This window comes from Heteronotia binoei, chromosome 2, assembly GCF_032191835.1.
Source record: "Heteronotia binoei isolate CCM8104 ecotype False Entrance Well chromosome 2, APGP_CSIRO_Hbin_v1, whole genome shotgun sequence".
NCBI classification, from domain to species: domain Eukaryota; kingdom Metazoa; phylum Chordata; class Lepidosauria; order Squamata; family Gekkonidae; genus Heteronotia; species Heteronotia binoei.
Window position 1 is genome coordinate 145,210,073 of NC_083224.1, and position 52,256 is coordinate 145,262,328.

The 52,256-nt window shown below is 42.3% G+C and overlaps 1 protein-coding gene across 3 annotated transcripts; it reads left to right on the top strand.

The window, feature by feature from the left end:
* Positions 1–7,727: 7,727 nt before the first annotated feature.
* On the top strand, positions 7,728–31,397 carry ZNF326 (zinc finger protein 326). 3 transcript variants are annotated; one of them, XM_060232170.1, is made up of 12 exons: positions 7,763–7,938; positions 11,711–11,819; positions 13,627–14,032; positions 16,341–16,536; positions 18,761–18,795; positions 20,305–20,389; positions 22,298–22,412; positions 24,377–24,524; positions 25,045–25,144; positions 26,156–26,286; positions 28,900–28,995; positions 30,717–31,397. In XM_060232170.1, exons 1-12 carry the CDS (start codon positions 7,923–7,925, stop codon positions 30,888–30,890), a joined length of 1,611 nt encoding a protein of 536 aa, XP_060088153.1. In that variant the 5' UTR covers positions 7,763–7,922; the 3' UTR covers positions 30,891–31,397. The 3 variants fall into 3 exon arrangements, with proteins under 3 accessions (XP_060088151.1, XP_060088153.1, XP_060088152.1); XM_060232168.1 differs by lacking the exons at positions 18,761–18,795; positions 20,305–20,389 and having other exon boundaries at positions 7,728–7,938; XM_060232169.1 differs by lacking the exons at positions 18,761–18,795; positions 20,305–20,389 and having other exon boundaries at positions 22,298–22,394.
* Positions 31,398–52,256: the final 20,859 nt, after the last annotated feature.

The following is a 52,256-nucleotide window of genomic DNA, read 5'->3' on the forward strand; positions in this document are numbered from 1 at the left end:
CTTGCAGCTTTTGAAAAACTTGCAGCTTTCTGGTCGTAGACAAATGTGTCGTTTTAATGAGATTTGGAGTCCATTTATGCAAATGATGAATGTTTAGCTGATTTGATTTGATATCGTTGTAAACTGTATCGCTTTACTTTTCTTGTATTCACTATATGAAAGTTAGGTTGATGTTCTTCTTTCTGATATCTATTAATGTTTAACTTGAGTACTATTGTAATCTTATGCACTGGGGTTTCACATAAAATAAAAAAAAATAAAATAAAAAAAAATATAGACTACCTTTGAACAGCTTTCAAGGCGGTTTGCAATTAAAATTAATGATAAATTATTCCCCTGTATAGAGGAATAAAAATTTCATTTTTACAAGCAAGAAAGTGCTATTTTACTGTGATGTTCCCGCAAGAAATAGAGTACTAAGGGAGTGCTATCAAGGCCCCATCAACAGATGAGTAATAATCTGGAATGAGGCCTGAAGGAGCCCATTCCATGGGGGAGGGGGGATAGACTATGGCAGAGGCCATGTTATGAGTCTCAATTTAATCCTAGCAGCACCATTTAAAAGATAGCAAGCATTGCATTAGAACTTTATCTTCCTTAGACCCTGAAAAGTCACTGCTAATATTACCTAGATCAGGGATGGCCAACGGTAGCTCTCCAGATGTTTTTTGCCTACAACTCCCATCAGCCCCAGACATCAGCCATGCTGGCTGGGGCTGATGGGAGTTGTATGCAAAAAACATCAGGAGAGCTACCGTTGGCCACCCCTGACCTAGATGAATTAAAAGTCTAATTTTGTGTAAGGCACCTTCATATATTCATATAATTCAGTATGAGCAGTTCAAATTGTCAGAACTATGGAGCCTGCCTCAGCACATTTCTTTCCAATGATGGGCTATATAGAGAGTTGCCTCCTGTGTAGAATTTGACCAGTCAGGTTGATTTTACTTACCAGAGGTCAGTTTCTGGGGAGTAGGGTTGCTAACCTCCAGGCAGACCCTGGAGTTCCCCTAGAATTACAGCTGATCTCCAAGTTATTTGTTTTTCTGGAAAAAATGTACCTTCCTCCCTCATATTTTACTCTTCACTGATACCACCTCCAGATCTCCAGGAACTTCCCAGAGCTGGCAGTGCTAGTTGCATAGGGAAGCTGGTTTGATTTCTACAGACCCATACCAGATTTTCCTTCTGCTGTCACCTCTCCACCTTGGTCTCAAGACAGGCTTCTTTCAAAACAGTTCACATTGCCAGACCAACCAGAACAGTTGTTGAACTTTCACATGAAGAATTCTTGAGGCATTATCCAGCACATGCAGTTTGCCACACTCTTTTTGCCAAGGCTTGTGGAGGGTGAGACCCGGAGGTGAAGTTTGCCAGGATTGAAGATTTTCTTCCCTCCCTCCCTCCTTACAACTCTTTCATAGCATTCTGTGCAATGAATTCAGAAGCTCAATCGTTTTGCTTGCTTTCTTGAATAATAATCTGCTTTGCATGGGTTTTGAATATCCTGTCATGGATTCGGTGATTGTCCTGCAGAATTATCCACTTTATTGAGATCTTGATTTTCACTTGTGACAAACTAGAAAATTGGATTTTAGTAGTTTTAACTGCTGGCATGCTAGTATGTATAAATGCAATTGTTCTGTGAGACTTGCAAGCAGTTCAAATTATCAAACAACTGTACACTTAGATGAACGGAACATTTTTATTGGCTTATTTATCTCTCAGCTCCACAATTTGACTCTTCCCTCCCAAGGAATGGGTGGGCCCCCATGGCTTGATCCTCCTTGTTAGAGTTGGCCTTCCATAAATTTGTAACTCTAGTTGCAGGAATCTTATGGATGGGTGGTTGCCAGGTTGCCTACGATGTCTCAGTCCATCAAAATGCCTGAGTCGAGAGGGAGGGGGTTTGTGTACCCAGCTCCTACCCTTGGATGGTGTGGATTTAATGCCAACCCAACAGGTGAAGAGCTTGGGAGTGATCCTGGATGCCTCACTTTCCATGGATCGTGGCAGCTGCCAGGTCTGCCTTCCACCATCTATGGCAGATCAGGCAACTAGCACCATATCTCTCCCCACAAGACTTGGCCACAGTGACCCCTGCAATGGTCACTTCCAGATTAGATTACTGTAACTCGCTCTATATTGGCTTGCCCTTGAAGCTGATCCGGAAACTGCAGCGAGTGCAGAACGCGGCAGCCCGCCTGCTGACTGCATCACCTATACAGGTGAGCATGCAGCCAGTGCTCCATTGTCTGCACTGGCTGCCTATAGAGTACCGGATCCACTTCAAGGTGTTAGTACTGACTTTCAAAGCCTTACATGGCCTGGGACCAGTATACCTGCAGGACCGTCTCTTCCTGTATATGCCCCGGAGGTCACTTCGTTCGGCCTCCCAGGATAGGCTGACTGTCCCTGGCCCAAGAGATGCCCGTCTTGCCTCTACCAGGGCCAGGTCCTTCTCGGTCCTGGCCCCAACCTGGCGGAATCAGCTCCCTATAGAGATCTGGGCTCTACCTGGCTTACTAGCTTTTCATAGGGCCTGTAAAACGGAGCTGTTCTGCCAGGTCTTTGGGTGAGGCAGCGGGCATCTGCCCATTAGATTGGTTGGCCTCTCCTACTGTATATCCTAATGTGCTGACTGCTGCACTGTCCAGCTGCACCATCTCATCATAACTGTTCTGCCGTGCTACTTTGTTTATGGAATAATTGTAATTGTTTTTATTAATATATGATTCTAATATGATTTTAATTATGCTGTGTTCTGCCCTGAGCCCTACGAGGGAATGGGCGGAATATAAATAAACTACTACTAATAATATCTGTATTTATAATTTACATAGGTACTACCCACTGAGAAATAGCAGTAGAAGCCCACATACAAAAGCAGCAGAACAGCAAACCAAGTCAGTGACTCACTACTATTTCATATTATCTACTCTGAATGTCACAGCCTAAAATGGCTGATTTGAAGAAAGCAGAGCTAGTTTCCAAAATGGCCACGAAGGCCACATTTATAATAAAGGTAAGTAAAAGGAAAGGACAGAAGATAATGGGCAATGTAAGAGGGCAATAACTTTATCCAATTTAATGTATGGGTTATTAGTAATCTCAAGCAGGTGAGTAATTGGTTTTCCATCTCGAAACCAAAGTGTTTGTGTACATGTGTGTACATGTATTTACTTTACAGTCTGCTTTTCTCACTGAGCCTCAGGTGGATTACAACATTTTAAAAACAATTAACAGGAACATTGTAAGACGCAAGCAATGCAGTAGGATTGGATTACAAAATTAGAATGCAAAGCAATAAAACAGTATGATGTGGCATGTCATGTGGGCCCAGGAAAGCCTGAGTGGTAGTAGTGGGAAGGGCCTACAAGTCCCAGAAGCCCTGTAAGGTTTTGGCACCATTTTGGGCCAATCAGAGAAAGAGGAGGGCTTCAATAAAAGGCCTGAGAGGAGAGACGCCTTGGTTCTTTTCCTAGGAGGCAGAGCTGAGGAAGGGGTACTGCAGGGTTTGACTGAGACAGTCTAGGAACACTAAGTCCAGACGGGTTAGGGCACTTGTTTATTTTCAGACAGTCTAGGAACACTAAGTCCAGACGGGTTAGGGCACTTGTTTATTTTCCATTCACCTCGTTTACTGTTTAAAAGTAAAAGTAGTCCCCAACCTTTTTGGCACCAGGGACCGGTTTTGTGGAAGACAATTTTTCCATGGACCAGGGGTGGGGGCGATGATTTTGGGATGATACTGGGGTTGCCAAGTTCTCTTCATCCCCCAGCGGGGGACATTTGCGTGCTATAGAGTTTTACCTCCCAAATGGCTAGAGCGTCCAAGAAAACCATAGAGTTTCCCCAGAAATGCCTAGAGCGGCCCCACACGGGCGCCACCATTTGATGATGTCACTTCTGGGTGATGTCATCGCGCCATAGATGCAGGGGGAGGTTCCCCCCCACCAGCCCAATATGGGCTGGCGGGCTGAGAACCTCCCAGGTGGGAGATTCCCCATCGGACCGGGGGCTTAGCTGATACAATTGTGCACTTTATTTTGGTGTGGTGGTTAAGTGCGCAGACTCTTATCTAGGCGAACTGGTTTTGATTTCCCACTCCTCTGCTTGCAGCTGCTGGAATGGCCTTAGGTCAGTCATAGTTCTCGCAGAGCTGTCCTTGAAAGGGCAGCTTCTGGGAGAGCTCTCTCAGCCCCACCCACCTCAGAGGGTGTCTGTTGTGGGGGAGGAAGATAAAAGAGATTGTGAGCCACTCTGAGATTTGGAGTGGAGGGCAGGATATAAATCCAATGTTGCATTATTATTATTATGACTACATTGTAATATATAATTAATTATATAACTCACAGCCTGGTTGCTAACAGGCCACCGACGAGTACTGGTCCATGGACTGGGGGGTTGGGGACCCCTGGTTTAATGCACCTTGTTTGTTTATACTGCATCTTTTTGAATAAACTTTTTTTTCTGTTGTTCACTCTGCCTGGTCCTCAAGCTTATTATTTGGCCTAAGCTAAAGGAAGCCTGAAGGGCTTGGGAGGGTACTCTGGGCCTTCTCAATGACAGGCCCGGTGCTAGGGGTTCTGGCGCCCCTAGGCTGAGGCCTGTTCCCTGCCCCCCCCCCAGTGTCTTCTTGCACGCGCGAAAAACATGCGGCCTGATAACATCACAAGAAGTTACGTCATCGGGCTGTGCATGCTTTGCACAAGCGCTCAGCCTGCCCTCCCCTGCAGGGGGAGGGTCTGAGCACTCGTGGGAAGGGAGCCTGTGGAGATGGGACCCCTGGGCTCGGCCAGCAAAGGCGGCGCAGAAGGGCAACTCCTCAGGTGAAGTCTGGGTGGGCGAAAGTGAGCTCCTTCAGCACCTCTTTCTCCACCTCCCGTCATTGGCTGGCCGCCCTACACCCTCGGGCGCCGTCGCTGCCTGGCCGCGAAAAGCCTCCTGCCGCAGAGCACCAGCTCCCTGACCTGGCGTGCCTGGAAGCCTGGCTCTCAGCCTCACAAGCCGCTCGGTAACTCTGGGCACCTCCCCTCTGGAAGAAGGCTGGTCTGGCAGGTGTGTGTGGTGGCGGCAGCTTCTTCGGGGGGGGGGGGGGAGAACCTATCTGCCCGGCCCTCCCTTGCTTCAAAGGGAGCCTGCAAGAGACCGCAGTCTCTTGCCGGCTCCCTCTGAAGCAGGAGAGGGCTGGGCAAGGGACAGTTGGGTCAGCAAGGACGGGGAGTGGGCGCCTGCCCTCACCCCTGCGGTGAAGTGGCGCCTGAGCCAGCCGCCTACTTCTCCGACTCCCATGCGCCGGCCCTGCTCAAGGGGGACCCTTAACCCAGAGTGGTGGCAACAATTGGTAATACCCCCCTGAGTTGTTACATGGCATATCATAAGCAATGCACAAACTGGATTACAGAACTTGGAAAATAAAGCAGGAAGAACAAAATAGTGCATACAATATAAGCAATGCCCTTAAACTACAGCCACAGTCATTTAATAAAAGCACCCTTTTGAACAATTCCGTTATACACATTCTGTGGCATGATACAAATTCAGGGGCCTCCACAGGCATGCCATTGCACAAAGTGAGAGCTGCAATAGAGAGTATTAGTGTACAGGCAGCTGCTGAGTGGGACTGTCGGATAAAAAAAACTCAACAAAGGGGGCTTAGGTATACCTCCCTGCAAATCTAAGATAGCCCCTAGGTTTTTAGAAAAAAATGTAAAAATTTAAAATTGAGCTAAAGTCCTCCCAAATCTAACATAAAACTGTACTTGTACAAGCAGATGTTGGACTAGATGGAGCTAAAATCGCAGCTGACATTCTGTGGCTCCAACCAGGAGACAAATTCAGGGAGAGAACATGGGGGAGGGCTGGCAGAAAATTTAGGTCAGCAAAGAGAGGAGATTGGGGCCAGATCAAATGGGGGGAAGCAGGGTCCAGAGGAAGCAGGGCTCTCCCTCCTTGCTGAGTTCTTGAGGGTTTCCTGGTCATGCCACTCTCTGTCTGGACCCATCTTTGGAGACATAAGAAATAAATAATAAAAGCAGGTGATGGGAAACATGACTGGAGATTTGGGCACCATGGAACAATGGCCTGAGTATCTGGGACCTTAGGAAGCATGGGTGAATAAATGGCTTTGTTCAGGGTGCAATGGGTTTCTGTTGTAATGGGCCCTGCAATGATAGGCAGCAGTCAAGAATTAGCCATCACCTGGTAGCCCGCTGCTTCTAGAAGTTTTCCAAAGAAAGTTGGACTAGATGGAGCTTGGTCTGTTCCAGAAAGGTTATTTATTCATAAAAGCCAGGATTAAGTCCTGAATTACTTTAGCCAATTGTTTCAAGATTCTGCATATATTTTTTAACTTTGTAATTTGTAAACAATTATATGGTCCAGGGAGATTCTAGTGTGGGTTTTTAGGTGGGCGGTTTGTAAATATCCTGCAGAACTGAAGCCAGATGATCCCTGTTGTACCATAAAGATGTGAGGGAGAAATTATTAGGTTATGTGGTTAAAGAATGAAGATTAAGATGCAGGACACCTGGGCTTTACTCCCCACTCAGCCACAAAATTCACCAGCTGATTTTGGGCAGTGTCTCTCAATCTGTTCTTTACAGGATTTTCTGTTATCCCTAGAGTAATTAATACGTAGCTTATAGGAAGCAATACCTCTCACTGCAGGTTCCCTCGGGGAAATTGCGCCTTTTTATCCTTATAAGGAATACCCCAACGCTAACTCCCCGTAGTGGATTCAGGGTTACACAGTCTTGCTCCCAAATCGCCAGGAATTCCGCAGGCCGCAACTGGGACCCCTTCTTTTACCCGCGCCTACTTCGCCCTGTCTCTCGCTTAACCTCGGCACCCCCTCCCCCACTTTAAAAGGCCTTCCTGGCAAGCAAGGCCTTGAAACCGGAAGTGCGCCTGGTTGAGGAAAAGCTGCTTTAGGAGTCTATGCGCGGGCGGAGGAGGAGGGTGAATGCGGGAGGAATCGGTGCTTCTTCCACCCAGTGACCCTCTCTTCTAAAACGACCCTCTTGCCCTTACACTCCCCCTTATCTCGGTAAGTGTGTAATTGCATTTACTGAAATAATGAACTGTCTCGCTCCGCGGGTTACGGTCTGCCCCCTTCTTTACACGTAAAAACGCAGGTCCTGGGGCTGTTCTCAATGTTATGTCGCCGCGATTGGCGAATTCGGAGTGTACTGCGGTACAATGAGTTCTGGCTCACGAAAGAATACAGCACTAAACATACGCGAGTCTTTTAGGTGCCGTAGAGAGTCTTTGCTGCATCGTTGCCGTACACCTAATGTCTTTCTCCACCCCCGCCCCAGTTGACTGAAGTCTTGCGCGTTTCTCATAGGGAAGCGTGCGCCTAGTTGCAGCCTTAAGGTCGGGGGGAACCCACAGTTTTTGCCTTAGTCGACTCGCACGGCTACCCTCCTGGACTTAGTTTCTTAAAGGAGAAAATCGTGATAGCCCGAAACAGAATTATGTTTTGTAAGCCTGAAGAATTATATCTATATTTAGGAGCTCCCTTAGCTGGTAGGGAGCGTTCGGCAGAAGTTTTGCAGGCTCTTAAATAAAACACTAGCAACACAATTTTTAAAAGCGGGTGGGGGTGGTGCATTGAGTATAGGCGCTTCTGTCACCACGAGGCAGACATGGCCGTACAGCGCGTGCTCCACAGACTTGTTGCGCCATCTCTATAGTCCTGACGCGCACCCGGGCCTAGCTAGCCAATCAGGAAGGCGGGCGGGCGCCTTTTGGGGGCGGGCGCTGCTCCTTCCACCGCCTCTTTGCCAGCCTCGTTGCAGAGAAAGCGGCGTCGCGGAGGCCTGAGGCGGGCAAGGGGCCGTGGCAGCAGTCTCCAGGAGGGCAAAAACGCCGGCGCCGTCCCTACCCGCGTGCGAGCCGCGGGGGTCGTAGCCGCCATGGATTACGGGGAAGGTGAGCGTCCCTCGTTCCTTCTAAAAGCCGTACAGGCGGGGAATTGACTTTGACTCAAAATGGCGGCCAGCGGGAGCTGCTGCGGAGGCGGGAATGGCGGCTGAGGCCTAGTCGAATGGCCTGGCGTTGGGGAACAGATTCAGGCCTTGCGGTCTCGAAAAGTGGTCTCCTAGCAACGGCGGTCTCCTTGGCACGAGGGTGTAGAGCGAGTCTCGCCTTATCGCAGTCAGTATAGGGTTCGTGTCCTAATATTCCCGCCCTTATTTGGGTGTAAATTCCGTGGGGTTGCGGGATTTATTCTCGAATTGGCCGTATCCTGGCGTTTAGATGGACGTTGGTATAAGCTGATGTGTGTCGGGGGAGAGTATTTGTGATTTCCTTGATTGTGCAGGGGTTTGGACTAGGTGTCCCTGGAGATACCTTCCAAGTCTGTGATTTTTTGAAAAAGTGGAAACAAGGTGGTTCCCGCATCCTGCCGTTGCTTCTTGGATGCGCATTCGGGCTTTCAAACTACGCAGTAGTCCTTGATGGAAGGGGTACGGTCAGGTGACTAAGTTAAGGATTACTGGCAGGCTTCAGTAAGAGAGTTAAACGTAAATTCTTATACTACATTCTCTTCAGAGGGGTAACCTTGCTAGTTCTTTGTAGCTCGCGGAAACCCTTTTTCTGAAGCTGCTCCATCTCTGTGAAAACGGCTTAATATTCGCCTTGTAGTGCTGAGGCATGCTGCCTTTATTCCTGTTTTCCATGTATGTAATTGGAGCTGTGTATACCTAAACAAGATCTAGTTATACACTTCAAGGGCATGAATAGCTTGTGATATTGAGTAGTTATTTATTTACGTCATTTATAATCTGCCTCTCATTGAGACTCAAAGCAAGATTACACAGTACAAGTCAATAAATCAGTAGGATTCGTCATTTAGCAAACAGTGCTATAGGATTTGGATTTCAGAAATCTGAAGCAGAGCATAATTATTAATATAATGTGTTAAACGATGTGGGAATTCCATAGTAGTCTTAATTAGAGCAGCAGTTGGTACAAATTTTGAATGGTAGTATATCCACAGCCGCATATCTGTTATCAAAACATTTTTCAGAGCCTTTAAAAAAAAACCCAGCTAGCCCTGTTTCCTGGGTGAAAAAGCCCTCCTGAATAATTCAGTTTTGCATAGTTTGCAGTGAACCAGGAGAATGGGAGCCATCCTGACCATCTCAGGCAGGCCATTCCATAAAATGGGACACTTTAATAATGGACAGTGGTGCAGAGAACATATAATGTCTTTAATTATTTGCAGCTTTTTGGTAGAGAAGATGCATATAAGTTAAAAGTGTTCTTTTTCTGAGTAAGTATATAAAGGTTCCATAGATGGGCTTGCTTGCCTCATTTAGACTGCATTTTTGGGGGGTGGGGGGTGGTGTCTCAGTGGTAGAGCAGAAGATCCCAGGTTCAATCCCCGGCATCTCCAACTAAAAAGGGTCCAGGAAAATAGGTGCGAAAAACCTCAGCTTGAGACCCTGGAGAGCCCTTGCCAGTCTGAGTAGACAATACTGCCTTTGATGGACTGAGAGTCTGATTCAGTATAAGGCAGCTTCATATTTTCATTCAGATGTCATTAAAGACAAAGGCTTGTTCACACTCTCAGCCTAGCCACCTTACATGATATTGTGACAATAAAATGGAGTGGACAAGAAACAATATAAGTGCTTTGGTTCCCATTGGTTAGAAAGGTGAGATATAAATTCTAACCAGCGTGAACTTAAGCTTGTTGCTGTGCTTGATACTTCTCTTCCTGTGTGGAAAATACAGGAAGCCTGAAATCTGACTCGCCAGATCTGCAGAAATTGGAGAATCCCCTCCCCCAATCACAGAAACTGATTTTCAGCGAGGACTAAATTGACATGTTGACAGAAATGGCTTAAAGGAGTTTGTCTTTACTGTTAAATTAATTATGCATTAAAAGTGATATTCCTTTTGTCCACCAGGTGGCAATCCAAAGCATAAAAGCAGAATATTAAAGCTGCAGTTTACTGTAGACTGTTTTCCTTGACTAAATTTTCTAGATTACATCTCTCAAAATGTAATTGAGTATACCTGTTTGGCTCTTGGGTCTCTTCATACAGCTACATTCCTATTCTGTTATGCAGGGGTCCCCAGCGTGGTGCCCACCAGCACCTTTTCTGGTGCCTCCGAAGTGTTTTTAGGAAGTGGTTGGGGTCAGGTAGGACTTTTGCCCCAACAAGGTTTCTGATTGACTACTGGAGATTGGATTACCTATGCAGAGTTTTTAAAATGGTGCATTTACAGCAGCCGCCACTGCAGCACAATGATTTACACTGTGTTTCTGAAGTTAAGTTTTTGCAATCTTTTTGTGGCTGGCTCCGCCCTTTGCAACAGCCATTTTGATGCTGCACTCATCATGCTGTGTCAGAATTCCAAATGCATCCACAGGCTCAAAAAGGTTGGGGACCCCTGGTGTAACTGACATTAAGCATGCATCGTTTTAATTTCCTGTGCATCTGCATTGCTATTGGATTTTCCTTAAGGATGATAATGCCTTTAAGCAAAAGGCTGTTGCGTTATAGTTGTTTAGGATAAGTACTTTTTCCAAATATATATTGGTTTTAGGTTAGGGATAAATGTTTCTGATACTGATAACTTAAAAAGAGAGTGAGACTTTTCCACCACAGTGATTACCGGTAACTTGTTCCAACAAGCATAAATATGTCAAACCATAAGAGTGTAAGTTTTTATTATTTTACTAGTAGATTCTAGCTGACATCAACATTTTTTTACAAAATATTTTAAAAGTACCTCAGGCATCCACATTATCTATGACAACCCAAAATAGCACTTATTTGTGCTAAGCTTTATGAAGCTATATATTTCTGTGATGGATTGCAAAAAAATGAAATCAACGTGTTCAGAACTATGCAGCCAAACACTTTAAAAGATGCAGCAAAGAGTTAAAGGAGAGAAAGCTTAGTGACAGATAAAACCAAGCTGGTTTATATCCTGGAGATTGAAGTGTTTGGGTTGGGCATTTAAAAGATCAAAAACCCCTCATCAAATATTGATCAGTTAATGCTTTTAAGCACTTTATCAGAACAACCAAAAAGGTAGGTTAACACATTTGATACTTGTACTGATTGCCAAACAAATTTATTAATGTTGTTTAAAAGTCTTAAATATTGTAAGGTTTCTTTAAATGTGGATGACGACTGAAAAAAATTGGGGGGGGGGATTAAGTCAGTATACAAACGACTGGTGCTTGCACAGGGGACTACCTTTACCTTTACAGTTATATAGTTTGAAAAAAATGTGGAATGGCAATAAAGCCACATAATTTAGAGAGGTAGTCTTGTTTTGTTATCAAATAAGATGCAGTTAGGGTAGTCCTAGGCGCAATGTCCATTGTTAATGGAGATTTCTTATGTTCATTTTTGGAGATGCAGTTAAAGCTGTGGGTTAGGTGGCAAGCAGCCTTTGCTAACAGATGGCTTCATAATGAAATAAACATGGTCAGTTGCAGTCCATACAGTGAGATTCTTAGCTTCCATTAAATATTTGACTCTGTAAAATAATTAGATAGACAGTTCACTGACATGCCAACCCTAATTACCATTCAAATCTTGCCACATGAAGGCACAGGTTCTTTGCCTGTTGTTGGTAACACCTTTTGTAGTATAATATCATTGATTTGCTGATTCACTGAGGGAGATGTTTGGCTCTTAGGAATTTCATTCTGTTAAAATGAGACTTTCTTTCTTAGAAATGGATCGTGACTATGGGCATGGTGCCTATGGTGGCCCAAGAGCTATGGACTCTTATATGACCCAGTCATATGGAATGGAGAGTCATGGTGGCGGAGGTGGTAACAGGTAAAATGCTGAATTAGTTGCCTTGAGTATTAATTGTAATTGAATTTTGTAGTATATTTTTGGTCCAATTTAAGTGTTCCTTGAAAATGTGGCATTGAGGCACTGTGCATGTGATTTAGAATGTCTTTTTGCTTTTTAAAATGTACACTGCAGCACTGCATGTTTACAACTGTTAGTTTGACTCTATATTATCTTTCCCATTAATGTATCAATGCAGAATTTACAGTTGAATTCAGTTTGACTCAGATTTCTCTTTAGTGTTGTTTGCAAGGAACACTTAAATTTAACTCAGTTAATGATAATATGTTGCTAGAATATTCATGCATAAACTGTGTCTCATGTCCAGATTATTTTCTTGGCAGGTACTAATTACACTAAAATATATCTGTTTGGTCTGCTTCACAAATTTTTGGCACAGTGACCTTACAGTTTATGTGGTTAGCATTGTAGAGATATTTCTGGTAAGCTTTTGAATTTGTACTGTGCCTGCAGTTCATATTTACTAACTTCCAATCCTTAAGCAAAATTTTCAGGGAGGGTTTGTAAGATCTACACACTTGTCAAAAGAAGAAAAAACACTAGATGAAGTATTACACCTAGTTGAATTCTTATCCATATGGTCATGAAAGACTGCAAGTTGGCAGCTCTACAAATTCTATTGTGATATTGATTACTAGGGAAATAGAAATGTGTATATTACTGCACAGTTCTATTCAACAGCTAGTTGAAATATCTAATGCTTGGGGGTTTGATTAGATAACTGCCCTAATGAAAACTAGTATTTATCTGTACCTACCATTTAGTAATCTGGATATGATTGAAACTCACTAGTCCTCATGAATACATTGACATTTTTTGCTGCTATAAGGCACTGTTGTGTAGATAGTTTTTTAAATATGCAAGTCCTGTTTCACTGAAATGTTTTTAAATGGGGGAAATGATTATACTGTTGTAGGCAAGGACAGTTACCTTGGTAATTTGTTTCCCTATTCTTATTTACTGTGTGTTAATGCTTTGGATAGACTAATGACCTCCCCTTTCTGCTGTAGTTGTACATGACAATAATGTCCTCCTGGATGCTCCATTTTCTAATTCTTAGTGACTAAGCTGTTGCATTTGGCTTTTGGTAACAAATGTTGCCTATATATACACAGCCAATTGTTATCATTATATTTCAGTCATACTGAAGACATGTTTGTGTCTTTTCAGTTCTGAAATAAGGTACCTACCTTATCCTCAAGGATATGCTAAATATAATAGTAAACAATGGGGGCATAACTGACAGTTGTTGCCCTTGCGTTTGGGAGATCACATTTTGCAAAAAATACAAATAAGCAGTAAACCTATCAAGGTTTAAAAGAAAAAGTATAAAGTTTTATTAATTGCCTGTCATTATTGGTACCTGTCACAACCTTCCCAGTTAAGGACAAAGCTATTTTCAATGTTGTTGAACTGTTGTTAGGCATGGCTTTTAAGGTAGATAATTTAATTAACTTTTAAGTCTGTGCAGATGCCTGCATATCTTAAGACTAGGTCTGGGCACAAACAATGAGATTTAAGTACTACTAATAAATGAAATTTAGTAAAATTCAGTTATTTTGAACTGTAACATTATGTTTATGGAAAAGTGGCTCAGATAGCTTTCTGTCTGGTCACAACTTGGAATTGCCCAGACCTAATCAAAACAAACCCTACCAAAGTAAAATATACATTGATTTTAGTTGATAAATGTCAACTGATAAACTGTCTTTTGAAATGTTTAACTTTAGTAAGCTTACTTTTTTTTTCCTCACTGCAACTTTTCCAGGTTTGGACCTTATGAGTCTTATGACTCCGGGTCTTCTCTGGGTGGGCGAGATCTGTACAGATCTGGCTATGGTTATAATGAACCCGAACAAAGCCGCTTCGGAGGTAGTTATGGTGGTCGATTTGACAGCAACTACCGGAATAGCCTTGACTCTTTCGGAGGTAGAAACCAGGGCGGGTCTAGCTGGGAAGCACCTTACTCACGCTCAAAATTGAGGCCTGGGTTTATGGAGGACAGAGGAAGAGAGAGTTACTCTTCCTACAGCAGTTTTTCTTCACCCCATATGAAGCCTGCACCTGTAGGCTCTCGGGGGAGAGGAACGCCTGCTTACCCTGACAGTGGATTTGGAAGCAGAAACTATGATGCTTTTGGAGGACCATCAACAGGCAGAGGCCGTGGCCGAGGAGTAAGTACAGAATCTTTTCAGATTCTTTTCACTAGTCACTCTTTTAAACCCTTTCAAGACCATAGCATTTAAAACAAATGGTACTGTACATCACAGTGCACTTTTGGCCAAACTGTTAGGGTTGATGACCTTCCAATCCCTTTTGGTGTTTACTTAGAACATCATACCCAGTCTCTCTTCATTTGCAAATAAATGCACTAAGACATTAGTTGCTAAGGTTTTATCAAATCTCTCCTTTTGTTTGAAAGGTGAAGATTAAGGCAATGGGTTTGGTCTAAAAGGGATTAAAAGGAATTGCATTTTTCCTTGTCAACACTAGCATCTTGGCTAGTGGGAGAACTTTTGAATCACTGTAAAGGTTAATTAGAACCTTTCTCAGTTTTGAGTAGGTTAAAGGTGCAATGTATGAATACTATTAATTTTAAGGAGCGAATGCTAAAAGCCAGATTTTATTTAGGATGGTCAATTAGATCTTCATATACCTTCTTAGTCAAACTTAAGGTCCCCAAACTTAACATGGAGGGGGTGGTCTTATGAAGGTAGGTGATAAAGAAGAAACTGGTTTAAAAATCACAGTTAATAGGACACCATCTACTTGAAATCATTACCACTGCAAGCTCATTTATGAAAAAATGTTTTTAAAAATTGTTTTGTAATGCTGAATGTGATAGTTCGGTGTTGCTTCAGATGGTGTAATTGTGCACACCATTAGTAAATTCAGATATGTGCAACAATTTATTAAAAGCATATTTATTAAAAACAATTTATTAAAAGCATAATAGCATATTTCTGGTTTATGATGATGTCCCATTAACTTATTTTATAATCTCCTATTTGACTTAAAGTACAAATAATTCAGTTAGTGAAGCTTTTAATCTTATGTATGCTATCTGAAAATTCATAATATATTCAAGAAGTCTTAAAGAAAAACAGGTAGCTTACTAGAAGGTAACCTTTTAGATCTTCTGCATGTCTAAACTGCTTTTTAAAAAAGTTCTACCCATGTGGCTTTCATAAGGGTATAATTGGCAGATTATCTCATAAAGATCCAAACAGATCCAGTTGCTTTCTTGTAGTTTGATAACAGGCTACTTTATGGATCTATGTAGCACACAGTTATCAGACTTTATTTTTTGAGATTTATGAACTTGAATAAGTTAAAATTTAATGCAAAAATCTTAGGGAATACTGACTAGTTTACTACTTAAAAGCCTAGCTTGCCTCTCTTAAACCCTAAATACTTTGAGGACACATATGCTAATTCTTACTGTATTTAAAATGCATTGCACCTTTAATAGTCCTTTGATTTATGTACATGGAGATATTTCTAAAATGTTCTTTACTTAAGGTCTTTCGTTATACAGTTTGTAGAAAGGTTGAAATTTAGAACATATGCATGGATTTTGTTAGTATAATTATATTGTAATTATTTTTAATATATTGTTGACTGATAGAATTAAAGGTTAGTTACAGTAGGAAAACATTTTACAGATCTGCTATCCTTAGTAGATTTCGCTTTTTAATAATAAAGATGTAAGTAGTTTTTTATGGTATTATACATGTTTCTGCTTATATGATTTCACTTATCCAGTCAGTTGAGCTCTTGTATCATTAAATATATCAGTAAAAAGGCTGGCCTGTAATTTGGCGTTCCTGCTCTTCAGTTTTCTTCAGTGCCTGTTTTAAATTCGCTGGTTTCATGGCTTAAAGCATTTGTATCATTACCTAGATGTCTTAAGATAGGAACCAAAAGACAGAAAACAGACTTTTCATGTCTGTGGCTGACATATTTGGATCCTTAACTGCGAAGATCCCTGTACTACTGCAAAAAGAACTGGATCGGAAATGGATTATTTTTTACTGTGCTCACTGCAGACAATTCTCTTGATATAGATGGTGTAAAGGAAGGGTTTGGTAGTTAGCAGCCTGATATAGGTATCCAATATATAGTTCAGCACTCGGGAGCTGTACTATTGCCTCAAAACATACAAGATGGATTTTTACTCATTTACTTGATACTTAGAAGACAGTCCTGTAGAGAAGTAGGGGGTGTATTTATCTGAAGAATCTGAAGAGAGGAACTACAACTAAAAATGTACTGGTGTTTATGACCTGGACTGATGACTTTGAATAAGCAGAAATCAATTTAATATAAAACTATTATGACCAAGTAATAGAATTCGTTATTTAGATGTATAACTTACTAGTTTTTTTCTAAGTTAAATTTTTTCTGAGTAAGACAGTAGTAATTACATTGTGTACAGTCAGCCATATCGTTTTCTAATACTTGCTCTTCACCTATTTGCAGTACATGGGAGACTTTGGAGGCATGCATAGACCTGGAATTGTGGTAGACTATCATAACAAACCCAGTACTGCAGCAGTAGCTGCACGAGGAATAAAGAGAAAAATGATACAGCAGCCGTATAATAAACCAGGTGGGACATTTATCAAGAAACCCAAACTGACAAAACCTAATGTGAAGATGAACCAAAACAAACCTAGTAAGTAATTTAATGAAAGATGCGAATTATAGCACTATTTAACTTTTTTCTGAGAAGACGCATTTATAATGCTTTGCCATTCTTCATTTTTCAGCTTGAAAGCCCATCTAAAGCTACCTTCTCCTAAATAGAGGTTGATCTTTGCGCAAAGTAGAAATTTTAATCTGGTATTTGAAAGATGAGATTATTCTATCAGATTTGTGCCTATATCCTGTGTTCCTTTGTTGAACACTTTAGTTATGAATTGATGCATATATTTTGAAACCCATTCTAGCTTCTTTTATTGTGAAGACTGCTTGCTAAATGAAATGATGCAGTAAGGCTGTCAGGCACAAGTAGTTATCAAATGAACAAATCGTTACTGAGATTAAGTCTAAATGCTTAAGTGTTCCTGCCGGCATTAGTGTCTGAACAGTATGTAGTGTGGCATGGAATAGGAGCAACTACTGGATTCTGTCTCTTTTATTTTCATTTTAAAAGTTCATTGTGTGGAAATTGTTGGAAAAATAAAATGTTTCTAGTCTTTCACTGAGAACATCAGTTACTGTCATCAACCACTCCTCGTGGAACATGTCTAGCCTGATTGCAGTTTAACTTGAGTAGTTAAATCTAAGAGTTGTGATTAATTAAACATGAGCAAACTGGCCTCCTATTTGATGGCCTTATGTGTTGGAAATAGGATTCCAATGCCACATGGTTTTTTACAACGACACAGTATAGCTTTGATATCATTGGAAATATCACTGAAAACTAGAACATATCAATATTTTAGTGAAAAAACTGGGAAGGTAAAACTTGTTCAGAGGTAACAGGTAAACCTGTAAGCTCATGATCCATACAAAAGGCCTGACTTTCTCTGTATGTGAGTGTGTGAGAGAAAGAGAATGCACAAAATTTTAATCTTTCCCTTGTTATATTCTGTGGAAGATAGGCTTGGTTAGTTAAGCTTGTGGTCCTTAAGATCAACAATGTATGTGTTTGAGTAGACCCTACTGTGAGAACCTGGCATGCATATTGGTTGCAGCATGTTGCAGGACACACCATCATATATCTCTGATTAGGTGGAGGCTAAGTGTTGACAAGCAGGTGCTGCCTTTTACACTATGGTGCTAAAATGAAATGATTCATTTTACTCCCTTTAAATCAATGGCCGCTGCTTACATGAGTAAGTAAAAGAATATTTTTAGGGACTCTGAGAGCAGGGCCCAGTCTCTCTATTTAACCAACTTTCTTGTGCATTTGTGAATCATTCAATAAAAGGTTTAGTTTCTTCTTGACTCCATATGTTCCGTTCCAAGGATAATGCATATTATATATGCATGGTCTGTGTAATAGTTATAAAGTATAAGGAAGCTTTAGACATTTTTCTTTTTGCAGTACAGAATACTTGGCTAAAGAGGTTTCTGTTTTACAAGAAACAATGTTTCTGTCTATGTGGCTTCTTTCTTTTTTTAATTTTTCTTTTTGATTACTTCAAGAAAAAAGCCTTCCACTTGTGCCTTGTAGTGATTCCCCCCCCCCCTTAAATTTCCCTCTCCTGAAAATATCTTCAAAACTTGGCTTAAATGTGCACTATTGCATTGAGAACCAGCTGTTATGCTTTGACTTTTGATTTAAATATGCTGTACTCAGACATGTGGTAATTTTTAAAAGAGGTTCAGTCTTGCCCCTACAAATGGTCTTGTTTTCCTTACATAATCACTGAGTTCACAGAAGTTGTGAGCAAAAGTCTACATTATCTGCTCTGGCTGGACTTGGCCTATGAAATGTTTTTAATTGTTGCATATGCTTTTTACTGTTGAAGTTTGAGAGGAAGCATGAAAAATGCAACTGATTGTTCCAAAAACAATACGAAGACAAATCTTTTATGTGTAATGTGTACACCACTTGTGAACTGAAAAACAGAGGTGTGTATAACAAATGAATGGAAAACCAATTACACAGTATATTACCCCACAATTCTCTGATCGTTGTTTTGTGTTTCATAGACTGCTTTATGTAAAAGTTCTTGCAAAGAGAGCTTGGCTAAATCAAGTTATATGGTTGTTTATTTTTTAAAATGATCTGTTATTGCATGCCAACAGTTTTTCTTCAATGTGTGTTCAGTTCTCTATAATAAAGCTTCCTATTTTTCCAGTTTCTCAAGGATTTAAACAAATTGTTAATTGAGATAGGATATGCAGTTTGATTCTCTTTAAAATTCTTCCTCCTTTCATGCTAATAGACCTAAGGACACCAAGCAAGAAAATTGCTCCTGAGGTAAAGATCTCTAGATTTGCGAAACATTTATCTTTACAACTAGTGCTACAGTGCATCCTCTGTTTTACAGAAGCAGTCAACATACATCATCTTTGCAGTTAAACAATAAGGCAAACATAAGGCATGGTAGGTTTTGAATATCTTTTCTCAGAGCACTTTCCTTGGACAACTTGTGCAGCAGCTTTGGATACATTATAATAAACTACTGTTGGAAACAAGACTGAGAATCCTTTTGTGTGTGTGTGGCTACACTCCAGAGACTTTTAAGCAGTTAACACTTTATAAATTCCAGTAATCTTTCTCCAGTTATTGATAGCTGGCAGTTGTTAGATGTGCTTCGTCTTTAGTTTTATTAAGGGATTACTGAATACAAGAGTAAGACAATATTCATAACAAGTATTCATCTACTTAAAGCTATAGGTATAAAGACTAAGTCTGGATATCTTAAAATATTTTATTGAACTTGTAGTTTCTAGCAGAACAGAAGTTAATTCTGTGAGGAAATACTTCTGGGACTGTAGTACCTTATGGGATTATGGCTGGATTCCATATAAGTGCGTTGGTTTAAAATCTGGGTTTTATAGACAAATAACAAATGTTGAGTCATCAAAATGATCAACAAATTACCGATTTAATCTGTACTATCTGGTTTATTGAAATCAAAGTACAGTGTTACCTTCTCTTGCCTTGTCAATCTAAATAAATATATAGATCAGGAAAATGGTGCATGCCTGGTTGTCATCATAACACATTGGAATTTGAAACACATTTAGGTTATGTGAAACAAATATGTTATAATTTGATTTCTGCACCAGGAATTCTGAACCATTTCCTAACTCTTGGTAGACTTTAAAACATTCCTCAAAATCAATGTGGAGCTCTTTAAGCAGCTCACAATTCTGAACAGCAATATTACAAATCTTAAACAGTGAAAACAGATTAAATGCAAAAGGTGACACACAGCTAAACTAGCAGCATAAACGTGGTTAGTTAATACACCTTCTCCAAGCATGAAAGTATTTTCTCTTTGTAGAATAAAAATATTGTCTCCAAAAGCACCAGTGGAGAAAGAATGGTGTGCCATGAGACTGACAGAAAAGACCTTTGTTCCAGTAGGATGCATCTGGTTTCATTTTACAGAGGAACAATGGCTCACTAGAAGATTGCAACCCATGAGAGAAAGTTCATATGTTATGATGTACTTCTTGAGATTGAAGGAGTAGCTAAATATGAAGGCCGAGGAATTGAGGAACGATAAGTGAAAAATTATGAGATGATAGAAAAGCATATGTGTGTGATTGTGAAAAGAAAGTAGAAGGATACTACTCCATTGGTCAGCTGTGCACAAACCCCAAAACTTATCATTTTACAACGATCTCCATTTTAATTCACATGAATCACAACAGCAAATTGGATTGAGATTACTACTTCCTTTACTGGAATTAATATGGCACATTTTGTCAGTTCTTCCATTTACATTGGAAACTTGTGCATTTGACCTTTCATTAGGGTAATGAAGCTGAAGCAGGTGGCCCAATTATGGATGAGAATTTTACAAAAGATGCCTATGATGGCATTTATCAGGCCTTTGAAGGTAAACCTGCTTATATTAGGTAAAGCTCAAGATACTGTGCCTCTGACAACATCCAGAAAAGCTGCTCCAGAAGTTCTGTCTAATTGTGTTTCCAAACAGATAACTTGTAGGTAGTGACGGCTTTTGGTTGTGACAAACACCTACCATGTGTTGCTCATGATAACTCCCCCCCTTCATCTATATCAATTTATTTGACTTTTTTGCCTTTAGTCTTAGTATTTATGCTATCATTTAAATGTATTCTGTAGTATTGACCATGATTACATTTGTAGCTAATGAATAGTTCATAGGTATTGATTTTAAAGTAGTCCAATTATCAGCTGTTCTTCTGGTTGTGTTTGTACATGTTTTATATTGAAACAGGTAAACTATTCCTGGGAGACAGAAGTTTCAGTTGCTAAACTATTATCTTCAAACCCACAAGCAAGAAAATTCAACAGTGAGGTTGAAAATTTGTTTAACTGTTTTTCACTTGATGTGCCTTGATGTTGTATATGCTCTGTATGATATAAGGAAACTGTAAGAGTGTTACAAATTGTATAGACTTTCATTTCTTGAAAAATTGTGGGTATATCTAATACTGTGTAATTGGCTTTCCATCAAACTACTATATACTTTTTTGTTTGCGCTGTTTTAATTACAAGTCCAAGTGGAAACTTTTGTCCTAGAACTACACTACCCTGTGATCAGAACATAATTTGCTTTGAAATTCTAGTGTAGTGCTAAATCTGGATTCATCAGTAATGGCACCTTAACAAATGCACAAGTCTTTATATTTTAACTCTTCGAATAAGTAAATCATCATACTGGAAAAGAGGAGTCTAAAATTCATATCTAGACTTAGACTTCCATTCCCCTCGTCTGTATAGGCTAGAAGTGGTGTGGAGGGGGCTGGGGATTCTTTCTGGTTATGTGGAGTACTGTATGCGTGGTGTTTGTGGGGGGTGGGAAATGGAGTGCTTGTTGTATAAAGTTAGGGAATAGGACTTCATTGTTCAGAATCCACCAAAATAAATTGGATGGTTTAGATATTTAGTCTGCTGTTAGATGCTGTGTAGTGGTTAGAACTTCACAAATAACCCGATACCTGTTTTTAATAAGACAGACTTTTCTTTCAAAGTGAATGTAAAGGAGAGAACAGCTGTTTTGGCTGCTTGAAAATCATGTCCAGATTGACATTTAAAATCCCATTTCAACACATGGACTGAAAGCCTGCCTCCCCTACAAATGGAGGGATTCTATTCTGTGACATTTTTTGAGATTATTTTTCCACTCTTTTCACAAGTTTGGAAGAATAAGGAAAAATACATTTTGATATTTGTGGTAATGTCAAGTGTACAAATGTAGAAAAGTTGGGAAGCTATACTTTTGATGCTAAATTATACTTGAATAAAAAATCTTGAGCTCTTCATCAGATATTTCTTGAAGTTTGCATTTTTTATTTTCAGGTCATCAGTGTTCTGTTTCCACAATTTATGTAAGCTGTCTTCACAATAAAATTCATATGCCTCTAGCATAGAGAATGTAAATTTTACTCGCCTATAAGCTTTAGAGATCTCTAAAAACTTTCACAGCATCCACTTATTGCCCTTTTCTATCGTCTGTGCTGGGCATCTACTGAGAAATACCTTGGTAATCTAGCCATAATAAGGCTATGGTGGTGTAATTCTGTGTTCAGCTTTTACAAGCATGACCCTTAATCACAAACTTAAGTTTGAATGTTTGCTTTTAATTAAATAAACAACATTCCTATAGATGCCATGTACATTCTTGGCTTGAATTTATTCCTCCTTATGAGACCTTAAATGATGATTGGGAGGGAGAGATAGGGTAAGTTGCATTTCATATTTTCTCCCTCACTTAATTTTAGAGTTCACAAGTATTTACTTAGATCTTAACCATTTATAGGTGTCAAGCCAGAAGTGAAAAACGAAGAGGAAGAAAAACGTCGAATTGAGGCTAGAAGAGAGAAGCAAAGGCGCAGGAGAGAAAAAAACAGTGAAAAGTATGGTGATGGTTACAGGTTTGTGGTAGAAATGTCATGAATTTGTTTTGTCCCCACCATCGTTAACAGGCAGTGCAACAGCAACATATCCTTCTTTCCCGTGCTTCCCTCCATAGTGTCCCATTTCTGAATTCTGATACAAGTAGTGCGTGCAGTTTCAGACATCTAGGCACAAGGTCACTGCTCATGTCTCATGGTACATAAGAAGCTATTAATTATATCCTGAGCTACCAGACATACAACAAATAATCCATTATAAGAGCAGCAAGTCTAGGCAAGCAGTGCTATGGGATCTCTCGATTTGTTAAATCATTTAGAGTGGGATTGGTGGCTTTGTTTTGGATAGCTTCCCGAGTATGACTTAATCATTTGATCTGTGACCTGGAAGAATATATTAACCAAAACTATGAGAAGTTGTCCTTCTTGTGGACTCAACTCCCTTAATAGATCTTAGGATCTAAGCAATAATCAGTCATGAATTGTGCTATATAAAATGCTGGATGTTTTATTGCTGTTAAGTATCAGAAGAACATTTCAGTGCTGATTATGAAGTTATCAGCATTCCAGATAAACTCACCAAATGCACTGTTCTGTTGGCAAGCTAAAGGTAGATGACTTTTAAAAATGTCTTGTTTTGATTAGCTGGAAGATGAAGTAGACAAGACTATTTTCCTTTAAATAAGGTAGCTGTAAGGATGAGCCTTGATATTGATAAGCCCACTCTAACATGATCTCATCAGATCTCAGAGGCTTAGCAGGGCTGGCCCTGGTCAATATTTGGATGGGAGACCACCAAGGAATACTAGAGTTGCTACACAGAGGCAGGAAATGGCCAACCATCTCTGAACATCTCTTGCCTTGGAAACCACTTGGGGTAGCTGTAAGTCCATTGTGACTTGACAGCAGGGGGAAAAAGGATACTGAGTCAATCTGCCAAATTGTTTTTCTCAACCTCCAGATTGGAAGCTGTATTCTACTGCAGTAAAAAACCCCCCAGCAAATTATTGTGGTACTGGCTTTTGTGTTCTAGAATGGGAATCTCTGAACTCTAGTCAGTAAATGTTTGTCATATTAAAACTGCTTATCTTTTGAGTAGCATAAAACTCCTCCCCCCCCCTTTATGTATAGTCTTTCTATTTGACTTTCTTCCATTTCTTCTTTTCAAATGGTCTGGTATTCAGAGAACAATTTTAAGTACCCCTAGTAGGAGTCCCATCCCCATTGGTCAGCAGGCCTTGCAGTTGATCCCGAACTGCTTTTGAAACCCCTGCATCCAAACCAGTTAGGCTTATGTTATGTGGAATAGCACTTCAAGAAAGGAACTTCCAAAGCCTCTGAAATGTAGAAGTTTTCAGGACTTAAGAGTTGGATCTCATGGAAAAGATACGAAGAACATGTTGGAAGGCAGTTTTTGCCAGTAGTTCTGTTCCAGCAGCCCTTCACCTTACTCCTCATGCCACCTATAGCGATCCACCCTAGAAACAGCACTGGGGAGCAGTTCAAGTTGCAACAGGAAGTTGTGCTTCTGGGCATGCAGTTTAAACAGAATCTAATGCTTAGTGTTATGACATGATCTTAAACTGTGTTTGTTGTGATACTGGCTTTAGTGACCTAGAATGGGAATCTCTGAGCTCTAGTCAATAAATGTTTATGCCATATTATGCCATATCCACCCTGAGCCTGCCTCGGTGGGGAGGGCAGGGTATAAATTGAATGAATGAATAATAAATGATATTCCAACTGTGTTCCGTATGTTTTGAATGAATAATAAATGATATTCCAACTGTGTTCCGTATGTTTTGCTTCCAAGTAAATTAGCTAAGGATTGTACTTTTGAGAGATCAAAATAATGTAAATCCATTTGTATTATTTGTATTAGAATGATTTCTATAACGTTTTGATTAACGGTTATGCAATTGCATGTAATGTTAATGAAACAGATTTTAATAGTCTGCTAATACATGTGCATATGTCTTCGCTAGAATGGCATTTACCTGCTCATTCTGTAAGTTTCGAACCTTTGAAGAAAAGGACATTGAAGCTCATCTGGAAAGTCCTGTGCACCAGGAAACTTTAGATCATATTCAGAAACAAACCAAATTTGATAAAGTTGTGATGGAGTTTCTGCATGTAAGTAGATTTCTTGTGTGAAGTCTGTTAATGAGGATATTAAAGAAACTGACAAAAACAAATACATTGGGCTTAATCTTTAAATGTGGAAAGTGAACAAGGACCAACAATGCAGAAGGTTTTCCTAAACTCAAGCATGGGTAATTATAACTTTTTGAACGTGTTCCTTATTTGCTTTTACATCATGGTCCATATCAGGATTTTAAAAAATTAATACAGGGATCAAAAGATCTGCTTTGGATTGTCCAGGAGCTTTGCCAGTAGCCTAACCGAATTACTATCTTTTCCATTTGAACAGGTGACCTCTTTGTCACTTCACATACTGCTTTTAAGTTCAACTCTCAATTTTAAAAGCAGTTTATACAACTCAGGATGGTGGTGGGAATGGGCTGTTAGAAAATAAAGTTCTTTGGGTCATTGATTTGAAGGTTCATGAGTGATAATATCAGGCTGTGGGAAGTGAACTTGGGATGTGAAGATACCATGTAGTTTCTTAAACTGGTGAATATTTGCATTTTAGGAATGTATGGTGAATAAATTCAAGAAGACAGCTATGCGTAAACAGCAGACAGCTAGCCAAATGGAAGCTGCCATGATGGTTGAAAAAGATGTAATGGAAGGCAAGTGGCTTGTGAAGATGTCAGTTGTATGTCAGAACAGTGATTTGGTTGCATAGGCACTGTCCAGGCCAACATATATACAGACCAGCTAGTTTCTGTACCCTGTCACTTCCCAAAACTGCATTGGAGAGGTACATATTGCAGAAGAGACATAATGGACAGGAGGAGGGATACTTAGTCCTTACCAGGGCTACTGGCTTTTGCCCTGGGAGTGTTCTTTACCCTAACATTTGTCACATGATTAACACTAATGTTCCTTCAGAGCTTTTAAAATTGTATTTTTATTGATTTATTTAAAACATTTATTAGCCACATTTCTACTTATAGGAACTCAAGGTGGCTTGCAGTGTAAATAATAATTAAATACATTTAAAACCACTCATTAAAATCAATAGTTTAAAACTGCTGGTAGGTGAAAAAACTAATAAAATACTGTCATGAATAAAACCACCTTCAGCTGCCTTCTAAAGACTGAGACAGACTGGGTGGGGAGGTTGTTCCATAATTATGGGGCTGCCACTGAAACGATCCTATTTTGTGTACCCACTAGACAAGTATCTTTGGTTATTGGACCGTCAAGAGGGTCTCTTCCTTTGATCTTAGTTCCCAAGAAACATGGGAAGGTGATCCTTCAAATACCTTGGGGCCCAAGCTATGTAGGACTTTAAAAATCAAAAACAGCACCTTGGGATGGGGATTGGATCAGAAGCCAGTGTAATTTGCTGTAGGATTGGGATCACATAATCCCAGTAACTGGCCCTGACTAGCAGTCTAGCCACAGCATTCTACACTAGCTGCAGCCCACAAATGTTCGGTGGGGTAGCCCCAAGTGGAGGGCATTGCAACTGTCCAATCTTGTATAGTATCTACTAGTAAATTCTGTATTTGTGACTATGCCTCAGTTCGGCAAGTACATTTGTTTTATATTTAACTGCTTTACAATTAGATTTCTAGTTTGGTTGGTATTTTTCTCAATATTCTTTCTTCATAATACCTTTATTTCTTTGTTAGGTGTTACAGCTGATGATCATATGATGAAAGTTGAGACTGTTCTCTGTTCTGCATGTAGTGTGTATGTTCCTGCACTACATAGTTCTGTTCAGCAGCACTTAAAATCTCCTGAACATGCAAAGGGAAAACAGGTAAGATTTAGCTGTTTGGTTGATGATTTTGTTGATTGTTTGAACATGTTGAATTCCTAAGATGTTGTCTCATGGAAGTCATGTTGCTTTGTTAGAGATCTGATCATTTTGAAATTGTGCACTATCTGCACAGATCATAGTACAAAGTCGGTAGAACATTGGAAAGTCACTAAGCAATATCCATTAAGGCCATACCAACTCTTGTATATATGAGTGGAAGACCATAAGAGTACCTCAGAGTATGTGACATGATGCTTTTGGAAAAGCAGATATCCCGCACTTAAATTCTGAATACTGTATGTGCAGATCTCTTGTACAAATAAATGACTGCAATCTGAGCTGTGATTAACCTTGCCTGGGGAATTCTTTATTGTTGGCCATGTTTCCAGTGACTCGGTCACTAAGAGCTAGAAACGGGTACAGAATCTGGAGGGGGGGGAATAAACCCTTTCCCATTTCTGCAATGAGAATTGGATATTTATAAATAGTGCTGGAAGTATCCTAGGGCAACCACATATTAGGAATCATTTAAAGTATTTATTTAAAATATATGCCTGCCTTTCTCCTGAGCAACTCAAGACCCAAGACAGTTAAATAAAAAAGCTACTATTTAAATTACTTAATGTTATAATTTAAAAATGTAAGCATTAACAGGATCACTAGACCATGTACATATTCTTACACATTATCAATTTTGCTAGTATTTGTTAAGAAAAATCAACATGTTAATGTGTTCCAGCATCATTCGTGTGCCAGATGATAAACTGCATAGGAAAACACAACTTCCCCAGGCAAAGATAATCCTGAAATGTAGTGGCAAACTCTGCCATTTTTGCAAGCGTTGGAAAACATGGCGTATTAACTAGTCACCACTCTACCAGACTGCATTCTAATGAAGGACCAAGGCTCCCTGGAGTACTTAATAGAGTTCTTAATTTTGCTGTTATTCTATTTAATTGGGCTGCTGCAGTATCAATGAATAGGGTGTTAGGAAATGAATGTTCAGTCTGATGACGTGGGTTATTGCAGTTATGGTGAGGAGTGGACATCAGGGTTGGAGGCAGAGCACATAGACTCTGAAAGCAGTGCTGTTGACACCTGTCTTGCCAACAGGCTGCATTAGTGCCTACATTCCTCTGGAAGTAGTCTTGACACCTGCAGTCTTGACAATTATGCAGAAAAAGGTAATGAAATAATTATGCCAAACTTTTAAAAACATTTACAGCAGCCGTGGCACAGAGTGGTAAAGCTGCAGTACTGCAGTCAGAGTCCTCTGCTCATGACCTGAGTTCGATTCCAGTGGAAGCTGGGTTCAGGTAGCCAGCTCCAAGTTGACTCAGCCTTCCATCCTTCTGAGGTTGGTAAAATGAGTACCCAGCTTGCTGGGGGGAAAGTGTAGATGGGGAAGGCAATGGCAAACCACCCCATAAAAAGTCTGCCATGAAAACGTGAAAGCAACATCACCCCAGAGTCGAAAATGACTGGTGCTTGCACAGGGGACTACCTTTGCTTTGTAATATAAATGGTGAATAAATCCTTATAGTTTATGTATTTAATAATTAAAATCCCTGTTGTATTTGTAGCTGCTAACACAGGTATGATTCTCAGCAGTGATTTCAGCTCAGTCATAAAATCGTTCAGACTAAGACCTCTGATGACATTCACTACTGTCACCATGAGGTTGAAATAATGTGATGTTAAAAAGTTCTCTATTTTTTTTTAAAGATTTCAGCAAAGAATTTTCTTCAGTTTAGGAAAATTAAAAATCTTGTCCTTCAGTTTGCAGGCACAAGGACTTCTGCCAACAAAGTAGTTTTTCCTTTCCCATAGCAGCTTGAAATGACCTCTGAAATCCTGTACTGGATTTCACCACACATGAGCAGGACTCAGAGACAACGCAAATCCTGTTTATCTGCTGTTCAGAATAGTAGGACTTGGAAACTTGCAGATTTGAGCCGCTGTGTCCATTGCCATTTTGAGCCAAAGCAAGAAGTTTGTTTTTTACCAATTTTGTACAGAGAATTTTTACAGTCAGACTGAAGAGTCTTCAGTGTATAATTTAGAATTAGTTTTAGGCCTTTGTGTGTTCATCTGCATGTTTCATCAGTTGTCTTTTGTTCAGTTGTCTGTGACTGATTTTGCATTTAGCGCTTTCCTCCTTCTGTGCAAGGTGGCTCTTATTTTTGGATCCTGCATTGGCATCTCTGGAGCGGGGCTGCATGTTCCCTTCTTGCTCCCTTCCCTGCACAAACTTGAAAGCCAAGAACGAGACTAGGACAGAGGCTAGTGTGCAATGTGTCACAGTGACCACTGTAGAGCTTGCTTGAGCAGTAGTTACAGAGAAGTTTTAGCTCAACTCTTGGATTCTGTCCAAATTTTCTGAAATAAAAGCACGTCTGCCATTTAACTTGAGCTTAAGCCAGGTCCTTTTATATCTGTACTTAAAGCCAAATATTTAGTACACATATTCAACTCTTCTAATTAATATCTCTCTCTTTTTTCTCTTCAAGAAACTTGTATATCTGATTCTGTAACTTTTGTTGTGATGTACATTGAATGGCACTTTGGAATAAATGTCTAGCATTTGCTTTCACCCTGTCATTTCATCCATAGACTTACAAAGAACAAATTAAAAGAGAGAGTGTCCTCACTGCTACCAGCATTCTGAATAACCCTATTGTGAAGGCACGGTATGAACGCTATGTTAAGGTAAGCAGCAGTAGCGATTTGAGTTCTTCTGACTGATTACTGATCTTAAGAAGGCATGAAAATGGCTCCTGTATGATTCTGTTGGCTTAACTTAATGTACATGAAATAATCTTAAAATTATATTGTTTTAGTTCTAAAACTTGGCTTAGCATTCAGCAATTCACCTGACTGAAACATTAACTAACACCCTGTTCTTCAGCTAGTTGCAGCCTAAGGATAATGAATGGAAGCAATCACCCATTTGTTAAGAATGCAGACTTCTACTGCCATTTGATATTTGCTTGATAGACTAGGGATATGAAAGAAAGCCCCCCCCCCCCACAAAATTTGGGTCTGTTGGACCCGAAAAATATTGTTATTCCTGAATACCAGTATCTGTTCGGGTAAATATTCAGGATACCCAAATATATTCAGCTCCATTATACCCTACGGAGACTATCCCCATAAGATATAATGGAGAATTTCACCCACAGTCTTGCCACTATAGCAGCATAACTCAGCAAGTGGACTGCTATGCCATGCCCAAATAATACCAGCTTTTATTTGGGCATGACTATTTCAGTAGCCAAATCAGCTGAATAAATACTAAAAAAATACCAGTTAGGTATTTTTCAGATATTTATTTGGCTTCGTATATACCAAGCGCACATCCTGATATAGACTAATTGAGAGAATTGTGCTTCTAATACACTCCTCAAGAGATACAAGCACTGGGACAGATAGATCTTGCTTTCTTCAGAGATCCATAAGCACTTTCTGTAAAGCCCTTGGAACACTGCTAACTCAGTATATTGCCTGTCTTACATCTAAATGAACATTACAGAAGAGAATCGAATGGCAGTCATACAGAGCCTAGCCTCTGAAGATGCTGCTTTGTCAAGTGTTTTTTATTTATTTTTAGTGTGTGTGTTTGCACCTGGAAGTCATGATGACTTCTGGTGACTGATGCCTACTGGGGGCCTGGAGGATATTCAGAGAGTTGGCTAAAGGAAGCCTGCCTCTGTCCTCCCAGCAGGTGGTATTCCAGGGAGGTCTAAGTAACCCGTCAATGCAAGCGTTATGTTTAATGTTTCGTTCTTTCCAGTACTTGCCAGAGTCGACCCTACTTAGAAATCGGGCTTGCTTGGACTATCCAGGTTGGGTCCCTTTGTCAAATGTTCTAAGTAGTCCTGTGGGAGAGGTTGGTTCTAGAGTGAGGGGGAAGTGGTCAGAGCGCCTGCTGATTCACTGTATTTGTGTGCATGTTTATTAATCTGAAGACATGGACAAACTGGACTAGTTCAATGCAAGCGTTCTGTTTAATGTTTAGTTCTATTCTATAAATTGCAGTTTATCATGTTAACTTTCTCTGCATTTTCTATGACTTCACTGGAATTAAATGCAAAGGGGTGGATCATAATAATGTTCACTAGTGGAAGGTACTTCTGGACTGGAAAGATTTTAGTGGGCTCAGAAGACTGCAGTAGGAGCTGGATTTTGCTGAAATTTAATCTGATTTACTCGGATACATGAATAAGAAAATAAAAACTTAATTGGAATAAGTGCAAAATATAGGCTTCATCTGCCATGCTTTGGAAAAAGCACTTTGGAAAGCATGAAAATATTTGTTCAGTTTTGGATTAATATAATCATTTTCTTCACTGCTGCTGCATTTACAGGTTTTCCTGATAACTGTTGATTTACTAGATTTTTTTAAACTGTCCTTCTCTGCACACACACAGGGTGAGAATCCATTTGAAATTACTGATCAGAATCCAGAGCAGCAAGGAGAAGAAGACAAGGCTGATGAGCCTGCAGAGGAGGAGGAAGAGGAGGCAGAGGCTGAGGCTGAGGAAGAAGAGGCTGAACCTGAAGAACAGACTGACTTCACTCTTGACCAGACAGAAGATAGTTAAACTGAACACAAGTAGAGGAAAATGCTGCATTATTTTTATGTTAATGTGGCTGTGTAAAGTTTCCAGTAGTTAAGCATGAGATTGTATAATCATCTTTACCCCGTGCATGCATTCCATTCAGATTAACAAGCATTTATGTAATTTTTAAAGCTTTCTTCAGAATTATAGTTAAAGCTGTTTTTAGTTGTGCTTTTATAGTAACCAAGTGTTAGTACTGATACATAATTGCATTGTGTGTTTTAAATGTTGTTTTCCCCCCCTCTTGTGATGTTGAGAATTTGATACAATAAAATTGATTAGTCATTTCATTACAAAGGTATGTCAGCTAAATGCTGTGGATTTAACAGCATATTTACTGCTAGAATTTATACTAAACTGAATTATGCTGGGAGTGTGGCTGTCTTTTGGACTGCATCACTCATTGTAAAATAACATGTTATGGTACACCTTGTAGCTTTTTTTGGTCAAAACATGTGTTTGTAGCAATAAAATCTTTTGGAAACTTCAGTTTCATACATTTTAAGCTACAATTCCTTAGAGGTGGTTAGAGTTTTGGAGAGGGCTGCACGTAGGGGAGTGGTGACTAGGACTTGATCTCTACCTTTATGTTTCAGGGTTCATGAACATGCTACTATTGAAGTCATTGTGCTAGTTTTCTAGCAGTGAAAACCAAATATGAGTTGTAGTTTTAGAAGAACTTAATCCAGTCACACTAAGTTGTTAATAGTCAAGCACTTGTAGGTGATTTTCCCCCTTTCCTTTCACTCCCCCAGCATGATTTCTGCAACCATAAGAATCAACTTTCCTGAGGTTGGCTAAGAGGAAGGGGTAGGAGAATGTAGGAAGGATTCTTAGTCCTGGTGTCCCTGTAGATTTTGGACTTTATCTCAGAGGTGTAACTCATTTGTTACAAGGACTGGATCTGACATAAATGGCACTTTGTCAGGCCAGGCCATGCTTGCCATAAAATGTAACATGATATCAGAGATACATACTTTATAAAGGTGATTTCAGATGTTGAATGACAATAGCAGGCTTGATTGGATTGGGTGTGATATATAGAGGAGTAGTAGACATGGAGATACCAGCAGCGATAATGAGATGGGAGACCTAAGTCTCAATTCCATCTAAGGGGATTCAGTCCAGGAGGATGCAAAGAATAAATGGACATGTCTGAAACCACAACATTCAGTTGCTGACCTGGGGGTAGCAGTGCTCTTAGACTGCTGAATTGCAGTTGATAATGAAGCTCAAGACAGTGCATCCTCAAGTGAGAGCTAGTTTTCCTGTCTCCTTACCAACATGTGCTATTACCATTTGGCATCTGAAACCACTCTAATCCAAATAGGAACAGAGAAATCTATTTTAAAAAAACTTCAGAATAAGCCAAAATAATTTTCTCACCGTACTTGTTAAAAGACTCGATCCTTCCACCCATCTACTCTGCCTCCCTCCCTTCAAAGAATTAGTGTGCTTGCACACAAAAGCTTAGGCCTGGAATAAAATGGTCTTAAATCTGCCATGGGAATCCCAACATTCATTAATTCATTCTCTCCCTCCTCCCCCCTTCACCCCTGCAGGAGAGAGAGAGAGAGGCAGGCTTGAAAATCTGAAATCTTTTAAGAGGGAGGTTAAAATAAGAGAAGTAGGGCTTGTAGCTCTAAGCAGTGGCTGTTGTGCTCAGCAACTACAGTGTTGCCTAGTTTCAGGCATTGGTTTCTGAAAGTGGAAGGCAGGGACAGAGCAGGGCCTTCCAGGGCTGTTTTGGCCTTTGAGGGAGGACTCTCATCAGGGACATACCCAGCAGTAATTGCTACTGGGCAAGTGACAATGCAGCTTGCATAACTTGCCCAGATCTGTTTGCTTCTGTTTAACAGCAGCCTACCTTCTACAAACCACTGTAGTGTAGCGGTTATGGTTTCAGGCTAGGAACTGGGATATCCAGGGTCTAAACAACACTTTCCTTTAGAAGCTCAATGGCCCATCTACACATTCTCAGCCTAACCTCACAGGCTGGTTGTGTGGATAAAGAAGGATATAAGCTACTTTGGGTTCCCATCATCATAGATATAAAAGCTCAACGTGTTGGCTCAATCCTAAATTTTTTTCGGAAGTTGTGGCAACCATAGGAGTGGCCTTACACTCTGTCACCACCCCCCTGTCATTGGGTAGCCTTGCTGTGACCCTGTCAGGCCAGAACCCCATCAGAAGGCCACTGACCTTTGAGACCGTTCTCTGCTGAGAGGTTCTCCTGAGGCCTTACTGATTACTATTGCCTCTCAGGCCTATTGTAAGACGTCTGGGACAGTCCCATCTCCCCCCACCCACACACAAACAATGCTGTTCCAAAGCAAGCAGTAAACTCAGAGACATGTTCCTCTGCCCGGACTTATTCCAGCCCAGGAATGTTAACAGTCCTACTTCAGAGACAGCCAATACTCTGTGCCTTCTCTGTCAACCAGTCTCAGAAAGAGCTGCAGAGCTACTGTGGCTTCACAAAAGGCCTCCCAGCACATGCAGCCTCCAAAGGCTCCAAATAGCCAGGAAGGCAAGGCCCCACTTGTTTTCTCCTTGGGAAGGGCTAACCAGAGGCTGTTGCTAGGCAGCCCAGGGTACTTTTCTCAGTAAAGGAAGAGGCCTCAGGTGAATAGAATAGTCCATCCTCCAAAGCAATTATTTTCTCCTGGATGGGAGAGAAATCTGTTGTCTGGAATTCAGTTCTCCCAGGAGATCTTCAGGTTCCACCTGGAGGTTAGCTACCCTAGGCCTGACAGCACCCTCTGGGTGACTTGATGCCACCCAGCTGGCATGAGTTAACTAGGCCCGGCTGCTTGCTCCTGTTCAGCAACAGTCCCTCTATGACAGCCAATGTAAATTAGCAGTTGCCAACTCCTGGTTGGGAAATTCCTGGAGATTTGCTGGGTGGGACCAGGAGCAGTTGCATTTGAGAAAGGGTGGGACCTCAGCCAGGTACTATGGCATAGAATCCATTCTCAAAATTAGCCATTTCTGCCTGGAGAACCATTGTTGCCAATCTCCAGATGAGGGCTGTGTCATTATACCCTGCTGAGGTCGCTTACTTCCTGCTTTTGTCCCCATTGTGGAGAAAGACTTACTAGGTAGATGCTGCGGGGAGGGGAGAGAAGATGGAAAACTGAAATCAGATAAATTCCCCTACAGAAAATACTTGCCTTGAAGTGCATACTATATAACACAACCATGCCAGGCCAAAAAAAAAAAAATGCCACAAGCTCACGTTGATGCTAAACACCACAAGGCTGGATATGATAGGAAAAGGTGGCAACAATGCACAGCAAACAAAAGGAATGATGTGCTTCAGTGTCTGTGTAATCGTCATGCACCCCCTGCACCCCATTCTTTCTTCTTGGCATTCTGGACCTGTTTCAGGGCTTTGAGCCACCACAGACATGGGGGATACACACACACCGGGGGGGGGGGGGATGGAAAGACAGCAAGGGTGAGGAGCAGTGTTCCCTCTAAGCTGAGTTTTGTCTTAGCTCAGGAAAAATTTCCCCATAATACAAAAACTTATGCAGTAGCTCACAAAGAAGAACTTTTGCTCACAGTACTCTGCAACTTAGAGGGAACATTAGTGAGGAGGTGAGTGACAGCCAAGGTTGGGGTGGGGGGGACTTCAGAGCAGGGTCTGCCAGACCCAGCTTTTTGCTGTGGAAGCTGAGTGGGTGATTTTGGGCCAGTCACAGACTTTCAGCCTAACCTAACTTACAAGGTTGTGCAGATCAAAATGGGGAGAGGAGAATGATGCAAGTTGCTTTGGTCTCAACCCCCCCACCTCCCACCCACACCATAGTAATTGCAAGTCACAGTTATCTCATTTTGGCATAGACATTGTGTAGCTTCTCTCATCAATATTGTATTGTGCTACTGTTAAGCAGCAGCCCCCCTATGACAGCCAGCGTGGCATAGAAGTTAGGGCTTCAGAATGGGGTCTGCCAGATTCTTGCTTTGGAAGCTGACTGGGTGATTTCAGGCCAATCACAGACTTTCAGCCTAACTTACCTCACAGGGTTGTTTGTGCAGAACACAGCAGGGAGAAGAGAATGACATAAGCTGCTTTGGTTTCCCCCACACACTGGAGAAAGATTGTCCTTTTCCTATGTAAAGGCTGCAGGGAGGGGGAAGGCATTGGAAAGCTGAAGCCAGCGACAGATAATGGGAAGGAGATTGGGTTTCCAACTCCAGGTTAGAAAATTCCTGGAGATTTAAGGGGTGGGGCCTGGAGAGAATGGGGTTTGAGGAGGGGTGGGACTTCAAAGAGGTACAATTTCCTCCTGGGGAACCACTGTTGCCAATCTCTAGGTGAGGGCTGGAGATCACTCAGAATTACAGCTACTCTCCAGATGGCAGAGATCAGTTCCCCATGAGGGAGCTGCCTTCACTTGGGTGGGTGGGAAGACAGCAAGGGGGGGCACTCACCCAGAGCCTCTTTCTAGAGTTCATTGTAGTTTTCTTCACAATGGGCCTTATTCCTTGTTGGATATAAAGATGGAGCTCTCAGGGTTGCTTCAGCTATGACATTTCCTGTATGCAGCTATACGGTAACCGGGAAAAAAGCTCACAGAAAAAAACCTCACAGTCATAAATGCTCACAGGAAAGAAGCCCACACAGAAAGAAGCCCACATGAGAAAATATGTAAAGCACCATAGATAATTTATAATTGTAGATAACCATTCACCTCCATTTATGAGAATGAACAGGTATATTTTATGTTGTTTTAGAATTAAAATATGTCATATTCACATGCAACAATTTGTGCTGTGATTTTATCAAGTATAATTAAATAATAATTTTGGGCTTTTTCCTGTGAGCATTTATGACCATGGGGTTTTTTCCCTGTGGGCTTTTTTCATGGAACCCCTCCCCCCCCATTCATAATGCAGATCTCTCATTTTTGTTACTCAGATGTAGAACTCAGCACTTATCCTTGTTAAATTGCATCTTGTTCACTTCTGCCCACTTTTCCAGCATGTTCAGATCTCGTAGAATTCTATATCTTCTGGAGTGTTTTGCTGCTCCACCCAATTTGCAAATTTAATGAGTAGCCCCTTCACACCCTCATCCAGATCATTGCCAAAAATATTGAAAAGTACCAGGCCCCAAACCAAGCCCTGTGGCACCCCACTGCAGACCTCCCTTCCATTCAGATGAAATACCATTGACAACTACTCTTTGAGTGCAGTTCTCCAACCAGTTCCCTAGCAGTCAGTTTTTCCAGCCACATTATTACCTTTCTTTCAACAGAGGGAGGTGGGTAATAATGAGCAATGCTCCCTCTAAGCTGTGGAGTCTTGTGAGCAAAAATTCTATTTTGTGAGCTACTGGTATTAAAGTTGTGAGCTACTGCATATATTAGTTTGCTCTGGGGCCATTTTTCCTGAGCTAAGACAAAAATGTGTGAGTTATGCTAAAAAACTGTAAGCTAGCTCACACCAATTCATCTTAGAGGGAACACCAGTTATGAGCAGAGTACCATTGCTGAGGATATAGATACTTGATTTAAAACGTATGGTTGGACTACATGACCTTTGATCCTTTAAGATGACAAAGCCCTCTTCACTACCAAACCAAGTGAATCCCACTCTCCACTTCAGCATGGTAGTTGACATTTTTTTCAAAGAATAATATCACAGGATGCAAGAAAAGCTCAAACGGATGAGCTTCTGGAAATCTCTGCTTCTGGTTGAGGTTATTTGTGTTGGAACTGGATACCCAAACTGGGTATCAACTCAATCACATCAGTAACACTTCCAAACCCGATTGTTGCAATAATTATGCTGAAATCACCAAGTGAAGTACACACTGCAAATGGAACAGAGTGTTTTGGCAAATAATCAATTTGCCAATTCTGAACTAGATGTTTTTCATCAGACACAGATGGTATCTAAAGCAAAAGAAAACAAAAATTAAAATCTTGCAGATTTGAGTTGACTAGCCTGTGTCTGTCCTGCATTCATTTCCTCAGCCTGCATTTCTAAACATATGGGGAACAGCCAAGTTTTTATAGCATACTATTCAAGTCAAGTATTGTATCCAGCGAAATTTCCAATTTTTGCCACCCTTCATGTACTTTAAAATTGGTAACTTACTCTGCAATCTTAAATATGTATATTCAGAAGTAAATTTGACTGGGCTCAGTGGGGACTAGGCAGTTGTTTAGGATTGCAGCCTTAAATCACTGGTTCATAAAATATGCATCTTCTTCAGCCATTTCCTGCCCATTTCCCTGGAGCTAGTTTAAATAGTGATATAGGACATTGTGGCAGTGTGTCACTCAGTGGGAAGAGATGTCTTGAAAACTGCCCTTTAATAGCTATACAATTGTGGGAAAAGGAAACTGAAAGCAGTTCTGTATGAAGCAAGAATTACACATTTTTATAATATTGGATTTATGTACATTCATTTCTTACCAAGAGAAGAAAAATCTAAAGCATAGTACAAATGATACTAAATTAGCATTCTCAAAATGAAATCCTATTGATTCGGGGTGATTTTTACCAGGCAACAGGTCAACTTGCATCTCTATCAAGCAAGGGTAAAAGTTTTCATTATGTTTGGAAAATGTTGTTAACCTAGCTAGAGTACATTGCTTGTACTAGAAGAGGGGGGAGGGGTGAAGACAAGAAAAACAACCATGCAAAATTAAAATAGATTCAGGATTTTTTTTTTTAAAGAGGAAATTGTCACCCAATACTTACCCAAAGGGACTATCTGAGGGTATGAATTTAAAAATTCATTGCCTAGAAAAAGCAAGATTTAAAAATAAGTAAGAAGTAATGTCTTCCAATTTGGAAGTAAGTGACTAATAAAAAACTGCACTCGATATACAGAGGACAGATAACACCAGCCCCATTTCCACAATGCAGATTCTTTCAGTAGGGAGCAAATATGGGATCCCTGAAGCAATTATGGAAAAGCTGCTACCCAAATTGCTTAACTTGAATACTGAAAACAGTCCCATGTGTGTGCACAAAAGCAAGTGAATACCTTTGAGGCTGCAGGATGAAAGGAATTACTTGGAGGTACCATTAAAGCATCATTCATGGACTTACAAGCATTAGCAGAGTCCTAGATTCAGAAACCAATTTTTCATAATGCTTCTATGAAGCAGAAGAATTCAGACTTTTCTCAAGTATGTGCTGGTAATTTTCACCTTAAGCCTGGCAGAATTTAAGCAAATTTCAGGACACACAGCAGAATATTTGAGTAAAATAGTATAACCGGTTTTTTACAAGGGAGAGGCAAGAGTAGTTCATATTGGAGAAATGGTCCTTTTTCACTATTGTATTAAAATTAATGCTTAGAGCATTATAATGAAAAATGTAATAATAAAAAAGTTGCTAGGAAGATGATTACATTAATTTTCAGTTCAGAAACCAGCCACCCTGATGCATATTACACACATCAGATTGGCTGGATGCACTATCCAATAAGCAGAATCACATATACATTTCTGTTATGGGATTATGGGTAGTGCACACAATATCAAAGCATATAGCTGGTGCTATCTACATTGACATTCAATTCAATAGGATTTCTTAACTGGATCACACTAAATGGTCTCAGTAGCAACAATGTTCTTACAAGTGTCCCTTAAAGGAGAATCGACTTGTATTCAGGGTTTTGTTTTGTTTTGTGTGTGTGTGTGTGTGTGTGTGTTTTAGCAGGAACGCACAGGAACGCAGTCCTGGCCGGCTTGGCATCAGGAGATGTGGTCTAATATGCAAATGAGCTCATGCTGGCCTTTTTCTACAGAAAAGCCCTGCACAAAACAATGGTGATGTCAGGGGGTGTGGTCTAATATGCAAATGAGTCCCTGCTGGGCTTTTTTTACAAGAAAAGCCCTGCTTGTATTTATTATACAAAAATCTAAAGACAAAATTATATTTTAAAAAATTCTCAGAGAAGTTCTCCTATTACATATCAAAGCCAGATTTAAACAGTTATATTTCACTACAGGGCCTGCAAAGGGAAGCCATGTAAGCAGTTGAAAATTTGAAATGTGTGGCTTAAAAGGCACTAATTCAAAATACACTTTATAAAGAATAACTGGTCTTCCTCCCACTAATGGGAATATATACCTTGGACTTGCTGGTACTTCAAGCAAACATCAGTCTAGTATGGGAAGGAGTTTTCTGGAGAATACAAATAGGAAGCATTAGATAATTACATCTTGGGGATTGCACACTTCTCCAGGCTTCATCATTCAAAAGTAACACAGAAGTTCACGATTGGTCATTCTATATATACCCCTCAGGGGCTGCATGGAATTACAGATCAGGGACCTTATTGTCATACCCCAGCTGCTGCACAAAGCCGTTAGAAGAAAGGAGATTTATGAGTATTTCAGCAGCAGTGAACCAGGGCTACAGAAGCTGTACTACTGGGAGTACAGTGACTTTAAATCTACAGGCATTATGCAAAAAGAAAATGCAGACTTTGGTATCAAGGGAGTCCTCTAGGAGCAATAGAACATTTTTGCCAAATCTCTAAAGAATAAATTTAACAGTTATTAGAGAACACCACCCTGTTATTGCAGTCGCTGAACTTTACATCACAAGGGAAGATGCAAGGGTTTTCCAGGAAGACATCTGTCATTTAAGAGTGACAATGACCTCAGCACAGGCAGGCAATCCAAACCTCTGGGGATGGAAACAAATTAACCCCTTAGTGGATGGCAGAATGAGAACAGAATGCACAGAAGCGCTTCCTTAAGTTTCAAAAGCAACACATGGTGTTAAAATATTTAGCACGATAATGAACAGGGATGATAATTTAAATGAAAAGCTACACACGTGCTGAAAACTGTTATTTTATTCTGTTTAAAAACTGAACTGCTCTTTTCACCAGCAGTTTGTAATGTTGAAGTGCAGAGAATCTGCAGAGGGATATAGCTGGCATGCAGCCCTTCTCCCCAACATCTAATTTTTAAAAAGGGGCCTTAAGCTCCAACTGCCTACTGGGAGGGCAATTTTTGCGAGCATTCCTCTTAAGCACTCATAAAACCCTTTTGAGAGTTTAGGAGTACTCTAGAGGAATGCTCACAAAAACGAATTAATTTTTAAGTGGGGGGCGGGCTTAACTTACTATCTTAGGCAAACTGAATATATCAAAGTAACGTTATCAAAAACATCAACTAGAGAGTGTATGAGAGAAGGTGGAAAAGTGTTTCTTAGGGGCTTCTGGAAGATAGACAGACAGACAGACAACTAGTAAGGCATTCACTCCCCACCCTCACCTCCAGGAGAGTTGATCTCTGCCATCTGGAGAGCAGTTGTAATTCTGAGTGATCTCCAGCCAGCACCTTGAGATTGGCAACAATGGCTCCCCAGGACGAAATGGCTGATTTGGAGGGTGGAGTCTATAGCACTGTACCTGAGGTCCCACCCCTCCTCAAGCCCACCCTCTCCAGGATCCACCCCTCAAATCTCCAGGAATATCCCAACCTGGAGTTGGCAACTGCTAATTCACACTGGCTGTCATAAGGAGGCTTCTGTTGAACAGGAGCAAGCAGTCAGGCCTAGTTAAGTCATGCCAGTCAGGTGGCATCAAGTCACCCAGAGGGTGCTGCCAGGCTTAGAGTACCCAACCTCCAGGTGGAGTCTGAAGATCTGCTGGGTTCACAACTGAAATCCAGACAAAAGATCTATTTCCCCTGGAGGAAATAACTGCTTTGGAGGGTGAACTCTATGGCATTATATTCAGTTGAGGGTAGGGCTGCCAATCCCCAGGTCCAGACGGGGGTTCTCCCACCCAGGAGTTTCCCAACCCTCCGGCCCACATTGGGCCGGCGGGGGGAACCTCCCCCAATGTCGCTGGTGTGATGACGTCACCTGGAAGTGATGTCATGAAAATGGCGGTGCCCATGTGGGGCTGCTCTAGGTGTTTCTGGGAGAACTCTATGTTTTCCCCAGACGCTCTAGCTATTTGGGAGGTAAAAACTCTATGGTGCATAGGTACCATAGAGTTTTAACTTCCCAAATGGCTAAAGCGTCTGGGAAAACCATAGAGTTTTTCCTGAAATGCCTAGAGCAGCCCCGCATGGGCGCCACCATTTTGATGATGTCACTTCTGGGTGACATCATCACATCGCGCTCACGCTGTGGGAGCTAATATCTGCCATCTAGAGAACAGTTGTAAATCTGAGTGATCTCCAGTGCCTCCCCAGAAGGAAATGACATTATATCTGTCTGAGGTCCTATCCCTTCTCAAACCCCAACCTCTCAAGGCCCCACCCCTAACCTAGAGTTGGCAACCCTATCTCCTTTCCTTTAGCTGCCCCTCTGACTTCAGCTTTCCATTGCCTTCCCCCTTTCTGCAGCTTTTATAGTGGGGGGGGCAAAGCAGTTTGCATCATTCTCCTCTCCCCCCCATGTGATCTGAACAACAACCCTGAGAGGCAGGTTAGGCTGGAAGTCTATGCCTGGTCCAAAATCACCCAGTCAGCTTCCACAGCAAGAACCTGGGTGCCACACCTGGGTGTGGCAGATTCCACTCTGAAACCCTAACTTATATGTCCTTTTCAAATTCCACCACAGACTCTCCAGGAATTTCCCACCAACTTCGAAAGGCCTCTGGGCGAGTGCCCCCCCGCAACCTTGCTGTCTTCCCACCCACCCCAGTGAAAGTATGCATTCACTCCCCCCCGCCACCTCAAGGGGAGCTGATCTCTGCCATCTATTTGGATAGCAGTTGTAATTCTGAGTGATCTCCAGCCTTCACCTGGATACTGGCAACACTGATTCCCTGGGAGGAAAGGCCTTTCCCTCAGAGGCCTGTAGTGATGCTATAGGAATTTCCCAGCAACTTGGAAGGTACCACTAAAAGCCTCTGGTTGAGTGCGCCCCCCATTCTGGCTGTCTTCCCACCCACCCAAGTGAAGGCATTCATTACACCCCCCCCCCCCGACCTCAAGGGGAGCTGATCTCTGCCATCTACCTGGAGAGCAGTTGTGATTCAGAGGCTGCTAACAGACCGTCATTTTGGGCCGACCCAGAGATGCCTCAGGAGGCCACCCAAAAAAAACCCCATCCACATGCAAACATCTGGCGGGCATACCAACCCTGTACTCACCCCGTCCTCTGGGCCACTCCACCCGCCTCAAAAAGGCACCGCATCAAAAGTGGTGCCTTTTCACTGGGGTGGCTTGGAAATGCCCGAAGAGCACCCGGAGAGCCGCAAACAGGACACATGAGCATTCCAGATGCTCCCCCGGCATCCATGGACCGCCCCTTTTTCCAGCGTCATCTGGAAGCCCTGGGGCACTTTATTTCTGGCTGGCTTGATTTGGGGCAGCTTTAAGCCGCCCCAAAATGGCTGTCTGACATCACCCTGAGAGATCTCCAGACCTCACCTAGAGATTAGCAACAGTGGTTCCCCAGGAGGAAAGGCCCTCAGAGGCCTATAGTGATCCCTTAGGAATTTCCCACCAACCTGGAAAGGTACCACTAAAGGCCTCTGGGCAAGTGCCCCCCACCAGTCTGGCTGTCTTCCCACCCACCCAAGCGAAGGCGCTCACTCCCCGCCCCCCGACCTCAAGGGGAGCTGATCTATGCCATCTAATTGGATAGCAGTTGTAATTCTAAGAAATCTCCAGTCCTTACCGGGAGATTGGCAACAGAGGTTCACCGGGATGAAAGGCCTTTACCTCATAGCCCTATAGTGATCCCTTAGAAATTTCCCACCAACCTGGAAAGGTACTACTAAAGGCCTCTGGGCGAGTGCCCCCCACCCCCCTGGCCTGGCTGTCTTCCCACCCACCCAAGTGAAGGCATTCATTCCCCCCCATACCTCAAGGGGAGCTGATCTCTGCCATGTATCTGGAGAGCAGTTGTAATTCTGAGTGATCTCCAGCCCTCACCTGGAGATTGGCAACAGTGGTTCCCCAGGAGGAAAGGCCTTTCCCTCAGAGGCCTGAATCTCCCACCAACCTGGAAAGATATCACTAACAGGCTCTGGTCAAGTGCCCCCCCAGCCTTGCTGTCTTCCCACCCACCTAAACGAAGGCATTACCTCAAGCGGAGCTGATCTCTGCCATCTATCTCACCTCAAGCGGAGCTGATCTCTGCCATCTATCTGGAGAGCAGTTGTAATTCTGAGAGCTCTCCAGCCCTCACCTGGAGATTGCCAACACTGATTCCCATGTGGAAAGGCTTTTTCCTTCAGAGGCCTGTAGTGATCCTTTAGAAATTTCCCACCAACTTTTAAAGGTACTGCTAACGGCCTCTGGGCGAGTCCCCCCCCCCCCACACAGAATTGCTATCTTTGTTGGGCTTCTGATGCAATTTCACTTCCTGTTGTCATGAGTTAATTAAATGTTTGTATATTCATGCTGATATTTAGCCAGTGAGTAGGTAGAGCCAATGAGAATGCGTGCACGTACTTCCCGCCAAGGCTAGGTGTCAATATGCATAGTAACCATTCTGGGAGAGCCCTAATAGGCTAATCCATATATTTGGGTGGTGGTCTAAGGGAAACCATTTGGTCAGTTTTATTGTCCTTTGTGTAAAGCCCTTAGATCTCCATGCAGTTGAAGTTAGGACTCCTGAGAGTCGAGATGTAGCCTAGAAGCTAGATAGAATATTGAATCCTTTGTTTTCTAGAAATCCCAGTCATACCTTTTCCTCATGAGTAAAGTAAACTACTTTGATTCTTAAGCTAAACCGTGTGCCTGGCTGTGTTATTCGTGGCTATCTCCATGTTACTCTGCTAATAGTATATTTAAACCCCAACAATCTTCCCACCCACCCAAGTGAAGGCATTAATCCCACTCCCCCCACACACACACATTTCAAGGGGAGCTGATCTCTGCTATCTAGAATTTTCTGACCTGGAGCTGGCAACCCTGCAGCCTCTAAGGAAAAGGACAGTCTTTCTTCACAGTGTGTGCACGTGTGTGTGGTGGGGGGGCAGGGGGACCAAGCAGCTGACATCATTCTCATTTTTCTCCTCCTTTTGATCAGAACACCCACCCTGTGAGGCTTCCCTATCTCCTTCTCAGGCAATCATCTTGCGGCGAGGCTGAGGGGAGGAGGGAGAAAGGGAATGAAAGACAATAAAGGTGGGACAGGCATGCCCTCTGAGGTGGAGCCAGGCTTACTGGCCATTGCCTTTGGAGGCTGTCTGTGTGGGCTGTTGATACGGCCTTTTGTGAGGCCGCAGGAGCTCTGCAGCCCTTTCTGAAGCCAGTTGACAGAGAAGAGCTAAGAGATGTGTCTCTCTCTGAGGTAAGAATGCTTCTGGCAGTTTGTTCAGCATTCCAGAGCCTGAGTAGGCGGGAGCAGGGGAATCAGCCAATGGGAGGCCAGAGACTCCGACTGAGCTGTGATGGACCAATGTCTTTCTGGAGTGCATGGAATGTTCACAAGAGAATTATTACTATAGATGATGATTCTAAGCAACGGCGCTAGAATGCAGGTTAAAAGTTTATACCACAATGTCATGATACAGGGCATTTTTCTGTACCTCAGGAATTTTCCAGGTTTGGTCGGTGGGGGGGGGAAGCTCAACATAGATTTTAGCAGGTCACTATCACCACCATTGGCCTAGTAAGAGAAGCACTGGGGCTTATTCTAGGTAAATATGGCGTAACTACAGGTTGGAGGAAAAGCTTTAGGGGTAAAAATGTGTATTTTACAAACATCATAATTATCTGGTCATGTGAATTACAGAATTATGAAATATGGGACAGATAATGCAATTATATGAATGCCTTTAGAATTTTTAGTAATTAAGCTGCCAGATTTATATGTATCATCACTTTACTTATAGGGTGGCCAGATCGTCCCGGTCACCCAGGAAAGTCCCGATTCTGGCCCCCAATTCCCGCCTCCCGGGCTGGCTATACTGGGACCATTAGAGATCCCGGTTTAGCCGGCGGGCCGCGCGCGCGGTCGGGGAAGGCGGCAAGTGAGGGACCGAGCGTCCCTGCGCGTGCGCACGGCGGTGTGGCAGGCTCTGCGCATGCGCGGGGCCAGGAGAGTGGGCGGTGTAGGGCCCGCCACACACGCGCAGGGACTCTCGGTCCCTCACTCGCCGCCTTCCCCAACCGTGCGCGCGGCCTGCCGGCTCCTCTCGCTGGCGTAGGGCCCCGGCGGCGGCAGAGGGGGAGGCGGCGGAGGCCGTGGCCGGAGCGGGAGGCGTGGCGGGAGGCCCCGGGTCGGTGGGCTCGGCCGCCTCCTCCTCAGCTGCCGCCAGCCCCGCCAGCAGCGCCGCCAGCAGCACCAGCCGCCGCTGCGCCTCCTGGCCAGCCCGCCTGCCCGGGGAGGCCGCGCCCTGGGAGAAGGTAAGCCGGCAGGCAGGCAGGTAGGGGGCCAAAAGCGGGGGGGGCGGCTGGCGGGGGGGGCGGCCGGCCTTCCTTTCTTCCTTACCTCCCTCCCTCCTCTCTTCCTTCCCTCCCTCCCTCCTTCCCTCCTTCCTTCCTTCCCTCCCTCCCTCCTTCCTTCCTCCTTCCTTCCTTCCTTTCTTCCTCCCTCCTTCCCTCCCTCCTTCCTTTCTTCCTTTCTTCCTCCCTCCTTTCCTCCCTCCCTCCTTCTTCCCTCCCTCCCTCCTCCCTTCCTTCCCTCCCTTCCTTCCCTCCCTCCCTCCCTCCTTCCTCCCTCCTTCCCTCCCTTCCCTCCCTCCCTCCTTCCTCCCTTCCTTCCCTCCCTCCCTCCTTCCTTCCTCCCTTCCTTCCTCCCTCCTTCCTTCCTTCCCTCCCTCCCTCCCTCCTTCCTTCCTTCCTTCCCTCCTTCCCTCCCTCCTCCCTCCTTCCTTCCTTCCTTCCTTCCTTCCCTCCTTCCTTCCTTCCTTCCTTGGCTCTCAAATATCCGATGTTCATGTCTTGCGGCTCTCAAACATCTGACCTTTATTCTGTGTTGCTCTTTTGTTAAGCAACTCTGGCCACCCCTGGAATAGACAATACTGACTTTGGTGGACCCAAGCACTGATTCAGTGTAAGGGAGCTTTGTGTTTGTGTCTTCTGGTGCAATTTTGCTCTCAAATCCTGTATTTACTTCATCAGTATATGGGATAAGGCACTTTCTCAACTGTGCTGCATAATGCAGCCTATTTATTTTGTCCTGTTTGCTCTGTTGGCTCTATCTGCGCCACCTTCATCACTTTCGGGGTGTGGATCCCCCAGTGGGGTGGTCTCCCGACTCCCTCCGCCGGCTGTTTCTGATAGTCCTGCGCCCCCTCTTTCATTTGATATGTGTCCCGTGCGGGTGCCACCCTCCCTCCGGGAGATGCCGCAAAATGAGCCCCCTTGAGGCTTATGGCGGCAGGGCTTTGGGGAAGCGAGCTAGACTGCTGTTCTTTTGAGGGGTTATAGAGTGTTTCGAGCCCGTCCCTGTGGCATCCGTCCCATCGTTGTGAGACCGAGGGGGCCGGCGCAGCGGCCCACTGAAGCAGCCTGTCGGTCACTTCCGGGTTCCTGTCCTGCATCTCGACCTGTGTTATTAGTGACAGGCTGCTTCGGCGGGCCGCTGCGCCGGCCCCCTGGGTCCCACAACGATGGGACCGATGCCACAGGGACGGGCTCGAAACACTCTATAACCCCTCAAAAGAACAGCAGTCTAGCTCGCTTCCCCCGAGCCCTGCCGCCATAAGCCTCAAGGGGGCTCATTTTGCGGCATCTCCCGGCGGGAGGGTGGCACCCGCACGGGACACATATCAAATGAAAGAGGGGGTGCAGGGCTATCAGAAACAGCTGGCGGAGGGAGTCGGGAGAGCACCCCACTGGGGGATCCACACCCCGAAAGTGATGAAGGTGGCGCAGATAGAGCCAACAGAGCAAACAGGACAAAATAAATAGGCTGCATTATGCTGCACAGTCTCACTGGAATCTCACTGGAATCTGACTGGCTTCTCAGCGTGGAACCCGTTCTCTCTAGTCTTCTCACTTTGAAAAAAGTAAAAAAAGAGTTTTATTTAACTTTATTTCCCCCTTTCCCTCTCTATAAATAATCTTGGTGTTTCCGGCAGTGATATTTTGGGGATTTTTGGGGATGTCAGAGGAAGTGCTGTGAAGTCACTTCCTGTTTCCGGCAGTGGCATTTGGGGGAAATGATGTCATTTTGGGGAAATGATGTCACAGGAAGTGATGTCACTTCCTGCTTCCGGCAGGTGGCGCAGGGGAAATGATTTCACAGGAAGTGATGTCACTTCCTGCTTTCGGCGGGTGGCGCATGCGGGGGGAAATGATGTCACAGGAAGTGATGTCACTTCCTGTTTCCAGCGGTGGCATGACGTCACCGGAAGTGACGTCGCCGGAAGTTACGTCACTTCCTGTTTCCGGCGGCGCGCGCACACATTCCTTCCCCCCTCAAGGTGTCCCTGGCTGGCCTGCAGATATTATGGCCACCCTACTTTACTTTGTTCTTCTAAAACCTATTAGACTCTATGTATTCACATATTATAAGTAAATAAAAATGAAAATTTAAAATTATGTATTATATTTATAAATAAATCAACATAAAATAAAAAGTGGTAAGCCTGAGGAGCAGAAATCAGAAGGAAGTGAACAGAGTGGAAAGAAAGAAAAAGTGGAGAAAATGGCTTGTTAGAGAAAAAGTGTGGGCCAGTGTGAGGGGGACTGAGTGTCCCCGACTCATGAGTCTTGCTGGTCTGTAGTTTGCATGTTTCCAAATATCAAACCTAGTATCTCCTTTTGCGTGCATTTGCACTAATATGTACATTAAGGGACCTGTAGTTAATTCCATTCTTTCTGCAACTGAACCTATGTAGTAAACGTTTACATATATGCTGATGCTTTAGACATGTATACATTCTTAACGTAATCTATGAACCATCTTCTCACTGTTTGTGAATAATGAAATAACTGCACTTTGCATATTTCTTTAGAAGACTGTGCTTTCACTATCCTTTCAGACTTTTTTTTTAAAGAGCTGTGTCATAAACAGCATCCAGGCTCACTGTCATCAACACATATATTAGCCTGGCTGCAACCTTGTATGACTATTTTCATACATGGAAGGCCTAAAAAAAGTGAACATTTTAGACATTGTTGACTGGCCACGTGAAGTTGCGCCAACAGATAACTGGCTATTTCTAAGCTAGATATAAACTACAATAGGGTTGCCAAGTCTAACTCACAAAATACCTGGGGACTTTGGGGGTGGGGCCAGGAGACTTTGCTGGTGGAGCCAGGATACTTTCCCATCTCTTAAAATAAATAAATTAAAATGCAGCAGTGCTGTTCCCCTGAATACAATCTTCATTTCCTCAGCAGCTAGCTGCACTCCCTCCCTCCCTCTCCCTCCCTCCCTTCCTCCCTTTCTCTCTCTCACATACACCCACACACGCACCCCAGCCAAAATAAATGCAGTCTGGAAGCACACTCTTTGTGGTTTCACTGGGGCAATTTACTCATCAATTTACTCCACAAACAAGAAAGACAGGGACTGGGCTACTTCCCTTCCTCCTTCCCACATTGTTTTGCAGGCTCACCCCATCCCCATTCAGTCTAGTTGAAGATTTAAAGGCACACACACCTTCAAAGAGCACTGTTCCCAGCATCTTCTTCAGTATTAATATTTTATTAAGTGTGCACATATCACTTATTTATACATCTCAAATAAGTACATCTCTTTTTTTGCTTATTACCTTCTACAAATCTAACTGAATACTAACAACAAATAAATAAACCCTTTCCTCTTTATCTTATTTCCTTTCTTTATCCGATTTCACCCGATCCCTGTACCACTTTTCCTAATTCTTATTCTAATCATAATTATATTCTTTTGTTTCCAAAACTTCTTTACTTCTTCATGAACTTCCAACTTTTCACACTTAATTTTTAAAACTTTAACTATCTTCTCTCATGCCTACAAAAGAAAGCTGGACAGGGCTACCTCCAGAACAGGGTGCTGCAGAAAAATCTCTACAATCGGAGGTCTAGGGGGGGCACACCCACCACGTCCTTGCCACTCCATTGGCTTTAACAATTCATTTCCCATTCCCATTTATCATATCTTTATCCTATCTTCTAACTGTACACATATTCTCCTATTAATTCTCCTCAAGAAACATAATTTCCCGATTCAAAACATAATTTCCCAGCATCTTCTTAAGCCTTCCGAGGTTTGAAGGCACACGGAGGCTGTTGGGGTGGGGCTTCCCCCCCCACCAGCCAGCTAACTGGGGGTGGGAAAGAGCCTGCCACACTGGGAGATCCCTCACTGGGACCTGGAGATTGGCAAGCCTAAACTACGATCAGCGCTTAATTTAACCAGAATTTAGTTTGTAACCCATTTTCTGCCAATTCTCTACCCTGGAACACCCAAGTAGCGATAAACAGGCAAATCCCTTTATGCAGAGCAGAAGGAATTCCCTACACCCACACTTATAGTAAGACCACATACATCTGGGATTACAGGATTTGTGATTCTTGAGGTCTGGCTTCCTTGAGTCCCAGAATGCCCTTAAAAGTAACTGCTGGGAGCAACTGTTTAACTGAGGATGAAGAAGCTAAAACTGAATCCAGACAAGACAGAGGTAATGATGGTCAGGAACTCCTAACTGAGAATGATCTGCCAGTTTTAGATAAAGTAAAATTATCTGTGACAGATCAGGTAAAGAGTTAATAATACTTCTGCACTCAGTCTAGTTGATTGAAAACTACCTTGGCACTATTGCCAAAAGAGCCTTTTGAGACTAGGCAGGTAACAATGTGGGAGTGGACCTTCTCAGTCCAGCAATGAACTCTGTCCCTAGAGACACTCAACAGTCCCCTTCTGTAGCAGTCTTCCACAAGAGGGTGAAGACTTTTTTTGTTTCATCTGATATTTCCTCCTTTCTGCCCTGTTTTTAATTGTTTATATATATTTGTATTTTATTGTATTATTTGTGTATTTTGAGTTGGTATTGTTTGAACGATGGGGCGCTTTTTAATGTTTCAAACAACTTTATTAGAAAAATTTCCAAATAGATAACAAAACTACATATGTAAATGACTCATTAGAGAGGAGTAGTACAGAATTCTTGTCAGAGCATTTTACATAGTATTATGAACCATTGGGTACAATGGATGGATAGAAAAAAGAGGACCAAATAACAAATCAGAGCCAATATAAAAAGGAGTAATGAAATATAGACAGGGGTAGATCTGTATACCAAAAGGGGAGGGGGGACACAGAGGGATGAGAAGAACAAAAGGGAAGAAGATAAGGGAGAGGACAAGGTAGTTTTGTTTTGTTTTGTTTTAATGGTTTAAAATGTATGTTTTTATTATGTATGTTTTTAGTCTGTTAGCCACCTTGGTGGCCCTGATGAGGCAAAAAGGTGCAGTATAAATATTGTAAATAAATAATAAAATATTCCTGATGCACTTGACTTTTAAGCTTTCCTACTCTACTGTGTTGGCCTAACAATGCTGATCCATGCCACTGTAACTTCTAGCTTGGACTACTACAAACACACTTAAGAGCTGCTCTTAAAGACTACCTGGAAGCTGCAGCTGGTGCAAAATCATATTTTGTGGTTTGTTTCTAATTGATTGAATAGCATTGTTTTACTAGGAATCTCAGCTGTTAGATTCAAATATTGTTATTCAGATATTATCATAATTTGATACTGGTTTACTGTTTGACTGAATAATTCTTTGTTGTTGTTCAGTCGCACAGTCAAGTTCGACTCTTTGCGACCTCATGGACAAAGTCACGGCAGGCCCTCCTGTCTTCCATCACCGTCTGAATAATTCTACAGCACTTGTATTCCAACCTGAGCCCCAGTGAGAAAGGTGGAATATAAATGAAAATAAATAAATGAAATAACATATACCAGCTTGGCTGTTGCTCTGGGCTGGGCAGTTTTGTTATATAAAACCAGTTCTTCAACATGTCCATTGCTAACTGTTTGATTTGGAACCAGGGGTGAGCAATGTAGTGCCCAAGTTTGCAGACAGCACAAAATTATTCAAGATGTTTAAAACCAAGGATGACTCTGAAGAACTCCAGAAGGATCTCCACAAATTGAGTGAGTGGGTTACTATGTGGCAAAGTGAAGTTCAATGTTGGTAAGTGTAAGGTGATGTACACTGGAACAGAACACCCCAATTTTAAGTAGTAGATAGTTCAATTAAAGTGCCAACCCAGTGTGCTGCAGCAGTGAAATTATTATTGAAAATAAACCGACAGTATTTATAATGGCCCTATATAGATCTATGATATGGCCTCATTTGAAATACTGTGTATAGTTCTGGTCACCTTATCTCAAACAAGATATTTCAACACTTTGTATCTGAGGAAGTGAGTCGTGACTCACAAAAACTCATACCCTACCACAAATTTTGTTAACTTTTAAGGTGCTACTGAACTCTCATTGCATTATATCAGGAAAGGAAAGGAAAGGAAAGGTCACCTGTGCAAGCACCAGTCGTTTCCGACTCTGGGGTGACATTGCTTTCACGTTTTCACGGCAGACTTTTTTACGGGGTGGTTTGCCATTGCCTTCCCCAGTCATCTACAAGCTGGGTACTCATTTTACCGACTTTGGAAGGATGGAAGGCTGAGTCAATCTTGGGCCGGCTACTTGAATCCAGCTTCCGCCGGAATTGAACTCAGGTTGTGAGCAGAGAGTTCAGACCACAGTACTGCGGTACTACTGCTTTACCAGTCTGCGCCATGGGGCCACTTATATCAAACAAGACATCACTAAACTGGTAAAGGTACAGAAGAGAGCAAAAAAGATGATTAGGGCGTTGGAGCACCTTGTCTAAGAGGAAAGGCTGAAGAGTCTGGGATTATTATTATTATTTTTTTAATTTAGAAAAGAGACAACTAATTGGGGGACATGATATTATAGGTCAGAGGTGGCCAAACTTGCTTAACTTAAGAACCACATGGAATAAACATCAGATGTTTGAGAGCCTCAAGACAAGGACATCAGATGTTCAAGAGCAGCAAGGAAGGAAGGGAGAGAGGTGGAAATAAGGCAACTTTAAATGCATTCTCTAGGCTGCTGGCTGGCTTGGCTTGGATAAGTAATTTAAAGAGAGAAATGCCTTCTCCAAGTTGGCAGATGGGACAGTGAGGGCTTCAAGAGCCACACAATATGTGTGAAAGAGCCACATGTGTCTCCCGAGCCACAGTTGGCCACCACTGTTATAGGTTTATAAAACTGTGCATGGGATAAAGAAAGCTGGTAAAGAGTACTTCTCTCTCCCCCACAATACTAGAACTCAAGGTAGGGTTGCCAATCCCAGGTGAGGCGGAGAAAGGTATATAAACCTCCGCGAAAAACCAGCCTCAGTAATAACAAAAAACTTAACAGTGCTTTATTAACATAGAACTAAATTCAAACATACAAAGTGAAATTAATCACATTCA

Excerpts from the sequence above, each read along its gene's own strand:
- ZNF326 (XM_060232170.1), top strand. Across the intron at positions 20,390-22,297 it reads CATTTATCAGGCCTTTGAAG|GTGTCAAGCCAGAAGTGAAA; the intron begins GTAAACCTGCTT and ends AACCATTTATAG. Across the intron at positions 28,996-30,716 it reads GGTATGAACGCTATGTTAAG|GGTGAGAATCCATTTGAAAT; the intron begins GTAAGCAGCAGT and ends GCACACACACAG.